Source organism: Fundulus heteroclitus, chromosome 17, assembly GCF_011125445.2.
Source record: "Fundulus heteroclitus isolate FHET01 chromosome 17, MU-UCD_Fhet_4.1, whole genome shotgun sequence".
NCBI classification, from domain to species: Eukaryota; Metazoa; Chordata; class Actinopteri; order Cyprinodontiformes; family Fundulidae; genus Fundulus; species Fundulus heteroclitus.
In genome coordinates, this window is record NC_046377.1 from 20273405 (window position 1) to 20327138 (window position 53734).

The following is a 53734-nucleotide window of genomic DNA, read 5'->3' on the forward strand; positions in this document are numbered from 1 at the left end:
TGCATCCTTATCTAGCCCCAAAGGAATCCATAACAAACTTGGTGGGCCGTGATCTAATGCCTCAACGGCGCCACCTAGCAATTTCAAAGGACCCTTTGTATTCACTTACTTCATCGTAGAGACACGAGATTTGGTACAGTTGTAGCGCTCACCAAGGACGTCAGAATTTACAATTAATGTCATAGTACAAGTATCACAGGAAGTCGGCCAATTTTAGACTGAATGTTCTGATTTTGACACCATTTTTGACGTTTACAGCATTGGTTATTTGATCTAACTCCTCCTAGGGATTTCGACGCGAGCGGCTTGAAACTCGGTCAGTCTGATCATAAGCATGGCCAATTAAACGTTATCAAAACGGTAGAGTTTTTTGAGCATTTTGAAGGGGCGTTAGCAGGGGTCAAAGTTCACCTATTCGCCACAAAAAATAAAACTGTTTATCTCCTACACAGAAACACACAGAGGCACCAAAAACTTTCTGTGATTGATCATCATCGGGTCTCTTCTACAATATCCAATGGTCAAATGATGACATCACTAGGCCACGCCCCCTGACAATAGGCAAAAAACTGTTTATCTCCTACACAGAAACACAGAGGGCACCAAAACTTTTGTGATTGATCATCATCGGGTCTTCTACAATATCCAATAGTCAAATGATGACATAACTTAGGCCACGCCCCCTGACAACAGGAAAAACTGCTATATCTCCTACACAGAAGAAACACACAGAGGCACCAAACTTTCTGTGATTGATCATCATCGGGTCTTCTACAGTATCCAATGGTCAAATGATGACATCACTTAGGCCCGCCCCCTGACAACAGGGAAAAACTGTTTATCTCCTACACAGAAAACACACAGAGGCACCAAACTTTCTGTGATTGATCATCATCGGGTCTTCTACAATATCCAATAGTCAAATGATGACATCACTTAGGCCACGCCCCCTGACAACAGGAAAACTGTTATATCTCCTACACAGAAACACACAGAGGCACCAAACTTTCTGTGATTGATCATCATCGGGTCTTCTACAATATCCAATGGACAAATGATGACATCACTTAGGCCACGCCCCCTGACAACAGGAAAAACTGCTATATATCCTACACAGAAACACACAGAGGCACCACAACTTCTGTGATTGATCATCATCGGGTCTTCTACAATATCAATGGTCAAATGATGACATCACTTAGGCCACGCCCCCTGACAACAGGAAGTGTCATGTTTTATTGTCCATGGCTTTTTACAGGCAATTCATGTCGTGAATACATTACATAAATAAGATAATAATTCTTAGTCAGAGGAAATCCAAGGCAAAAAACAGTTAGAAAAGTTTTGGGTTCATATTTAATCAGAGTGAGACATCACAACTTGTTAGATCTCTATGTGAATTACGTGAGATAGTGAGTGCTCTCACCTTAAAAAAGATCTTTGACGTATTTTGCTCCGGGTTAAAAGCTGCTTTTCAGCGATGAAGCTAGGGAAACTGCTAATGTTGAAGTTGAATTGTTCTACACGCTTCTGCCTTGGAAAAATATTCGTCTTTTTACAAAAAGATGTTTAAAAGCCAGATTGGGAACAAAGGTTATTCAGAGAATGCAAGAAAAGGAAGCTTTTGTGGGGAACTTTGTCCTAGCTGTCTAGCTGCTATGGCCCCAGGACAGCACAATAGTTTTCTTGAAGTTTAATTTTGGAGAAGTAGAAACAAGTATTAATTTCAAAAGGTAGGTAAAAAAGGAAAAAAAGTTTTTACAAAATCTTAAAATGTTGGATAGTTGTTATTTCCATCTTGCTGTGAAAATTGGTGAAATATTATCATTTTTAATGCTTAGATATAAATCGCAAGGCCATTACTAAAATTGCCTTTTGTTGAAAATGTTTTTTGGCATACCATACTTTATATTTATAGGTAGCCTAGATGTGCATAATAAAGAGTGGAACTAAAACCTGGTCTAAAATTATTATGGAGCTTTAACTTGCTAAGAGTAATACTGTTAGATGATTATATCTTTAAAATGAGATAACTGTCTCAAAAATGTGATAGTTTATTTGGTCTGAAGAGATGATTGCAATTCAATGTTATTTATATAGCGACAATTCATGAAATATGTCATCTCAAGGCACTTTACAACGTCAAAATCAATCAGATTATACAGATTGGGTCAGATTATACACAAAAATTCCTATATAAGGGAACCAGTTCATTGCATCAAAGTCTTGACAAGTAGCATTCTCTCTTGAAGAAGCGTAGAGCCACAGGTGAGAGTCGTCTGCATTGTCCATGGCTTTGCAGCAATCCTACCTACTGAGCAAGCATGAAGCGACAGCAGGAAAAAAAACTCCCCATTTACGGGAAGGAAAAACCTCCAGCAGAACCGGGCTCAGTATGAACGGTCATCTGCCTCGACAGACTGGGGGGTTACAGAAGACAGAGCAGAGACACAACAAGAGAGACAAAAAAGCACAGAAGTTCTACATTAGATGGTAGTAGCGGGTGATCTGTCTTCCCTGGATGAAGCCACAGCTAACAGAACGCCAGACCAGGTGTGCCTACTATGAAGAAAAAAGAAAAATCAAAAGTTAAAAGCTGAAATTACAACAGTCATTCAAAATTGAAGAACAATAGACCCTGATGTCCTGCAGTAGCCTAAACCTATAGCAGCATAACTATAGAGGTAGCTCAGGGTAACATGAGCCACTCTAACTATAAGCTTTTTAAAAAAGGAAAGTCCAGCTTCTAGTGGAGAAGTTCAAGTATCTTGGGGTCTTGTTCACGAATGAGGGGAAGATGGAGCGGGAGATCGACAGGCGGATTGGTGCGGCGTCTGCTGTGAAGCGGGCGCTATACCGGTCCGTTGTGGTGAATCTGCACCAGATTTTTTGTGAGTCGTGGGGGAGCGCTGCCGAACACGTTCGTGTAAATCGCCCAGTGGACGGGCGGGCAAAATGCGTGACAGCATCTGCGGTGGCGGGCGGCCGGCGGTGCGCAAATCCCAGCGGTGGCCAAGGCCGGAGCGGCGCTTTGCTGCGAGGGCCGCTCATCACCGCTTGCGGTTTTAATTATTATTATTATTAATCTGCCACCCAAAGAGGGGCCTTTTTGGGGGCTTTATCATACTCAAAAACTCACCAAACTTGGCGGATGCAAGAAGACTGTTTAAAATTTTGTATTTTAAGGTCGTCACAAAAATCAAAACAAAAATGCCTCAACGGCGCCACCTAGCAATTTTCAAAAGACCCTTTGCTATTCACTTACTTCATCGTAGAGACATGAAATTTGGTACAGTGGTAGAGCTCACCAAGACGCTCAGAATTTACAATTAATGTCATAGTGAAAATATCACAGGAAGTCGGCCATTTTAGATTGAAGGTCTGATTTTGACCTCAATTTTGAAGTTTACAGCATTGGTACTTGATCGAACTCCTCCTAGGGATTTCGAGCGAGCGGCTTGAAACTCGGTCAGTCTGATCATAAGGCATGGCCAATTAAAAGTTATCAAAACGGTGAGTTTTTGAGCATGTTGAAGGGGCGTTAGCAGGGGTCAAAGTTCACCTACTCGCCACAAAACATAAAACTGTTATATCTCCTACACAGAAACACACAGAGGCACCAAACTTTCTGTGATTGATCATCATCGGGTCTTCTACAATATCCAATGGTCAAATGATGACATTGCTTAGGCCACGCCCCCTGACAACAGGAAGTGTCATGTTTTGTTGTAATTGGTCGCTATGTTACCCCCTTTAAGCTAATCAACATGAAACTGTGTCCACAGACAGAACACATGTTGATGTGTTGTGGATTTCAGGCCCAACTGGATTCGATGGAGCAGGGGGGCGTGGCGGCGTGGCATATTCACCTCAAACGCTGCTGTCATACGTTTGGCTCTGAATTCCACAGTTTTGGGCCAAGCTGCTTAAAACTCATTTGGATGCATCCTTATCCACCCCCCAACAGGAATCCATAACAAACTTTAGTGAGCAGGACTTAGTTTCTCCATAGCGCCACCAAGCAATTTTCAAAGGACCCTTTGCTATTCACTTAGTTCATCGTAGAGTAATGAAATTTTGTACAGTTGTAGATCTCAGCAAGACGCTCAGAATTTACAATTAATGTCATAGTGCAAGTATCACAGGAAGTAAGCCATTTTAGATTGAAATCTGAATTTTGACACCATGTTGACATGGTATCAAATACCATCATCATCAAGTTTGATCATATTTGATCAAACTTGTCCAGCAGGGGGCAGCAAGAGACCACAAATAAACCCCAAAGGAATTTCTCTTGGTAAGTAACTGATCTTAACTCTTTGGTTTCCTTATATATTTAAGTTGAACAGATATACAAATCCTGCTTGAAAACTGACAAACTTACTCTTGTTCAATACATTTCATTTTTTATTTATATAGCGCCAAATCATGAAACATGTCATCAGGGTGTACTGGGACAAAAAAAAATCGGCCCTGGCATTTTGGATTAGACTGGCCCACCACATTTTGTTGTGTACTGAATGTGTATACCAACTGTACAATACCTTGAGGTCAGGTTAATGGAAATTAGTGAGAGTGGACACTTAAAATACTTCTAAAATCTTAATTTATTAACACGGTAAAATGTAAACTCCATCACAGCACAGCAACTATTCTTAGATCAGAGAGAGAGAGAAAGAGAGGTGTCAGGGTCAATCACACATATTATCACGTTACATCATTATAAGAAGTTATTGTAAGTTGCTCATCAGATCTATTTAGTCTTCCAGATACTGTAGGGTAACATTGGACTAATGTGCACTCACTGTGTAAAAAAGGATGCCAATGACAAAATGAACCAGAGAAAGGCCTCACTTATCATGGAAAGAAAGAAAATATATAGTAACATAATATAAATTTTGATTTACTCAGTCATTTGTAATAAGTATTTTATTTATCTAATTTCCTAATTTTTGATCATATTTTCTTTAAAATCGCAGACTTTTTGCTATTTTCCATGTAAATCCTTGGTGGCGCTTCATAGCGAAGCCGGTGAGGCCGCAGCAAGCTTGGCCTCCCCTGGGATTGTGCAATCCCATGTTAACTGCGCTGACTTCCATTCTGTGAATGCATCTTCCTGTCTCTAGATCATAAATTCAATTGTTCAAACAGTTATGAACAGATTTTCCACAATTTAATATATGTGGATTACGAATTGTGTTTTGGTCATCAAACTGTGTGCAGATAACATGTTTTCGTGGTGCTGGCTGATCATAAACAGCAAAGAACTGGTTGTAAGTGAGGTCGGCAGTTCCTTGGCCGCTAGGCAGGGGGCGCTCAAGGGGCACCGCTCGTGATCCCAAATAGTAGAGTCAAAACAAGTTATTGATGTTTTATTAGCGAGTTTTGCTAAACAAGTAAAGCACTAAAAAGACTCTAAACATCCAGCGGAACAGGACTGATGAAGGAAGGCTTTCCTCCCTGGCAGTGAGCTCCATTGAGACTGAGAGACTTTTAAAACTGAAGAAGATAAAGAGAACTTTTACCGGAAAATTATGATATTTTTGTTCAGAAAGAGCGCCGCAGGGACTTAAATTATAAGTAGAGGTAAGACAGCGATACTTATTCATGTTTTGTTTTTGTGATAAAATGTGCGTAATGTGGGTTATAGTTTTAGAATGTGTTACAAATGCAGAAATCCATCATAACTCATAAACTGTTACAGTCAAATGACAAATAATTTATTTTTATTTTTTCATCAAATAATCAATATTTTTCCATGTCTCTTGGTGAATTAATTTGGCTCAATCAGTCTCCTTCAGCACTTTGCAACAAGTCTACTCTGTAGAGTGTATATATTTGTAAATCTGACTCTGATGACGTCAGTGCCTCACCAGCTATGAACCCTACCGCACGTCACTGACTACAACCACCGCCATATTTTACATCAGACAACGGAGCAGATGAAGGGCCTGCTGTTGGGAACATGTCAGTCAGTCTGACACATTTCGCAGCGTCTGTTTGAAGAACTCGTTTCTTTTTTTCGTGCAGTTTCTCTGCGCCTCCCTTGCGTTTCTTATCCATTACTACTGTGAACACCGCTGCACAAAGTTCCACATGGAGCGTGAAGGTGTTTTTCTACTTTATGATTGGCCTAGCCCTTTAGACTGTCAGGGATGATAACCAATGGGCTGCAGTAGCCCGTGGTAAGGGCCGGATGATCGGAACAGACTCTTGCACTGCTGATTTTATTTTTCTTTATGCATTATGCAAATATAACAAGACTGATATATAAAATAATAATAATAATAATACATATTATTAATATACTTGTCGGGTCTGCCGGCCCAAACAGCACGTCGGCCCACCGGGAAAATGCCCGGTACGTCCGATTACCAGTCCATGCCTGCATGTCATCTAAAGGAAGTTTACAATGTCAAAATCAATCAGATTATACATATTAAGTCAGATTATCCAGATTGGTAAAATAAATCCTATATAAGGGAACCAGTTGATTGCATCAAAGTCGTAACAAGCAGCATTCACTCCTGAAGAAGCATAGAGCCACAGGGAGAGTCGTTTGCAATGTACATGGCTTTGCAGCAATCCCTCATACTGATCAAGCATGAAGTGACAGCAGAAGGAAAAACTCCCCATTAACAGGAAGGAAAAACCTCCAGCAGAACCGGGCTCAGTATGAACGGTAATCAGCCTTGACCGACTAGGGTTTACAAAAGAGAGAGAAGAGACACAACAAGACAGACAAAAAAGCACAGAAGCACACATTGATCCAGTAATGTGTTTTACATTAGATGGTAATAACAGGTGATCTGTCTTCCCTAGATGATGTCACAGCTAACAGAACGCCAGACCAGGTGTACCTACTATGGAGAAAAAATAGAAAAAACAAAAAGTTAAAAGCTGAAATGACAACAGTCATGCAAAATTGAATAACAATAGACCCTGATGTCCTCCAGCAGCCTAAGCCTATAGCAGCATAACTATAGAGGTAGCTCAGGGTAACATGAACCACTCTAACTATAAGCTTTGTCAAAAAGGAAAGTCCCAAGAGCCAGCTTCTAGAGGAGGAGTTCAAGTATCTTGGGGTCTTGTTCACGAATGAAGAGAAGATGGAGCGGGAGATCGACAGGCGGATGGGTGCAGCGTCGGCTGTGAAGCTGGCGCTGTACCGATCCGTTGTGGTGAAGAGAGAGCTGAGCCAAAAGGCCCAGCTCTCGATTTACCAGTCAATCTACGTTCCTACCCTCATCTATGGTCACGAGCTTTGGGTCGTGACCGAAAGAACGAGATCCCGGATACAAGCGGCCAAAATGAGTTTTCTCCATAGTGTGTCTGGGCTCTCCCTTAGAGATAGGGTGAGGAGCTCAGTCATCCGTGGAGGACTCAGAGTAGAGCCGCTGCTCCTTCACATTGAGAGGAGCCACTTGAGGTGGCTCGGGCATCTGGTCAGGATGCCTCTTGGACGTCTCCCTGGTGAGGTGTTCCGGGCATGTCCCACCGGGAGGAGGCCCAGGGGAAGACCCAGGACACGCTGGAGAGACTCTGCTGGCCTGGGAACGCTTTGGGATTCCCCCGGAGGAAGTGGCCCAAGTGGCTGGAGAGAGGAAGGTGTGGGCCTCCCTCTTGAAGCTGCTACCCCCGCGACCTGACCCCGGATAAGCGGAAGACGATGGATGGATGGAAAAAGGAAAGTTTTAGGATTAGTCTTAAAAGTAGACAGGGTGTCTGCGTCACGGACCAAAACTGGGAGTTGGTTCCACTGGAGAGGAGCATGATAGCTTAAGGATCTGCCTCCCATTCTGGTTTTACAGACTTTAGGAACCACCAGCAGACCTGCTTTCTGAGAGTGAAGTGGTCTGTTAGAAATTACTAAAGTTTGTACACAACATACACATGTGGAATATTGCTAACGTGTTACTTTAGCAATATTCCAATTGCTAAAGTGTTACTTTTACATTATTACTTTTGGGTGTGTATCCACCAATTTAACTGTCAAACTTTCATAAAAGCTGTCTTAATGCAAGAAACGAAACCCTTAAACACATGAAATAATTAACTTTAAATAACTAAAAAGGTTTTGTTAACTTTTCACATGAAGCTGGATTAACAGCTAGTAAGATACCTTTGATTAAATTTGTATACTAGTGTTTAAACCAGGGGTGTCAAACGTACGGCCTGCGGGCTGGATCTGGCCCGCCGAACGATTTAGTCCGGCCCGGTGGCCGAATGCATTTTCATTATTCAACGGCTGTGTCTCCTCGGTGCATCGACCGATCTGCACCAGATTTTTTGTGAGTCGTGGGGGAGCGCTGCCCAACGCGTACGTGTGTATTGCATGGTAGATGGGTGAGGAAAATGCATGACAGCTTCAGCGGTGGCTGGCGGTGGGAGGTGCGCGTACCTCTAGCGGTGGCCCATAGGCCAGAGCGGCGCTTGGCTGCGAGGGCCGATCATCACCGCTTGCGGTTTTAATTATTATTAATCTGCCACCCCAAAGAGGGGCCTTTTTGGGGGCTTTATCATACTCAAAAACTCACCAAACTTGGCGGATGCAAGAAGACTGTTTAAAAATTTTGTATTTTAAGGTCGTCACAAAAATCAAAACAAAAATGCCTCAACGGCGCCACCTAGCAATTTTCAAAAGACCCTTTGCTATTCACTTACTTCATCGTAGAGACATGAAATTTGGTACAGTGGTAGAGCTCACCAAGACGCTCAGAATTTACAATTAATGTCATAGTGAAAATATCACAGGAAGTCGGCCATTTTAGATTGAAGGTCTGATTTTGACCTCAATTTTGACGTTTACAGCATTGGTACTTGATCGAACTCCTCCTAGGGATTTCGAGTGAGCGGCTTGAAACTCGGTCAGTCTGATCATAAGGCATGGCCAATTAAAAGTTATCAAAACGGTGAGTTTTTGAGCATGTTGAAGGGGCGTTAGCAGGGGTCAAAGTTCACCTACTCGCCACAAAACATAAAACTGTTATATCTCCTACACAGAAACACACAGAGGCACCAAACTTTCTGTGATTGATCATCATCGGGTCTTCTACAATATCCAATGGTCAAATGATGACTATGCTTAGGCCACGCCCCCTGACAACAGGAAGTGTCATGTTTTGCTGTAAACGGTCGCTATGTTACCCCTCTGAACTAATCAATATGAAACTGTGTCCAGAGACAGAAGACATGTTGTTGTGTTGTGGATTCCAGCCCCAAGTGGATTCGATGGAGCAGGGGAGCGTGGCGGCGTGGTGAAGTCACCTCAAACGCCGCTGCCATACGTTTGGCTCTGAATTCCACATTTTTGGGCCGAGCTGCTTAAAACTCACTTGGATGCATCCTTATCTAGCACCCAACAGGAATCCATAACAAACTTTGGTGGGCGTGATCTAATGCCTCAACGGCGCCACCTAGCAATTTTCAAAGGACCCTTTGCTATTCACTTACTTCATCGTAGAGACACGAGATTTGGTACAGTTGTAGAGCTCACCAAGACGCTCAGAATTTACAATTAATGTCATAGTACAAGTATCACAGGAAGTCGGCCATTTTAGACTGAATGTCTGATTTTGACACCATTTTTGACGTTTACAGCATTGGTATTTGATCTAACTCCTCCTAGGGATTTCGAGCGAGCGGCTTGAAACTCGGTCAGTCTGATCATAAGGCATGGCCAATTAAACGTTATCAAAACGGTGAGTTTTTGAGCATTTTGAAGGGGCCTTAGCAGGGGTCAAAGTTCACCTATTCGCCACAAAAAATAAAACTGTTTTATCTCCTACACAGAAACACACAGAGGCACCAAACTTTCTGTGATTGATCATCATCGGGTCTTCTACAATATCCAATGGTCAAATGATGACATCACTTAGGCCACGCCCCCTGACAATAGGAAAAACTGTTATATCTCCTACACAGAAACACACAGAGGCACCAAACTTTCTGTGATTGATCATCATCGGGTCTTCTACAATATCCAATAGTCAAATGATGACATCACTTAGGCCACGCCCCCTGACAACAGGAAAAAACTGCTATATCTCCTACACAGAAACACACAGAGGCACCAAACTTTCTGTGATTGATCATCATCGGGTCTTCTACAGTATCCAATGGTCAAATGATGACATCACTTAGGCCACGCCCCCTGACAACAGGAAAAACTGTTTTATCTCCTACACAGAAACACACAGAGGCACCAAACTTTCTGTGATTGATCATCATCGGGTCTTCTACAGTATCCAATAGTCAAATGATGACATCACTTAGGCCACGCCCCCTGACAACAGGAAAAACTGTTATATCTCCTACACAGAAACACACAGAGGCACCAAACTTTCTGTGATTGATCATCATCGGGTCTTCTACAATATCCAATGGACAAATGATGACATCACTTAGGCCACGCCCCCTGACAACAGGAAAAACTGCTATATATCCTACACAGAAACACACAGAGGCACCAAACTTTCTGTGATTGATCATCATCGGGTCTTCTACAATATCCAATGGTCAAATGATGACATCACTTAGGCCACGCCCCCTGACAACAGGAAGTGTCATGTTTTATTGTCCATGGCTTTTACAGGCAATTCATGTCGTGAATACATTACATAAATAAGATAATAATTCTTAGTCAGAGGAAATCCAAGGCAAAAACAGTTAGAAAAGTTTTGGGTTCATATTTAATCAGAGTGAGACATCACAACTTTGTTAGATCTCTATGTGAATTACGTGAGATAGTGAGTGCTCTCACCTTAAAAAAAGATCTTTGACGTATTTTGCTCCGGTTAAAAGCTGCTTTTCAGCGATGAAGCTAGGGAAACTGCTAATGTTGAAGTTGAATTTGTTCTACACGCTTCTGCCTTGGAAAAATATTCGTCTTTTTACAAAAAGAATGTTTAAAGCCAGATTTGGGAACAAAGGTTATTCAGAGAATGCAAGAAAAGGAAGCTTTTGTGGGGAACTTTTGTCCTAGCTGTCTAGCTGCATATGGCCCCAGGACAGCACAATAGTTTTCTTGAAGTTTAATTTTGGAGAAGTAGAAACAAGTATTAATTTCAAAAGGTAGGTAAAAAAGGAAAAAAGTTTTTACAAAATCTTAAAATGTTGGATAGTTGTTATTTCCATCTTGCTGTGAAAATTGGTGAAATATTATCATTTTTAATGCTTAGATATAAAATCGCAAGGCCATTACTAAAATTGCCTTTTGTTGAAAATGTTTTTTGGCATACCATACTTTATATTTATAGGTAGCCTAGATGTGCATAATAAAAGAGTGGAACTAAAACCTGGTCTAAAATTATTATGGAGCTTTAACTTGCTAAGAGTAATACTGTTAGATGATTATATCTTTAAAATGAGATAACTGTCTCAAAAAATGTGATAGTTTATTTGGTCTGAAGAGATGATGCAATTCAATGTTATTTATATAGCGACAATTCATGAAATATGTCATCTCAAGGCACTTTACAACGTCAAAATCAATCAGATTATACAGATTGGGTCAGATTATACACAAAAATTCCTATATAAGGGAACCAGTTCATTGCATCAAAGTCTTGACAAGTAGCATTCTCTCTTGAAGAAGCGTAGAGCCACAGGGAGAGTCGTCTGCATTGTCCATGGCTTTGCAGCAATCCTACCTACTGAGCAAGCATGAAGCGACAGCAGGAAAAAAAACTCCCCATTTACGGGAAGGAAAAACCTCCAGCAGAACCGGGCTCAGTATGAACGGTCATCTGCCTCGACAGACTGGGGGTTACAGAAGACAGAGCAGAGACACAACAAGAGAGACAAAAAAAGCACAGAAGTTCTACATTAGATGGTAGTAGCGGGTGATCTGTCTTCCCTGGATGAAGCCACAGCTAACAGAACGCCAGACCAGGTGTGCCTACTATGAAGAAAAAAGAAAAATCAAAAAGTTAAAAGCTGAAATTACAACAGTCATTCAAAATTGAAGAACAATAGACCCTGATGTCCTGCAGTAGCCTAAACCTATAGCAGCATAACTATAGAGGTAGCTCAGGGTAACATGAGCCACTCTAACTATAAGCTTTTTAAAAAAGGAAAGTCCAGCTTCTAGTGGAGAAGTTCAAGTATCTTGGGGTCTTGTTCACGAATGAGGGGAAGATGGAGCGGGAGATCGACAGGCGGATTGGTGCGGCGTCTGCTGTGAAGCGGGCGCTATACCGGTCCGTTGTGGTGAATCTGCACCAGATTTTTTGTGAGTCGTGGGGGAGCGCTGCCGAACACGTTCGTGTAAATCGCCCAGTGGACGGGCGGGCAAAATGCGTGACAGCATCTGCGGTGGCGGGCGGCCGGCGGTGCGCAAATCCCAGCGGTGGCCAAGGCCGGAGCGGCGCTTTGCTGCGAGGGCCGCTCATCACCGCTTGCGGTTTTAATTTTTTTTCTGTTTGTAGTCACCGTCCAGGAATCGGTATAAATTTTCCGGCCCGCCGAACAATTTAGTCCGGTCCGGTGGCCAAATGCATTATCATTATCAAACGGCTGTATCTCCTCGCTGCATCGACCGATCCACACCAGATTTGTTGTAAGTCATGGGGGAACACTGCCGAACGCGTTTGTGGGAATCGCCCGGTGGACGAGCGAGGAAAATGCGTAACAGCATCTGCGGTGGCGGGCGGTCGGCGGTGCGCGAACCCCGCCGGGCGGCACCGCGGCGGTGGCCAATAGGCCGGAGTGTGCTTGGCTGCGAGGGCCGATCGACGCCGCTTGCGGCTTTAACATCCTTCATATGCGGCCTATCAGCGTACCTCGGGTCGCTGTTGCACGTTCCATAACAACAATGTTTAAAAACCATGGTTAGGAGACGTCTTAGACTTGGAAAAAGCGGTAGTTTTACCGAGTAAAACCAAGGGTAACTACAGCGAAAGAGTTATTAGTGCAATGGAATGTTACTGCTTCATGTCATACATCACACGTCAATATTGACTCGACTCGGACTTGACTCGGATGAGTAGTGGACTCGACTCGGACTCGACTCGGATTTTTTTTTAATGACTTGGACTTGACTCGGACTTGAACACTGGTGACTCGAACCTGGACTCGGACTCGAGGCATAGTGACTTGACTACAACACTGGTAGATTCACTACCTTCAATTCACGCAGGATCCACAGACATCAGGGGTCTCATTTATAAAGCTTGCGTACACACAAAATGGGGCCTGAAACCTGCGTATGTCACTTTCCACGCAAAAGTTGGGATCTAGATCTCTCGATAAACCATACGGATATTTTAGCTTTACACGGCCACATTCCTAGCTAAAATCATTCTAAAACTTCTTTTGTGAGAAAGAAAGTGTAATTTATAAAACTTTTTGTGCGTTCTCCTTTCGACCATTACTGCATGGAGCTGCGGTCCACTGTTGCCAACTGTTCAGCAAGGAGAGTAGCTAGATGCCATCATTTGATCATGTGCTTGTGATCCAGGCTGTTGGAAGGAGAAGCTTTCGGCAAAACAAAAAGTGATTAAAACACTCTAAATATGTTTGGAACTACAAATGAATGTCATGAAGTAATTTATGAACACTAAATACATCAAATCTTACCGAAAAGACAGTTATCAGAGGCAGACAGTGAACCAAGAGAATAAGAGCATGTGTGAATCAAATTCAGGGTTTATTTTAGTGCAACAGTATCAAGAAAAAATGACTAGATTAAAAACTATATTTACATTATATTTAAAAGTGGTTAGGGACCCACGCCAGCACCTGCTGCCTAAAGACAGTAACTGCAGGTCGCCTTTGTGAACTGATTGTGATTTAAACTGTGTCACTGAGACTGTAATATTGAGAGATATAGCAATGCTTATATATTTCTAAACGACACATCAAAACTTACATTGTTTTTTTTTTCATAATTGATGCTGTCGATTATGTCGACTAGTCGTTGCAGCCCTACGCGCTACGTATGTCAACTGTATGTTTGTCTACAAACCTTATCACCAAAGCAAATTCCTTGTACATGTAAATACTACTTGGCAATAAAGCTCATTCTGGTTCTGGAAATCCCAGGGTACATTTCTGGAAGTTACGGGCTTCTGGAAGTCCTCAAACTTGTAAGGCGTATTTGGGCCTAGGTTGTTTTATGCACTGCAAAAACGGAACTAAAAATAAGTAAAATGTTCTTAAAATGAGTGTATTTGTCCTTGATTTGAGCAGGTAAATAAGATGATTTGGCAATTGAATAAGATTTTTGCACTTAAAATGGGAGCAACTCATCTCCATCATCTTATTTCAAGTGTAGGATGTCTAATTATCTTATTTTAGGGGTTAAAATTCTCATTCCATTGGCAGATAATCTTATTTACCTGCTCAAATCAAGGACAAAAACACTAACTTTAAGAACATTTTACTTATTTTTAGATCCATTTTTGCAGTGTGGCGTAACTTCTGACCCGTTTTTTTTTTTAAGGTTACTTTTTGGAAGGAGTAAGATACCTACTTGGAACGTAAAGGTTACTTTTAAAGAACTTGAGTTTTAACTGTATTTTTAATGTATTGTGCCAGTTTTATGTTTTTGCTTTGCCTTTCGTGGTCCCAGGATTTATTAGTCGGAGCTGCTAATACACCTTTTGATCCCTTAAACTACCAAGAAAGTAACCTGGAAGCAAAGCACGGGCTGTAATATCTTGAAACTATTCAAATAAAACACCAAGCTGCTTTTAATTCACAAGATCAGTAACTGATTTTACTGCTTTAGGCTCTGCCCACTATTGGAAGGTTCTGTTGTGAATGACCTTTCTGCTTATTTTAGAAAATAAAATGTTAAGTGCTAAAACACTTAAGTACTTTAAACTAGTGTGTTTTATGTTTCCAGGCAGCAGCACGGACTATGAACCGGTCTGCGGCCGTCCTCACGGCGTTCGTCTGGACCGGCAGGGTCAGCTGATCGTTGCAGACTCTTACTTCGGGCTTTACAGCGTCGACCCTAAAACGGGAGAAAAGACCCGACTGGTAGCCAACGCAGATGGTACCAATGGCAGGATTTCAGCTGTTTTCTTAATAAATGGAGGTGAATGAGGAGAACCTCATTGAGCCATCTCGACTGCGGTTCTCCTGTTCTGTCACTAGGAGCTGCTGGCGTTCCCTTCGGCTTCCTGAACGGCCTCGAGATTTCCTCCCGAACTGGGATTATCTACTTCACCGACTCGTCCAGCCGCTGGGGCCGCCGACACGTCAAGCTGGAGGCGAGTTAATCTCGGCTCGGTCGCGGTTTTTAGCATCTGGAAAGTAAAAACGCAGAGAAGCCAAAGGTTGCATACAGCTGGTAACCTGACAACAGCCAGCTGCATGTATCGCTTCGCCTAGCTCCACTCACATACATCTGGGACACGGCCCATTGAAAGTGATTTCCCCAACCAAATTTTTGGTCTGGCCAATCAGGACGCAGGGCGGGTGTTTCATGGATGTGACGTAGTTGAGAAGCCACCGCCGTGAGATTCCAACAACAATGGCGCCTCGCATCGAGGAAGCAAGCGTTAGCATTGATGCTGCTATTTCTTCCGTGTTGTCCAATCTACCTAATATTGTTTCATTAAAAGAACATCAGAGAACGGCTCTGAAGGCTTTTGTTGGTGGAAACCATGTTTTCGCCCTTCTCCCGACCGGATTTGGCAAGTTTTGTTTTCCGGGGCGCGTACGCGGACGCGCAGCGCGGACGCGCCCCGGAGCGGTTAGCGGTTAGCGCGAACCATATTCCTTGACGCGGTGGGCGCGGGATCGACTCCGACCCGCGGCGCTTTGCCGCCTGTCTTCCCCCCTCTTCTTAGCTTCGGTGTGACCACTACAGTGTTTCCCGCAGGAATTTGCTTATGCGAGGCGGACCGACTCGCGGAGCGGGGGGGTGGATGACTTTTTCTCCGCGGACCGGCTCGCGGAGCGGGGGGGGGTGGACAACACGTTTTCCGCGGCCGCCTCGCCAAGATAGCGCTGCGGGAAACCCTGCACTACAGCCGCAAACGCATAAAAAAAAAAAAAAGTTTTTTTTTTTTTTTCCGGCGTCGGTCTCATCAGCGTCACGGGTTAGCTTCGGTGTGAGTGGTTGAAATAGCACGTCGATAAAGATGACAGACAAGTGGCTTATCCAATCATATGCAAGGAGTTTTGATAAGGCCCAGCCTTCAGTAAGGCAAATCCTATGGCGGTGTCCCAGATGTATGTGAGTGGAGCTAGGCGGAGCGATACATGCAGCTGGCTGTTGTCAGGTTATACAGCTGGAGCCTTGAAGGTGCTTCAGAATAATTAGCTAAAACCCAGATGCCTGAAGGTTTCATTCTGGGGTTTTAAGTGTTTCTTGGTGAATGAAGTCCTTGAATGTAGAAGAGGACTCTCAGGACCATTTTGCCCATCCTGCAGGAATAAAGGAAATTCTTGCGTTTATGGGGAATTGATGTAGTGGCGGCAGGATGCACTTCAGAGCAATTAACTCCTCACAGGCTTTAGCTGTAGACATTTATAAGAACCTGGGAAAACATCCATCCACGTCCTAATGAATGAATAAATTCTCCCTAAAACATTAGCAGGTAAATTGATACATTTAATGAAAAAACATCCCATCTCCAAGAATAACAGTGCAGACACTGCTTTGCTGTTTTTAGGTTTAGTTTTGGTCTACTATTAATTTTATTTTAATATCTTTCGATGTCTGAGTTTATGCTAAGAATTGGAGCTGGACAGGATTGGATCTGGTCTGAAATATGATTAAATTTGTGTGGAAAAAATGCTGTTTGATGCTTCAGGTGATCGAGTTGAACAGCCTCGGACGTCTTCTCTCCTATGATCCTCGGAGTAGAAAGGTGACAGTGCTGCTGGACTCGCTCTACATGCCCAACGGCATCGCGTTATCGCCTGACGAGAACTTCCTGCTGTTGGCTGAGACTAGCATCGGACGCATACTCAGGTATGGTGGTGTGTTAAATGTTAAGCAAGTGGAAAGCTGAAAGGAAAGCACCAAATAATCCTAAATATTGTTAAGAAACAAAATTATTCCCAATGTGGGCTCTGCCCCACCAAATCATTACATGGTGGAAACACCTTTACTACACCTTTTGGGCGATGAGACTGAAACTTCTGCACATTTCTCCCGTCAAAGTACCTCAGATTGGCTAGAGCATCTGTGAACATCGGTTTGCAAGTCTTGCCATAAATTCTCAGTTGTATTAAGCTTTAGGCAAGGCAAGGCAAATTTATTCATATAGCACAATTCAGTACAAAGACAATGCAAAGTGCTTTATATGATTAAAATATAGCAAAATAAAACAGAATAAAAGCAAGTAGGAATAAAATGTAGATAGAAAATGGAACATTAAAAAAAAACACTAGTGGTGTTTCAGTTAACTAGAACAGTTGAAGGCAATCCTAAACAAATGTGTTTTTAATCTTGATTTAAAGGAACTCAGGCTCTAGACTTTGACTAGGCCATTCTTCCACATCAGTATGCTTTGATACAAACTATTCCAGCTGTACAGGTACAGCTCCAAAAAGAAGACTACCATGAAAAAGTTCAGTATTTTTGCTGCTCTTTTCGTAAAGGGAAACTCACATCTAAATTACACATAGAGTGAAATGTTTTCTAATACCTTTAAAACTTTTGACGTCCTTTTACTCGTCAACCCTTGAACAGTCGGTCTGTGGAGGCATGAAATATTTGACTCAACTGCGTCGCCTCTTTCTCAGGTACTGGCTGGAGGGCCCCAAGGCCGGCACCAAGGAGCTCGTCCTGGACAACATGATCGGTTACCCTGACAACATCCGCCGTAGCGACCACGGAACTTTCCTGGTCGGCATAACGACGCCGCGATTTCAGAAGTTCCTGCCTCCGTTCTTGGACCTGATCGCTCCGTACCCGGCAGTGAAGCGCTTCCTGGCCAAGGTCTGTGGTTCGTCTGGTAAAACTTAATGACGTTGGTAATTTTATTTTTTTTGGTATTTTGCCCGATTTTTAAACTGGGAACGATCACAGAACAACAGCTGTGGTTTTTGTCCGTTGTGAAATATTATCGAAGCCGTCTGGGAAAGTCAGGATGTTGTCAGTATTTTCCAGGTCTGGGTGAGTTTGGGAAAATATTTCTTTCTTGCTTTTATTGGTCCTTTCTTGTGTCCCTACATCTTTCCTTACCTCCTTCTGTCCTTCGCTCTTCACTTCTTCCCCGCTTTCTTTCATTCCTTTCCTCTGTCCTACCTCCATTTGTTCCTAGTGTCTTTTTTGCCTTCCTGTTTCCATTTCCTTCTGTCCTCCCATCTTTTGGTTCGACCTCCATTTATGTGTCCTCCCTTGTTTCCTGCCTTGTTTCCTCTCCTCTGTCCATTCTTCCTCCTTTACCCCTTTGTTTCCATAAACCTCATTTCCTTTATAGTTTCATTCTTTTCTGGTTTTATATTAAAATCCTGTCCTCTGTAGAATGTCTGCATAAATGAATGTAATAACATAAACTTAAAGGACAGCCAAGAACTCCAGACTCTACTTTTCCAGCTCTCTAAGTGTGTAGGATCCCAGTATAAACTGGTGATATTCTGGCTTGTGTTGGTGCAGGTGGTTCCTCTGAGCTGGTACAACCTCCTGCTGCCGCGCTACGCTCTGGTCCTGGAACTGGGAGAGGACGGACAAATCGTGGGAACGCTCCACGACCCCGAGGGCCGCCTAACGTGGGCCATCAGCGATGTCTTTCAGCACCGAGGCAGAACCTACCTGGGCAGTACTGACCTACCGTTCCTGCCCGTCCTGGAGGTGTGGGACAGCTGATGACGGCCTGCTGCTGTGTGAGCACAATTAATGTCTTTTGGTACAGACAGGAGGAAAGGTCCAAAAAAAACTCCTTTAAAGCAGCTTCAATCAGGAGGACTAAATGACACTGATTTATCACCAGGATGCATTAAATCTATTTTATGTTTAGATTAAATCAATGAAAAACATCAATATTTAACATATATTTCCTGCTAAAGCATCTATTCTAAAAATACTATTAGACATAAAATTTAGCCTTTTAAAGTTGCTCTGATGGTCTGTGTCCCCCAAAGGGAGCCAGAAAAAAAAATTGTCATTTTGAGTTTTAATTATTTAAAGCATTCTTTTCCGACATGAAACCAGTTATTAATACTGAAATGAAACGTATATCTTTAAATCTAACATTGATTTTCTCTGATCCACACAGGGTCAAATTTATTCATACACCGCCGCTATTTGTTGAAATGTTTCGCCTCAACCCAAGGCTTTTTATAGCAATTAACAAGCTTCTGACTGGATATCTGACCACTCCTCTTGTCTGAATTGGTACTGGTCGGTTTTCTAGAATGGACGGTACATTTAAGTGTAATTCAGAATTTAAAAAAAAAAAAAGGGGTAGAAGGGGTTTGGGAAGTACCTTGGTGCTTCTTGGATGTATTCTGTCCAAATGGTTTTAGGCTTTCAGGGCACTGCTACTTTAGTTCAGTTCAACAGTAAGAAGTCCATCATGGGTAGGAAAGGAGCTTCGGACTGCTGTGCCGAATTTGGACAGCCGCAAAGGCTTGTAGTATCCCACCTTAAGGGTTCTTAGGCAAAACTAGCTGTGAGAAAGAACATACAGGGTAGTTTTCCTACCTCCTTCCTTACTGACTGCACTATTCAGACAGCAATGGTGCACTTCTGCTTTGGCTGAAGAGTGAATCCATTTCATTCATGTCCTTATTTTGTCTCCTTCCTAATTGATGGTTTGTGTCTAAATGCCAGGTGTCTGTCAGGAAGCTAACGAGGATTATGGCAGAAGCTTGTTGATGGATATAAAAAGCCACGTGGCCAAGGTGCAAATTGCAAAGAGACGTTTAACCCAATATTCGTGTAGATAAATCCAGAGATTTAGCCTGTCTTATTTAAATAAACCATTAAAAGCCAATTTTGTTGATTAAGACTAATTAATTGATTTAATCAGTAAAATACCTTCAGGACACAGGTTGGATGGAGTTTAATTGTTTTTTAATAATGTATTTACTTCGGTATATAAATCCACAGTAAAAAAAATAATTCTGTAGAGATTTAGAATAGAAGAAAGAAAGTCAACAGTGAAAATTTCTTTATTTGGACAAAAACACGAGAAAAATACATGAAATCTCTGACACGTTTAAAAGTGCATCTTGAAGAAAGAAAAACAAGTTTGCATTATACTCAAGAAAAACATTAGTAACAGCTGGAAAACCTTTTCTGGATGTGATTCTCAGGTTTTACGCCCCCTCTTAAAATAATGATGCAGTTGCAGTTTTAAAGGAGCATTTCACCATTTAAAAAGGACAGAAAACTGTTTATACTTCACAATATGATGGAGCCTAAAACTGTAACTTTAAAATGCTAATAAATTAAACCAGAAAATTCCCTTAAAGATTAAATAATGTCCCAGATCAAAACTTTAAATTAAAAACAGATAAAAAAGACTAAATTTGACATTTTGAAAGTTAAAATTGTTTTTCTAATTTACCAAAAATTTTAACTTGGCAGCACAATCACTGATTAGGCAAAGTTAACTTGATGATAAAATGTGAAAGTTTTGGATAAAATGCACCAAACTGAACAACACTGAGCTGCATTACACTGTTAATGGATTTAGAGCAGAGTGGTTGTGCTAAATTAAGCTTTTTAGCTGGGGTGCTGTGGAGAGGTTACAAGTAGGAAGCATCCTAATCAGCCAGTGCGATTAAAACTTTAATGTGCCTCCACACCTCTCTTCCTTAAATCATAGGAGCTTTAACGCCGGTCTGTTCCTTTCCAATCACTGCTGGATTGACGTCTCCGTTTGTTTTGATCTGATTCTGCTACAGCAGGTACCGTCATCTTTCAAATCTTACAAATTACTTGTTTAATAACGTCATGCTTCTACATGCATGGGTCCAGACTGCAGCGTCACTTTTCTACACACCTCATTTTGTAGTAATTTCTCCTACAGCTAAAACCAGGCTGCCTTCTTTTTAGTTTATCTAAACAGTTTGCAGGACAAGTATTTGAATCCTGGATCCCATTTATAAACTAACCATGACCAATCCTTCATCAGATGTCAACCAATGCAGACACTCAGTCTGCACTAATGAAGATATGATAAACCAAATACATAAAGTATTATCAAACTCCAGTCCTGCAACTTTTAGATGCCTCAACACCCCTGAGACATATTAGCACGTTGAAGCTCTGGCGAGCTTGACTGCATACTGATGAGGCAGTTTAGATTCAGGTGTGTATCACTGTCTCCTTTTCAACTTTGCTTCTTATTGCTTATTTTTTTCAGACCACATTTGTTTTAAGACAAAAGAAGTCCACTTTGGCCCCTCTCAGACTAGCTTGTCAGCTTCAGCCAACTGATCTGGATTTATACTAAAGACAAAGTATCTAATACAGGCGAGATGCTCCTTTCCTTCTCTGTAAATAAGATTGCCATTTTAAACTACCTTTGCTGTGATTAAATCTTAATCTGAAAGGCTCCAGGAAATTTAAGGCAACAGTTTTTTTCCCCCTAGGTTAAACATTGAAATGCAGTTGGAGAAAAAACTGTTATGATTAAACTTTCTACTGCCTGTGGATAATCCAAACAGTTCAGTAAAGACGTGCTGAACAGGAGACGCGATTTAAATTGATGCTTTAAGTCTTCAGCAATAATCTGTTTCACAAACATGAAGAGAAACCAGAGGTTTAGAGCTGAATATGGCTCCCAGAGACCCTAACCCACCTGATCCCTTCTCTGTCCATTCAGAGAAGACGGAGGGTCAAAAACAAGGCAGTGGCAGCAGGAAAAGGACTTCTTCTGTAATCCTGAAGTTTTGTCGTTTTTACTTGGGTCTGAGTCTGCCGAGCCTCCAGCTGTGGCTTGAAAACATCTGCCGGGGATTAAATTCAAACCTAACACTGGAGAAAAAAAAAAAAAAAACAACAACACAGGACTGATGTTTTTTAACATGCTGAAAATGCATATTTGTGACAGTAACTAGTGCAACTGTTGTAGACTTTGATTTGTGATGCATTTTCTACTTTTACTGTAAGACAGGAAGAAAGACTGCCTTTTTAATTTAGTGTTTGCTGTAAAAACGAAGATCATTAACACCAGTTTTCTGTTTTAGTTCCAACATAAATCACTATTCAAGATGTTTGTGATTCATAACTTTATATTTGCTGCTATTTTTCAACACTGAATGATTTAAACTGTTAAAAATAAACCAAGTAATTGTTTAACATTTGATTAAATGTGTTTACATGTCATACTATAGTTTGTGTATAAAATACACTGTCTCGGCATTGCATGTCATACCATGTATCACGGTAAAAATGTCATACTATACAATGTTTTATAATAAAATACTATGTCACACTACAGCATTTGAGTAAAATGTCCTACCATGTTTCACGGTAAGATACGTTATCCTATACCATGTGAATAAAAATGGTCATACCATACCATGCATGTCACTATAGTATGTGCAAGAATTATTAAATTCAATTTATATAGTGTCAAATTCAATCAAATGATACAGACGTACGATACTATGAAGGACATCCTGGTGGAGTATTTTTATACATACAAAGTATGTTTCAAGGTAAAATAGGTCATACTATACTATGTGCATAAAACATGTCATAATATACTGTGTGAATAAAGCACATCATGCTACACTATGTTTCATGGTAAAGCTTGTAATACTACATTATGTGCAGAAAATACCTTGGATCGTAAACGCCAGGTGTTCGACATGTCTGCCCAGAGCACGACTGCAGCATCATCAGCCGATGGTTCATCCTCTCCAGTACTTCTTGTTCAATGGTCTTTGCGATGTTGCTCAGCTGGTAGGGGTCTGCGGTCATGTTGTACACTTCCACAAACACCTAAAGGACACACAATCACACTTTCTCATCCAGCCACCAGATGTCGCCAAAGTCAGAAGATATAAACATGTTATATCTATTGGCCATGTATGCTTATTAGTGCAATCTACTGTGATTTTTCAAGCTGTATGCAAACGAAATTTCGTTCTGGACGCACTTTGAGCATACAAAATGACAAATAAAGCTATCTATCTATCCCCACATGTAAGCTATTCTGCACCACACTGCCCACACAATTACAGGTAAAATTCCTTGGTTTTTTGCATTTTTAAATAGATCTGCAAGCTCCCTCATGACAGACTAAAACATGCACAACATGAACACAGAAGATGGACACAAGGCTCCATACGTGTTCACAGAAAATAGGCCTTTAAATGAAATCTGTACCTCGTTGTCATCGAACTCGCAGTACTGCAGGTTAGCAGAGGGGGCAACGGTGCGCACGCAGGCATAAGTGTTGTTGTACGAGTCCTCGCACACACAGTCGGGAAAACATTCCTGCAGAAGAAACGTGCTCCGGTCATGTTAATTCGACAGACAGAATGTTAATGTAAACTCAGCTGTTGTTTTCATACCGACACTCCTGGTCCCAACAGCGGGCAGGCCGGGTCCGAAACGTTGCGTCCTTCTCCTTCATACTCCACCAGGATGTCTGTCCTCCAGCTGCTGCTGTTTATCTTCCCTTGCTGGTAAAACAGCAATTATTGAAAGCGTCATGTATCCTAGTTTGCAATTTCTTCAACTCAAAGTTTGTGCCTGCACAAATAGATTGAGATTTTTTTGTTTTTGTTTTAATTCGTCTGGCAGAATTGGGAGATTTCCTGGATTTTCCGCATCTTGTACAACTATTTAAAAGGGTTCAACTTGGGGATTCAGTCTGTTTCTATGTTGGTGTTTGCGATCTTTGTCCTGCTGGAACATCTAGCTGTTGACCTAAGGTAAAGCTGAAGAATATGTAAGTAGAGATGCACCTGAAGTGGTGGAAGCAAAACAGCCCCACAGGATCATACATAACATAAAATCTGCAATTTAAAAGCGTTCAACCGATTCCAGTTTACATTATTCATCAAATACAAAAATGTATATGCTTTGTGTTCATGAACTGTTTAAATTTTTTAAAGGGAATACCAAGTGTTTTAATAATGTAAACTGTGATTGATTTAGTTTTACAATATAAAATGGACAAACTTGTAAAAATGTAATGTAAATTAATAAATTCAAAGTAATGTCCCATAGACTCACTTTTGTTTTCCCTGTTAGTAGAAATGCTGAAAGAACACTGTTATACAAATACTTTGGAAATCAGAAATTTACAGGTACGGTGAAGAAAAATAACCTTTTTTTCCCCCTCAATGACATTTCAGACTAAACGTTCTCCATTTACGGCAGGATTTTGTGATTTTTTTTTTATTTAATTGTTCTTCAAAGTTCAGAAAAAGATTAAGATTACTATGTTCCTAAACGATTTGGCAAAGCCCAGATGGTGATGGGTTAGTTATTCAAAAAGGGACTTGGGAAAACTTCTGGAAAAATCGGCAACTCTACCTTTAAACTGAACACTAACAGCAAAAAAAAAAAAAAAACTTCACCTAGAACATAAATGCAAATAAGCTTGAGACGTTTTATGTATGTAAACTTTTAGTTTCAACTGTAACTTGTATTAAAGTCTATTTCTTGTTTGTACTTGTAAAAAAACACATGGACAACATGTTTTCTCACCATAATGGGGAGGAAGGACATGCCGTCCATTTGGGTCTTGTTGACGTTATAGCCAGCGATGTCCAGGATGGTCGGCCCGAGGTCGACGTTCGCCACCGGCAGCTGAAGAAAACCAGAGAGCAGATGGTTGAACATAGACAAATTAGAATTTCACTGTGCTGTGACATGTCTGCCAGTGTGGAAAGGATGTTGATCCTGAACGTCTCCAAGGACAAAGCAGATAATTATGGGCAATTCTTATAATCAGACTGAATTAATTTATCGTAAATTAACCAACAGCTGTTAGCCAAGGTCACATTATGGATAATCTCTGCTCAAAAGGGAACATTGGAGCTCCTTCCGAGTGACTGACACCCGTCTTCCCCGATTACTCAGTTTAATCAGGCAGTCAGATCTGGGGAGAGTCCTGGTGTTTCCAAACTTCTTTCATTTCCAAGTAATTGAGACCACAATCCTCCTTGGTGGAATCAATGCAGAGAAAATCTCCAAGATTTGTGGCTTTACACTATTTGGTCACCTGAAACTATTTATAGAGTAGAGTGTTCCTCTGGAAATCATGTAAAATCAAGTTTTATTGGGTGGACTCCAATCATGTTGTAGGATAATGAGTGCAAACGGCTGTTACTCGAGCGCTGTTTTATCAAAGCAAAGGCTGGGAATTATATTATTATATGGTATTGTGCGTAGGCGGTAACAAAAACATGCAACCTTCACAAGTTTAGATAAAACAATGGATTATTTTCATTGAAAAGAAAACACTGGATTTGGAGGCTTTACTCGATGTCTGCTTTCATTTAAAATTCAGTATCAGCAAAAACTGAAAGTTTGAAGAATCCTTTAATATTAAAGTTGCAAATTAGCAAAGAATTTACTGTATTTTGTTCTCCTGAGTAACTGGCTGCTGAATCTAGTCAGCAGCCAGTTACTCACAGGCTTCTCTGATGAGCGTTTACACTGCAAAAACAGATCTAAAAATAAGTAAAATGTTCTTAAAATTTGTGTTTTTGTCCTAGATTTGAGCAGGTAAATAATATTATCTGCCAATGGAATGAGTATTTTGACCCCTAAAATAAGATAATTAGACATCCTGCACTTGAAATAAGATGATGGAAATGAGTTATTCCTATTTTAAGTGCAAAAATCTTATTCCATTGGCAAATCATCTTATTTACCTGCTCAAATCAAGGACAGATACGCTCATTTTAGGAAAATATTACTTATTTTTAGTTCCGTTTTTGCAGTGTATTATTTAACCAACAGATAAAGAGAAAGAGTGACAGATAAAATAAACCCAAACATTATAAAAACAGTGAGATGATGTGAACATGTGCAGATACCTGGCTGGTCTGGTTGGGTTTGATGTTTGGTCCTCTGACCATGAGAGGAACTCTGATGTCGAACTCGTACAGCTGCCGTTTGTCCAGCGGCAGAGAGAACTGACCTGAAACAGAACCAAGCAGATTCGTTTCTCACGTCGCATGAAGAAAACTGGCCAGGATGGTCTCCAACACACTCACTCACCTGTGTGGTAGCCGTTATCAGAAGTAAAGAAGATGTAGGTGTTCTCTAGTTCACCTCTGGCCTCCAACTTCTTCACGATGCTCTCCACCAGATCGTCCACTGACAGCAAAGTTCGCCACCTGGAGCAAAGCAGGCAACACAAAGAGACGTTTGGTCAGTAACAGAGTGGGTAAAAACTGATATAAAAAGGTGAGAAATGTGAGAAGCAAGAAGTACAAGATGAGCGGAGGAAGACAACTCAAGACAGGAACAAATGAAACTACCAACCGTTTTCTGAAGGCATCATCGAGGAACTGAACCGAGGAGTTGGTCATGGGAGTTTTAGCTTGACGGATCAACCAGTGTTTGTCCTAGACAGACAACATCAAGTCAGATGAATAAGGTTGAAGCATTTTTTGTCAACAGTTTAGCAGTGGTGGACAAAGGGGAACTTTAAAACACTCTTCAACAGCCTACAAAGCTTTATTTGCTCCACAGCACAACAGGCACGATGCCTCTTCAGTTAATCATCCTCTAGCCAGTTTTTATTGTATAAATACAATAAATGGTTGAACATATGTCGTAGATGTAAGGAAGAATAGATGGAGAAAAAATAAATAAACGGATGCGTGATTGTATAATGTGTAAAGTTCACATAATAGCGAAATTTAAATACTCAAAAGCATATATTTTTATGTCCTGAGAGAAGTTTTGCTGCATATTTCTTTACGTCTTGCTATAAAAGTGGGCAGTTTTGCTCTACAGAAAAGAAATCTCAAGAAGGCATTCTAAGTGTATGATTGACGTTATTAAATGAAGGCTGCATGTAGCATCCCAATAGTATAGGAACCCGTTTAGGACCTCCAACCATTTGGATTATTTGTATTTATGCAGATTTATCATTAGGATGATGAGAAGGCCAAATAGCATGCAACGCTCAGCGTCCAAAAGCATGGAAAGGACAGATGGCCTTGCTTTCTGATGCTGCTGCTGCAGCGACAGGCAGAAAGAAACACAAATATAACTAATGTTGCTAATCCTAACTGACCTTAAACAGGAAATGTTTATTCGGGTTTAAGGTAGTGTTGCACCGATACCAGTATCGGACGGGGCCCCAATCCAGCATTAAATGGTGGTATCGGTAAGTACAAACAAATAGGCACCCATACCATTTTAATGTTTGTATGTCACTTGAACGCAGCCTTCTCTCTCCCGACTAGTATTATACATGTTATATAAGTTCATGAAAGTTGCACTATTTTGGCATTTGAGAGCCAAAACTCAGGGTTTAAAAGAGATTTTTCAATTATTAATGTAATTTTACTGTCTTATTGTTGCACTACAATTATACATGTTATAATTTCACGAATGTTGCACTATTTTGGCCTTTGAGAGCCAAAAGTTTATTCAACTATTGTCAGCCATTCCAGGTAGGCAATAAAAAGTTCTACCACCCTAAGTAGTATGCAGTTCTTCATATATACACATCAATTTCAAACAGATGATATCGGTATCGGCCAATACTTTACTACTTATTGCTTATAAGTAAGCACAGCCAGGTATCGGGGCCAAAAAATGGCATCGGCGCAACACTAGTTTAAGGTCACAGAGTCAAAATAAGAGGTTGTGATTTTTCACACAGTGTTCGTTTATGTAAAGCTGAAACCAGATATTGTCAGTGCGTCCCACCTTCCCATGGACATCAAAGTTGGGGTCTCTGGGAGCCTTGGTGTTGTTGAAGCTGCCCTGGTACTGAGGAGCTGCCGTCCAGGGGGAGTGGGGGGCCGGCGTGGACACCATCATGAAGAACGGCTGGTAGCTGGATTTATATTGGAGGAACTCTAAAGACCTGTTGGCCTGGGAGATAAACAAACAGAAAATTCATCACACCATTAGTCTTTTGAGTTAATTTCTACTCTTGAAACTTAAAGTGCCATTAATGATCAGACGTCTCACCAGCACATCCGTCAGGTAGTCTTTGCTGTAGTCCGCGCCATGTTTCTGAGCCTTGCCGTTCACCGACAGAGTGTAGTTGTAGTATTTGGAGTTCTTCTCCTGGAAAACAGAGATCACAAATCATGTTGGAGTTTGTTCAGAGAGAAATTAAAGCACTAATCTATCTGGAAATTCCTCTTTTAAGATTTCTTTAAAAAAAAAAAAAAAACTTGTTCAGTTTATAATAGTCTATAAAACTGAGTCGAAGATATTTTTTTTTTTACCAATATTTGTAATGACACAGCAAATTGGCTTTTTGGTTGCATGTTGCACGGTCCCCAAAAAAACATACGTTCAAGAATGTTCGTATATTATATAGCTTCCTTACACAAAGAGGGAAATATTTCAAGCCTTTAATTCTTGTAATTTGGGTGATTCTGATGATTGAGCATAACTTAGGCTTCAAAAGCTAAAATGTTGCCACCAAGGCTGAACTCTGTCTTACCAGTCCCAGCCAGTAGCTCCAGCCTAGCGGAACATGCTCCACTCCACCAGCACCAGGGTGTCCATACTGGAAGACATAAAGCACATGAATATCTCCTAATTATGTCCAGGCTGAGAAGCTTTTATACTGTTCTCATGAAATGTGGCAACGTAGAAAATCTGCTCCTTGTTTTGCTCACCTGGTTGAGGTATTTCCCTGCAAAGAAGGTCTGGTAGCCTCCGTAGGTCTTCAGCAAAGCGGGGAAAGTTTGAGGCTCCTCGCTCTTCTGCCAGGCTGTGCTGCTGCAGTTGCCCTCCAACGTGTTGTTGATGACGTGGTGGTTGTGCGGGTATTTCCCCGTCAGGATGCTGGCTCGACTCGGGCAGCAGAGAGGACTGGCGACAAACTGGGGAACAGGAGAAACGTCAGCATTTTGACCATCTGAACAGCCGGTAGGATTATGAAATTAAAACGGTATATTCCTTATAAGTATGAAACCCAAGTAGGGATGCAAGTTATCGATTATTGACTACATCTAAAGTTGATTGATCTTATCAATCGACTAAATTAATAGACAAGTGGCCATTTTCTTAAAAACCAGAGTTTTCTCTTGTATCCAGAGGGACGTTCCATAACATGAAGAGCTAATTTTTTTCTACAGTGTGCTGAATTTTAGAACAGGCACATCATTATATTTTAAGTTTATTGTGCCACCTGTATTAAATAATGACTGAGTAAACAAAAATGTTGGTTTTCTCATACAGTACACATTTTTTTATATAGTAAAAATCTATTAAGTAGCTGAACAGAAAAACAAGTTGAAGAGAATGAAAAATTAATAATCTGCTTGAAAGGCCTCACCATGAGCAGGGATTTTGGCACCAAGTGGTTTTCTATCTTGGTTGTATCGTTTTTCTGCGTAATGCCCTCCGCTTTTACGACATCACATTCTTGCCTTCTGAGCGCATCAGTGAGTTTTGGTTGAGAAACTGACGATGCTCTGCTCAATTTCAGCCGGGCTGCCTGGCAATTTAGCCGACATCTTATAGAACTTGTTGAGTGTTTATATTTAAAAACTGAACCACATAAAGAGCATTTTGCAGTACCTGTTTCATTAAGTATAAATTACGCTGATACCAGATGTTACCACATTTTTTTTTCCTTCTACAGTCACTTAGAAACCAGTCAGGCGCAGGGTTTAAAAAGCTGCTCCTAGACTGATCGAATCTGGGGCTGTAATGCATAAAAAGTGCTATATTTCCTATAGGATTCCCCATTTAAGACTATTAGTGGACTAAAAACGGAGCAGAAAGTAATAATTCAGTCCGGTCCGAACACGTTTTGTTTATGGTCGGAGAACAACATCAAACTTAGCATTTGACTTCCGTAATTATGCACTAGAGCGCCCTGCGCCATATAATGTCTGGTCAATGCAGAGACTGAGATGAGACACCTGTCGCTATGAAAGGTTGGTGAGAACCGTGCATCTGAGGTGCATTCTCGTGAGTTTTGTTTTCACACGGATTTACTCTATAGATAAAGCAATTTATGCCGTTTATAAACATAAAAAGGATAAAATGATCCAATGATGCATTTTGTTTTCACAGTAAATTATTACATCCATACAATATAAATTTTGTATTGTTAAAATGTGAAAGGTTTAAGTTATACCATGAAACAAACCTTTTGTGTCAGGGTATAAGACGACTTAGGCGGTGATACTTACTGCGTTTGTGAAGGATATCCCGGCGTCACCAATTAGCTTTTTGGTCTTGCTCAGTGGGTTCTAAAAGACAAAATAGCTTTTTTTAAAATTAGTGTTTTTTTTCATGGTTTGGAAAGTATTTGTTTTCGTCAAACTTGAAAAAAGAAACAAGATTCTTAGATATGTATTAAAAGACATAAAGCAGAGAAGTTTGTCTAAAACTTTAGAGTTTCCATAAAACTCTGTAACATGGAACAAAGATTTTCCCTTGTACCTTCAACCTTGAAATTAGAAAACTTAAAGTAATAGCCAGAGCAGATGCTTCCACCTTAATGAGGAGCTCAAGCTGCAAACTTAACTCCTCAAAGTTACTGAGCCCATCCTGAGGCAGCAGTAGGGCTGTGCATAAAAATCAATACAAAGATTATTATTGATGTTTTTAAAAACGATTTACTATTGATATTCTGGCTTTCAATATCAATGTACCTCCCGACCCCTAGGGTGCCTAATTACAGCGCGTTATTATTGTTCACAGCGAGGAAGTGCAAGCGAAACGAATTTTGACAGGATTTTGGAAGCGCATTCGTCCCTAAAATCTGACGTTTGGGCACATTTTTGGTTTCTGTGATACGTTAAATGCATTGAACCAAATGCACTTTATTTTCCTGTTAATATATCAGTGTTCTATAAACTTGCCCCTAATTACTTCATTCTATCAATTAATCTATAATATATATATTTTTATTCATTAACAGTTCAAAATTGACATATCACGTTTTGACAGTGCAAAGAACTTTCACTGTGGTGTAAAGCGATTTGGGGTCCCCGGACTAGTTAGTCATTCACACCCTGACGGTGGTGAGCTATGTTAGTAGCTACAGCTGCCCTGGGGCAGACTGACAGAGGCGATGCCTCCATACATCGGCGCCACCAAGACCCTCTGACCACTGCCAGCACACAGGACACCAGGACACAACGTCTGAGATAGTCAGAGCGGGGGATTGAACCAGCAACCCGCCAAGTGCAGGACGAACTCCTGCACCATGGTCACCCTACAGTAAACAACAACTTAAGCAGCTGCCCACGCATCACTAAATGCACCTGCCTTTTAGTTTGCTGTGCTGTTTAACGTACTTGTTTATATTTGTTGTGTAATGAACCATTGCTCTTTCCCTTTAAATGATTGGGGTTTGAAGGGAAAGAGGACTTTAAAATCCTTCTGTTAGTCTATAAATCCCTGAATGGCTTAGCACCTAAATACACAGAAATACAGACTTGTTATCGGTGTATAAACCCTCCAGAGCACTAAGGTCTTCTGGCTCCAGCCTTCACTGCATACCTAGAACCAGAACTAAACAAGAAGAAGCAGCATTTAGTTCCTACGCTCCACTTATCTGGAACAAACTTCCAGAAAACTGTAAAAGTGCGGAAAACCTGAGTTATTTTTAAATCAAGATTAAAAACACATCTGTTTAGGACTACTTTTGACTGTTCTACTGAAACAGCATTAGTTCAACTTTTTTAGTCCAACTGTTTATTGATGTTCTATTTTGTTTATACATTTTATTCCTACTTGCTTATATTCTGATTTATTTTCCTGTATTTTAATCATGTAAAGCACTTTGCATTGTCTCTGTACTGAATTGTGCTATACAAATAAATTTGCCTTGCCTTTGAGCTCTCGGCCCAGTAAGGTATGAAAAGGTGAGGAGGGTGAGCGCTGTAACTGTATAAGTTCACCAAGAGGTCCTAATGAGCTTGTGAGTTCAAGTAATTAATTTACCCTTTTCTATTTTATGAAAGTCTGATGGCATCTGTTCATCATGTTGCTGGGTTTAATATACGGTGGAATAGCGGCATGTCATGTTAGAGATCAGGGATGCCTATTACTGCGATCGCAATCAATTGCTAAGGCCTATTTGACTTGCTAAAGTTACACTAAAATAATCAGTTACATTTAAATATTAATTTACTGGAAATATCCGTTTCTAATTGCATTTAATTATGGTGTATAAAAACATATGCCATTCTTATTTATTATATTTTCGCATTTAATACTAACCTAATCCTTATGCTTTAAAAGTGTAAAAATATGTACTGTTCTTTTTTTACATAATTGGAAAAACAAAAGATCGCGTGTTGAATTAGACCAAGTTTTAAATACACTCTAAAGCTACTATATCTCTTCAAAATGAAAACCCGGATAACGCAATGAGTGGTTATTTGTCAGACACCCTACATGGGCCTGCATAGTTTCCCCGCTAATTTCACATTAAAAGATGGGGGTAAAGCTGTAGTGAAGACACTGCTGACTCTGTTAAGATTCTTAAATGATGGTTTCAACCAGGAATGCGAGCTGTCAGCTGTATAGACTGCACTAACAGTCAAATTCAGACACAGTTAGCTTTTTATTAATTTTTTTTAAACAAGGACATTCTACTCTGTGGCTGTTAAACTTTAAATATAAGTTGATATATGATTAAAGAATTGACCTACCAAGCCGCCCATCATGATGTCCAGGTCGTCGGTGAGGATTAAAACGATGTTTGGTCTCCGGTTGGATTGGCCAAACAACCCGCAGCTTTGCTCGCTCCACAGAGTGACGCAGATTAACAGACAACTCGAAAAGCTGCCCAAACTGAAGCTATTTGACCCCATTTTACGAATTCAGTTGGGAAACACCGAAGCTGGTCGCCTGCAGGGCCAGAGTCACGGCTGATAAAGGAGGAAAATGAGGCGTTCCGAGGCTAAAACAAAAACAGCTCTCAGCGGTATCCTACCGTGCTCCGCTGACAGGAAACGTTTTCCTGTGTGCGGGTCACGTGCTACAGCGCAGCTACGGAAGTCCCAATCAGCTGCCTGCCACTGACGTCGGTGTCGCTGCCATATTGTGAGTGGCATTTTGTGCGGAAACATTGAGTAAACAGACAAATCCTTCTTTTCAAGGTGGTTTAAATCAAGTAGTGTGACACACGTGCGGCACAACCCAGAACAGGATCTACCAGTAAACGGATTAAGCGGCTGTTTAGGACCCCGCTGTCGCTAGGGGCCTCCGAGATCGACCCACTAAAAAGGCAGTTGCGCCACTGCCTGCAACAAAAACCATAGAGCCTGCGTTAACCACGTATACTGTGAATCAATCAACAGCTACTTAAATGTGCAAACTTGCCAGTTCATAAGCTGTTTAAAAAAAAAAAAAATAATAATTATCTGAAAGATAGTATGTATTGCTCTCTGCCTTTTATTTTTTGTAAATACGTGTAGATAGAAATATGAAAAGGAGTAAAAACAGTAATAAAAGAAACAGAATATTCAGGTCCAGGGGAAGGCAATTTATGCCATGTTCCTACAGCTTCCTGAAGTAACATTAAATTTAGTATTACAACTTTTTAATAGCATTTGGAGAAAAAGCACAATTCCAAAAAAATATAAACAAATAAAAAGGGGCAACAACACTCCCATTCAATAAATAAATCAGTGGAAGATGCATCAAACCCAAACATCTCACATGAACAAATGGATATAGAAAATATTATTGAATAGCTTGGTGTTTATCATGGAACAAAGACAGTGGGATTCAGAACAGGTCGGTCAACAATGGAGGCACTAGTGAGAGTTTACTCAAGTAAGAGTAAAAAAGTATTCAGTAAGAAGGCTACTCAAGTATTGAACCAATCATAACAGCTGAAGATTTCACATATAAAAATAATGACAAAAATATAAGGTTATGTGCAAATTCTGGTATTTTTAAAGAGAAAAATGAAAACATATACAAAGAATAATTACAAAATAAATTCAGGCAGAAAAAACGATTTTCTAAATATATTTTTTTCAAAATTAAACTTGAACACAATACTTACAGCAGTTAATGTATTTTGCATTGTTCTAGCATACTTTTCTAACATACAGCTAGAACAGTGCAAAACCTTCAATAACGATATCTACTGTTAACTGTACGTTCAATTGACCTCCAAATGGCTCAATGAGCTCCGCAGATCGAAAAAAACATTAAAATAACAAAGCTCATGTACAAATAAGAAGTATCACTTTAACATAAACTGTAGGATTTTTCTTTCTGGTGCATTTTTGGTTAAAACAAGTATGTTCTTTATTAATGAAGTTACTCATAGTGTGTAGAGTAGACAGACATTTTACTTAAGCAAGTGTAGTGATATTTGACTCAAGTAAAAGTAAAAAGTATCGTGCGGTAAAACTGCTCCTAAAAGTACATTTTATTGAAATAGTTACTCAAGTATATGTAATTGAGTAAATGAAAATAGTTACTACCCACCTCTGTCCAGGAGTAGATAATCCCAGGTTGTGGAGCTTCAGGGCCAGCATGGCGTTGAAGGCTGAGCAGAGCAGGATGCTGCAGATGAGTCAGAGCCAAAGTGCTAACCAGACAGCAATCTCCTGCAGAACGATTCTCACTGTAGGTGTACTGCAGCCTGTCCAGGTCAGCAGGGCATGGCGTCCTTGATGTACTTCAAGAGAATCCTCTCGAAGCACTTCAAGAGAATCCTCTCGAAGCACTTCATGATGACTGAGCAACAAGACAGTAATAATTGAAGCAGGTCATGGTTGTTTTTTGGGGACAAGCATAATGATGGAGGGACCACGGAGAACTTATTTTGACAGTGTCAGAAAATATCCTTAATTGTGAAAAACAAAGCTTTTTATTTTGCCCTATCAGTTTTGTTTCTTGTAAGTGAAATTAATCTAGAAAGTTTGCAGGCAGAAATTTAGTCCTCTGCAGCCACATTCTGTCATGTTTACTCTTAAAGTTTAAGAATTTATAGTCACTTATATCATTTACTCTCAAGGTTTAAGAATTTATAGTACTTTATTGTATTTACTCTTAAGGCTCAAGTTTATAGTAATCTTACCCTAGTTGTATTTGTGTGGCCCAGGTGCTTTTGTTGGTTTGATCAAGAGGAAACTAATTAAATCCAATTTCTGTTCAGAAAAGCAAACACACCCTATCAATTCAATTCAATTTTATTGATATAGCGCTATATTCATGATACATGTAATCTAAAGTCGCTTTTCAAAGTTAAACTCAATTGGATTATACAAATTGGTCAAAAAGTTTCCTCTCTAATGAAACACAGCAGGTTGCATCAAGTCTCTCCAAGCAGCATTCACTCCTCATGAAGTAGCGTAGAGCCACAGTGGACAGTCGTCGGTACTGTTGATGGCTTTGCAGCAATCCTTCATTGTTTGTTGTTTAAATAAATTACAAAACCAGAATGTGATGAAATTGTCTGGCGTTTTTAATCAAATATTTGATGTGAAAAGATTTTTCCTTTCCATCGGATTCATGCGAGACAAAAGTCCCGACAGGCTGAATCATGGACAGCTTCCGTGTGTTTACTCCCGTGAACATTTTTCCCATTTACAATTAAAATCGTCACATAAACACAATTATTTTATGTGTGTTATATCCGCAATCTTGTTTTTTATCGACGGAATTGAGTTTATATTCTTTGCATTTTAGTTTTAGAGGTTTTAAGGGTCGAAAAGTGGAGAAAACTCGGCAGTCGGTGGACAGAATCAGAGAGTTTCTGACACCTTTGAGCGCTCCTGGAACAAAAGGAGAAAATCCTGGAAACCAAATGTGACCTCGGTGTGGAGAGAGAACACTTTTCTTTCAGTTAAAGTAAAATGTATAATAAAAATATTACATCTGAGGAAGATTTAAAGCCTTAAAGGCGGCGAAGAAAACACAGATGCGGACAGATTTGTGGCGGCAGCAGAGCGGCGGGCTGAGTTGTTTCTTCACGGTTCTCATGTGTGTTATAAGTCCCGCCTCCTGCTCTGAGCCGCACACGTTCACAGGAACATTAAGAGAGAAACATGGCAGAAGTAGCTCCAGCAGCGGCACCGGCCAAAGCCCCGGCCAAAGCCCCGAAGAAGAAGGCGGCGTCCAAGGCCAAGAAGGATGGACCCAGCCTCTCCAAGCTGATCGTGGCCGCCGTGGCCGAGTCCAAGGAGCGCAAGGGCATGTCTCTGGCGGCGCTGAAGAAGGTGCTGGCCGGCAAAGGCGTGGATGTGACCAAGGCCAACAAGCGCATCAACACCGCCGTCACCAAGCTGGCGACGGCAGGAACCCTGAGCCAGACCAAAGGCACCGGGGCGTCGGGCTCCTTCAAGCTGGCTAAGGACACCAAAGCGGCCAAACCAGCCAAGAAGGTGGTGAAGAAGAAGGCTCCCGCTAAGGCCAAGAAGCCCGCCGCCGCCGCCAAGAAGGCCAGCACCCCCAAGAAGGCTGCCGCCAAGAAAACAGCCGCCAAGAAGTCCCCCAAGAAGGCTGCGGCTAAGAAATCCCCCAAGAAGGTGGTGAAGAAGAGCCCTAAGAAGGCTGCTGCCACCAAGAAGCCAAAGGCTGCTGCTAAGAAGCCTGCAGCCAAGAAACCTGCAGCAAAGAAGCCCGCAGCTAAGAAGGCCAAGAAGTAAAGCTGCAAGACCAGCACTCAGTGCACCAAAGGCTCTTTTCAGAGCCACCACTTCTACAATTAAGACATGATTCCTCATCATTTCACCACATATATTAGAAATTAATAAGTTGGCTATAGCAGCCCAACATACGCTGCACAATACAGCTCCATTTGGTTCAACATATAACCCCTTTTAAAGTATTAAGTATTGTCATTAAACTGACAATACAATGATGTAAAGAATTACAACACTATCATGACTGAATCCACATATCAAAGTTGGATAACATTCTGTTTACTAAGTGGTGGGATGAGCAAGAAAATATACTAATATTTTACTACCGATCACTGCATTACAACAAAATAAATGATGGATTTTGTAAGAACCAACTTAGATAAATTCCCAATAGATTTTCACGAAGCCTGATAACGTCCCTCTTTATTGCTGCCAACAAACCTGCAGCCAAGAAAAAAGAGACAAAAGAGCCTGCAGGAAGCCAAGTGGAGGCTGCCAGCACACTTCTAGACATGAATTCATAATAGGCATTTTAACATTGTTTTCAAGGCATACATTTGTATGTTAAACTGGATTACCTGTTAAAACTGTGCAAACTCCAGTAAGTTACTAGTAGGTTTCAGTAAATCATTGGAAATTTAAGCTATACACTACATGGCTATGTCAATTCTAACTATTTATCTAGTTTTAAAGAGATAACCCACATAATAAAATTATCCTTGATTAGTGACCTCAAAGTGCATTAAATCAAGTCTTTAAATCAACATTTGTGTAGTTGTTGCTTTTAAATTACTTTGTTTTCTAGTCATTTTTACTTTGTGAAATAAAAAGAATGCACATCAATCATGCATCACACATGTTTTAATTTATAAACTGACTCAAAACTTTGGATTTAACTATATACAACAATTTAATTTTGTTATGAAAATTGCTAATAATTGTTATTCTAAGAATACAAAGATAAAGATATTTTGTGAATATAGGAAAAAGAATCGCCAAAATGAATTCCCGCCTGAATATCAGTCAACCCCTCTTTTATGTCCGTTAGATTTCTATCGCGCTTTATTTTGAAATTTTAAATCCAACCAATAGCTGAGTGAGAATGGTTTCACCGCGTGTTTAATCTGAACCAATCAGAAGCGATCTCGCCCCTGCCAGTCTCTTTATAAAGCCGCTGTTCGCTATCGAGTCTCATGTCTTCAGTTAGAAACGTGAAGAAAGCTATTTAGCTGCAATGGCCAGAACCAAGCAGACCGCTCGTAAATCCACCGGAGGAAAGGCTCCCAGGAAGCAGCTGGCTACCAAGGCTGCCCGTAAGAGCGCCCCGGCTACCGGCGGAGTGAAGAAGCCTCACCGCTACAGGCCCGGTACCGTGGCTCTGAGAGAGATCCGCCGCTACCAGAAGTCTACGGAGCTGCTGATCCGCAAGCTGCCCTTCCAGCGCCTGGTGAGGGAGATCGCTCAGGACTTCAAGACGGACCTGCGCTTCCAGAGCTCTGCCGTGATGGCTCTGCAGGAGGCCAGCGAGGCCTACCTGGTGGGTCTGTTCGAGGACACCAACCTGTGCGCCATCCACGCCAAGAGGGTAACCATCATGCCTAAAGATATCCAGCTGGCCCGCCGCATCCGCGGAGAGAGGGCTTAGATTGACCCCAGTACAAACACCCCAACGGCTCTTTTAAGAGCCACACACATTCCTCTAAAGAGCACACTTCCATATTTCCTTTTATTTTATATGATATAGGGTAAACACTTGTGTGAATTAGCAATCAAATTAAATATTACCACTAAGGAGAGGTGTGGACCACACATTGCTCTAAAGAGCAAATCAGATTCTGCTGTTCATCTCAACTACACTTTATATGTAAAGAAGATCATGATTGCTGGTATTTTGGGTTTGGGATTTCTCTTTGCAACGCTTGTTTTCATTAATCTTACCTAGCCTCCTAGAGTAATATTTTCCATTAACTCCTGCAGCATAAGTGCAATGATATTTTGTCTCGACATTAACTAGGAATATGTGGCAAACAATTTATGTAACTATAATGGTGTTCCCAATCAAATTTCCCCCATAGCTATTGTACATAAATTGTCCCTGTTAAACTAGTACTGCATTTCCTCCTGTTCTTTGCTTAATCTTGTTTCACTTGTGTTTTTGTACACTTGTACACTTGTTTTTGTACAAATCCTTCAGAGGCTTAGACTTTTTAATGTAACTACAAATTTGAAAAACTTCCTATTAACTTAGCTAACCGTGACAACAAAATTAGACAAAATCACAAATTAAACTACATCTGTTGTCTGCACATGTTTCTCCTTGAGAGGCCTAGACTGTTTTAAGATGTAACTACAAAATTGACAAACTTCCATAAACAACTACTTTTATTCTGGCCATTGGTTAATAAACAGCTTTCCCCCCACAACTGCCTTATTTGGAATAACGGTGGCTAATGGTATTCTATTTCTAAAACAATTGTGTAGAGGGACGGATGTTTAGATATGGGCATGTGTAGTTTGTAGTGCTGGGGTTATTTACCCTCCATATATTTATTAAGCCTCTCTTTCATAAAATCCACAATCTGGGAATACATTTTTTACATTTTTTTGCTCGGTGAAACTCATTAACAGTGATGATGAAATCACCCCCTAAAATGACCTTAATATCATGTCTGATGTTTTCCTTAACATTGTTATAGCCATAAATGTTACTAATAAGAAAAAAAAGAACCATTGTGTGTGATTACTGTGAGGATAGCACTGTATCAGATTTGGTGATTTAGATACACCAACATTTAACAGATACAATAGCAATATTATTATTCAAGTTGTGTTTGCTGCAGTACGGAAGTACTGCAGACTAGACAAAATGGTGTTTGTCTGCAGCAAACACCATTTTGGTTACTCCGTTATGATTATATATGTTTCTGTTTTTTCTTTTTTTTTCCTTTTTTCTTATTGTTTTTGTTTATTTGTTCCTATCTGATCTTGTCTTATCTGTGTTTTATTCATTTTATTTTCCTATCATTCTTGATTTGAGGATTACTTTGATAGGTTCATATTATTAATCTGTAATGTCCTATCTATTAAGTATAACAGTAATTGACAACTAAATTTGACAAAATGTCACAAAATAAAGTAGCATCTGTTGTGTAACTAAAATCAATAGATGTTTATATTATGCTGTCATGTATCTATTATTGTACTGTTACCATAAGGATCCCACATGGGAGTAAACAGTTTGTCTAAAGGTGATGAACTTTTTGCACTTTGGTATTTTATTTTGTAGAACCCATCTTCTGATGAACGGAAGTGATTACCGAAGTGAGGAAACTTGATTACACTGTTCTGATTGGACGATGTTCCGTCTGCTGAATTTTGACCAATCAGTGAACAGATGATCGCTATAAATGTCTGTATCCAACGAGATGCCGACATTCTTCTCTCTGAAAGAATTACCAAATAGTAAACATGTCTGGACGCGGAAAGACCGGAGGCAAGGCTAGAGCCAAGGCCAAGACTCGCTCTTCCAGAGCAGGTCTGCAGTTCCCCGTGGGCCGTGTCCACAGGCTGCTGAGGAAAGGCAACTACGCTGAACGCGTGGGTGCCGGAGCCCCAGTGTACCTGGCCGCCGTGCTGGAGTACCTGACGGCTGAGATCCTGGAGCTGGCTGGCAACGCTGCCCGCGACAACAAGAAGACCAGGATCATCCCCCGTCACCTGCAGCTGGCAGTGCGCAACGACGAGGAGCTCAACAAGCTGCTCGGAGGAGTCACCATCGCTCAGGGAGGCGTTCTGCCCAACATCCAGGCTGTGCTGCTGCCCAAGAAGACCGAGAAGCCCGCCAAGGCCAAGTAAACCTGCTTGGAAACCACAAACCCAACGGCTCTTTTAAGAGCCACCCACATCTGTCTAAAGAGCATTTTCCCATTACATAAATAAGTGACTTAGTCAGTAAGATTAACTGAAGCGCGTCTAAATAAAGGTTGCTGCCATAATCATGGTTTAGGAGGACAGGACCAACTAAAAACGTCCCCTTTGAGTTACTGATTACCAACTTGCTTTGCAATATTCAGAAAAAGGGATTTTAGAGAATATTATGAGATGCATCTTGAGATTTCCTTTAAAGGCCATTTTTCATACAAATGTAACCAGTAGCAAAACCAATATGACCATTTACACCAAATGCTGTTGGGGGACAGTATATTCCACCCATGTAATAAAATTACATGGGTGAAATATACCACCATTACGATGTATAAAGGTCACCCAAAAGCAAAACAAATGTGTCAACAATTGCTTATCAATTCAATCTTTGAAAGAATGTACTTATTTAATGACATTTAATGTTATTGTTAGTGAAATAGAATTACCTATTTCAATACTGAAGCGCAGTCAAGAAGGACCTGCCTATTTATGACTTGTTTCTCAGCTTCTGTCACGGCACTAGACCTGTGGTCTGTAACACGACTAACAAATCAAATATTAAAAAAGATGACCTACAGCAGATTGCATGTGCAAATTTGAATGTACATAGAAAAACTTCAAGTGATGAAGGGAACATATTTGGCTAAATAAAGTCAAATCTTTTTTTTAAAGTCTATCTTTTGGTTCCTGAACTTTTATAAACAAAAGAAACGCTTGTGCCGACCATTTTTATCTGATACATTGTTATTCCTACACTGTCTTCCAATTTGTTTTGTGGTCAAGAATCATGTATTTTATTTTAAAATATTGTTCAATAAGCGGAAATGTGTTGGACTCGTGGTTGGGAACTAGATGCGGAAGTCAAAAGATGGCGGGAGACCTGTCTTCCTTTACGTCCGCAGCCCGTTTTTAAAGCCCGATGTTCACAGCCGTCCTCCATTAGTGTTGGTACAGAATCAGTCAGAGAACAATGAGTGGACGCGGCAAAGGAGGAAAAGGACTCGGGAAAGGAGGCGCCAAGCGGCACCGTAAAGTCCTCCGTGATAACATCCAGGGAATCACAAAGCCCGCTATCCGCCGTCTGGCTCGCCGCGGTGGCGTCAAGCGTATCTCTGGTCTCATCTACGAGGAGACCCGCGGTGTGCTGAAGGTCTTCCTGGAGAACGTGATCCGGGACGCCGTCACCTACACCGAGCACGCCAAGAGGAAGACTGTCACCGCCATGGATGTGGTGTACGCTCTCAAGAGGCAGGGCCGCACTCTCTACGGCTTCGGAGGCTAAAGCAGCAGCAGCAGCTCAACCAACAACCCAACGGCTCTTTTAAGAGCCACACACATTTCTTTAAGACACCGTTCCTCTTTAAATTTCGTTCTTTCCGATTCAAGTTAATTATGAGGCCCATAAGCTGATTACGCTAACAACATGCATGCTATGTGTCAAATTGGGCTGGTTTCCACCCAATTAGGCTTATTTTGAACAAAAATAGCTTATGGGCAGGTTATAAAAAATTGGGAAGCTTTTCACAAATTTTGTTGGGCTTTTACTAACAAAATATATCAACATAGTTGGCAATGTCTGGAAGAAAACTATAAGCATTTTAATAATATGCCATGTCCTTCAACTCATTTTACTGATCAATTTATTTTTTAAATAAGTCGAATCTGTTAAATGACATTAATGAATAATATAAAACAAGAAAAGAATAATGGTTAATCAAGTGTTTGGTCAACGTAAATCCCTCACGAGGCGTTGAGTTCTACTGATCATAAAATTTCATGGCTGTGTTAAAGAAATGTTTTTACTATATTCTGTCAGAGAAATCAAGTTAAGGTAGATTTACTCGTGTTGGGAAGCTATTAATAAAAGTTTTATTTTTTTCTGGTTGATATATCATGATTGTTAAAGTGATCTTGTGTGTTATTTGGTTGGTTGTCTTAATAGTTCTGTGCTTTTAACATGAGAGAGTTTGAGAATTTGGCTTGTTTTTTCTTTTAAGTTGTGCAGGTTTTATGCTAGTTTGGGCTGGAAATGAAATCGACCATAAGAAGCAATACTAGCAATGAATAAAAGCCCAACAAGATAAATGTTATTTTCTCAATGTCAATATGATCTGTATGTAGGAAGACCGGTTTGTTTTTGCGCATCTGTCCTTAGTTGGACAACAAGAAAAGTTATACAGAATTGTTTTATTGTCCCACCATGGGGAAATTCAGTGAAAATGGCAAAGACCGTTCCAATTAAGTGACGAAAAAACAAGCTAATTTAATGTTAGTTCTCAAGCAAAAGGGGATGGGCATAATGAGAAACGTGAAAGGGGAACAAAGCAAAAATCCAATAGAGACCAGATCTCTATTTCACCGAAAATTTCACCGATTTTTCTTGGACACACGAGAGCAGGGCCGCACACGGTCAAAAGCTTTTTTTTTTTCTTCATAATTTTCTGTAACACGCTGCCCAAGAGCGCACACACAGTGACGGTAAACCTTCCGATGAGCTGAGCCAATCAGAGGTGGGAGACAGCGCAGTGTGATTTGCATGCAGCCTCTATAAGACCAGTCTCCCTCCCCCTGCTGGATCATTCGTCGCTGTTTGTAGGAACAAGTGATCAGGATGCCTGAACCCGCCAAGTCTGCGCCCAAGAAGGGCTCGAAGAAAGCCGTGACCAAGACGGCCGGCAAAGGAGGCAAGAAGAAGAGAAAGACCAGGAAGGAGAGCTACGCCATCTACGTGTACAAGGTGCTGAAACAGGTGCACCCCGACACGGGCATCTCGTCCAAGGCCATGAGCATCATGAACTCGTTCGTCAACGACATCTTCGAGCGCATCGCGTCCGAGGCTTCCCGCCTGGCTCACTACAACAAGCGCTCCACCATCACCTCCAGGGAGATCCAGACCGCCGTGCGCCTCCTGCTGCCCGGTGAGCTGGCCAAGCACGCCGTGTCTGAGGGTACCAAGGCCGTCACCAAGTACACCAGCTCCAAGTAAACAACCTGTTTACCGTCAACACGACAAAGGCCCTTTTAAGGGCCACACACATGTAACTTTGAGCAAGACTCCTAGTATTTTTATCTAACCGCATTCAATATTTTGGATGAAGATCGCCTGACAAAATAGAAATGCAATTTTTTTTTTTTTAAATGGAACCCGATACGTGAGACTTAAACACTAGATCAGTTCCTTAGTGTTAACTTTAAGAACTCATTTAGATTTTTATTTTGAAGAATTAATCCAGTGATTTGTGCTGTAGCGGTTTTATTAATAGGTGGTGCACCTGTTAATTCAAATGTTTATTTAAAAACCTTAAAAGCATTAAGCCTCACTGCTACAGGCCCGGTACGCAGCATTAAGTTAATGCTACTATATTAAACTACAATCTAAACAGCACATTCAGTAGTGCATTCTTGCTTGTGTAAACTTAAAGTGCAGGGATGTACTTTGAACAGATTCTCATTGTTTTGATAGTGTAAACAAGTTGCTGATGAACCAGCCCTTTGTTTTTTTTTATTTGGAGGTGGTGGTTTTGGGAGTAGTTTACCCTTAAGGTTGTCTTTGTTTTAATAACTCATGCAAATCATTTGTTTTCAGGATGGGATTTTTTTCAGTTAAGAGGATTTTTTTTCTTTCTGACATGCATAAAATTACCTTTTTGGGACATACAAATAGAGACGACTTCCATTACAGCCTCATAAAAACAATAATTGTTAGGCTTAGTCCATGGTTTACTCAACTACTTTAAATAGTACTATTGTGATGCACATGAACTGTAGAGAACTAAACTTTTTTTGTTTTAATCAGAATGGTTTTGAACAGTACACAAGGCTTTTTGGGCCCTGTGTGCGCAAGTTTTTAACAAACCAGGCCCACGCTGAGTTGTTAGATTTGTTTTCTCCAAACACTTTATTTCAGATATAGAACATTAAGAAAACAAAAGCTTTGCAGATAAAACAAAGAGTAATGTCAACAGATAACTAATAGTAGTTATTTTATTTTTATTTTCACAACCAAGGATAACTCATTTTTCACATCAGACAATTGTAAGGGCATGTATAAACAAATTATATTTAATTTCAAAACTTGTGCAAGTTGTGTAACAAGCAGGAACACAAAAATAAGATTGTGTGTTTAAACACTGGGTGTGAAGTCAAATGAGGGGAAGAAAAAAAAATAAAAAATGCACTGTGTTTCACACGGACTTAAAAGAGGGACGGACAACAAGGAAGAGAGAGCAGAGAAGAAAGCAAGCCAAAGAGGACGGAAGTTTGGGGGATCAGAGATCCTGGACACTTTGTGCAGAGGAGGACAAATCTGTGAGACGAGCAGAGAGGCAGCCGGTAAGACAAGCTGTAATGTCTATTAAATCAGACTGCAAGGTACCTCCAACAGGGCCTCCAGATTTGCCAGCTCATTAACACCCATTGACAGCAACACCTGAACTGAAGAGGTGGATTGTGGTGAAAGAAGTTTGGCATTGATTGATTGATTGATTGATTGATTTTATAATTGCACTGATTGTTGTGTTGTTGAATAGTGGATTTGGATGTTAAGTTTACCTATTAATTAACTTAGCATCATTTAAGAGAGATTTGCAACTGGAAGCTATTTATATTTATAAAATAAATATTTATGACTAATATTGAAAAGTAGATATTTGTATATTTAAATAAATGTAATTGTAAATATTTATACGAAATGTATTTTAAAGTTAAAGAACTTAAGTTTAGTTACTTGTTCATTTAACTTTGATTACTTTGTGGGTTTGATTCACAGTGGTTTGCTTTGTATTGTTTATATAGATTACCATTTCCTTTGTAGTTTAAGTGAAATTAATTTATGTAAATTAATTTATGGTTTAGTAATTGTTTGTTTATTTTTCTTCTTTTTGGGCTTGTTTAAAGGTTTTTACCTGCTTCTGGACCAATTTGCACATGTCCTGTCATTCACCAAATAAATGGAGGATAAAAGAAGGAAAACTGCGTGGTCCTTTGAGTAAAAACCCTGTTTATATAAGTCTGCATGAATTTGTCCATCCCTTTTTCAAGTGGGGAAGCTGAACTTGACACTGGGGGCAGATAGTCTACATAAAGAAGTTACCCTGATAAAAGTTTTATTTGCTTTCGGTTTCCTGAAGATGCAGTTTAGTACCTCATTATGACAATGTTTTATACACACAAGTGGGCATTCTAACAATCAGATCAATTTTATATACCTTGTTGGGGAATACAAAACTGTATTCTGAAAGGCCAAAAAGTGCATTCTTCTAGAGTAAAAGAAAACATTTTAGCAATTTGTTTAGAGATCAAATTACAAAGGATCTAACAAAATTGCTTTGCTTGTTTTAAAGCACTTTATAAATAAAGCCTGTATCCTTATGGATTGGGCAAAGTGCTGAACATATCTGCAAACTATGAACATATATTAAAATGATCAGAAAATAAAAATAAGGTGCAGGAACAATAAACATTAAACACAATAAAACCAATTACAACAAACACGGTCAAACTGAGGCTACATGAAACCAAAAACTGTATCCGCAAGTTTGAGCATAAAGATGGACCTGCATCAAGCCAGCGGAGCACTAATAGGCTGTAATACCTCTGCCAGGCCAGTAAGTGGTGTGCTAATGCTGCCACAGAAGTAAAGAAGGAAGAAGAGCAGAGCTAAAACAAATGCAGGAGAGGTAAAACAGGTTTTCCTGTGGACTGACGACAAGATGGGCCACACAGACACAGTATAGGAGCAAAATGTGTTAGTGTAAAATCCATAATACATTTAAGTGTCTAAAACACAACCCAAACTAATTTTGTATATGCTTTGTCATTTAAGGCTATGGCTAGAGGGTTTATCTCTTCGCGCACAGAGCAAACATCGAGAACTTCAGTCTACACCCACCTGCTGTGTGTACCCCACCATGGTTATTATAAATAACGATGAGATTGGACAATCGGCTCCCCTTTTTTCTTTAGCGACAGAAGAGCACTGATCGAAATCAAGATGTTCGTCAGCAGCATTCGTCTGTTCGTAATTGACCTCCATGCCGTCTGCGAGCTGCCTCGGTCAGCGGCATGTGGAAATTGTTGCACTTTATTTTATTTTGAGCGTCTCTCCCAGTCCAGCCGAGACAATCAATTTAGTAAAACTGATCACTGCAACGGTGTTTTCACAGGTCTGCCTAAAAAGTGGATCAGACAGCTGCAGCTGATCCAGAACGCTGCTGCCTGCGTCCTCACTAAGACTAAGAAAGAAACTACTTCCATGGCTCCCTGTATCTCAGAGAATATACTTTAAAATACTTCTGTTCGTCTATAAATCACTGAATGGCTTAGCACCTAAATACATCACAGACTTGTTATCAGTGCATGAACCCTTCGGACCACTCAGGTCTTCTGGCTCCAGCCTGCTCTGCAGAACTAGAACCAGACATAGAGAAGCAGCATTTAGTTCCTATGCTCCATTTATCTGGAAAAAAACTGTAAAAACTTAAAAGGAATTCAGGCTTTCAGCACTTTAAAATAAAAATTCAATCAAGATTAAAAACATTTGTTTAGGATTGCATTTGAGTGTGTGGCACACCCAAAACAGGTGACCACTATGGTCATATGTTTATTAGTAAATGAAAATATATATATACACACTTTAAGGAATGGCACAAGCAGTTGTGTTCCGGTTGCTATGGGAACGGACCTCCGCTCGCTCTCAGATCCAATTTGGGAGAAAACATGGAAAGCTGCTGTGTCTAAATCTCCGTTTATTTCATCTGTCTTTCAGGTCAGTAATGGGCAAACTGCCCATCTTTACATGTCTGTTTGATAACTGATTGTAGTGTTGTTTATAATCTAACAATAAAAGTATAAATAGAAAGTTTGCCGTTGATCAAGGCAGCTAGCTGAGGAAGGCTACTGTAAACCGTTAGCTAGTAGCTACCGTCTCGCAAACTGGAATAACGGTACTGCAGACGGCTGCCGTCTCTTGGTCCATGTTCACGTAACATAGCATTTTGAGCTCCGACACTCTGCTTGTTAGAAGCGGTTATGTTGACAAGTTTAATGAGTATGATTTAGCAAATACACACGGGTGAAGATGAATAAGTACACACTGTTTTTAGAAATGGTTATTTTGCCAACTTGAACAAGTAGGAATTAGTCCGCACAAACAGGGTTTACAAAGGGTTTTTGTAAATGGTCATTGCTGTTTAGTTTAAGTGATTTAAAGTGATTCTTATATCTTGTAGCCTTTGTCAGTAATCAAATGCAGTTTGAATGTTTTAGCCCAGTATTCGCTAGGCAGCTATATGCAGCTACAGCTTTAATCACAATGTAGCCATGTTAAAGCACTCTATGAAGCTGCAGTGGCCTTGAATAACTGATATGTTGGAAGATGAATATAGAGCAGGGGTCACCAACCTTTTTGAAACTGAGAGCTACTTCATTGGTACTGTATCACACAAAGGGCTTCCAGCACTGACCTTTGAACCAGCAGAGTCAGCATAATAAAGATAGTCATTTTAAAATCCATATAAATGCAAGTGTGATTACAAAAGTAGAGCAACAGACTAAAATAACATTTTAGATGCAGCTCACAGGAGGTTTATGCTAGTTTTAGAACAGGCATGAAGGCCCCGCATGTAGTCCTTGGGGGCTACCTGGTGCCTGCGGGCCCCATGTTGGTGACCCCTGATATAGAGTATAGGATATGTGATATTCTGTTATGTTGGGAGATGGCAATATGGCAATGTTTTGTATGAATTGTTTATGTGTGCATTGGGGATAAGATTGCTATCTACTATTGTATATTTGTGTATTGTGTGCTTTGTGTGTTGTGCACCACACTGGAGCTTGAGCGAGACAGTTGATGCACAGGTGTTTTGTGGTTTATTCTGAATAAATAACTGAGATCCAATTTGGGAGAAAACATGGAAAGCTGCTTTGTCTAAATCTCTTTTTATTTCACCTGTCTTTCAGGATATTTAAATTTGTTACTACAGTCCCATATTTGGGACCTGTAACAACTGTTTTACTGAAACATTAAAACCAGTTGGACTACAAAGTTTGCTTTTAGTTTATATTTTCTCATGTTTCATTTTGTTTCTAAATTTTATTTCTACTTGCTTTTATTATGTTTTTATCCTGTATATTAATCATGTAAAGCACTTTGCATCATCTATGTACTGAAATGTGCTATACAAATAAATTTGCCTTGCCTTCACTGAAGAAAAATCAGCGCAAACGTACAATAGCATGTGGGAACTTTTCAAGATAAATTAAAACTGTCAACATTTTATTTAAAAAGATGTTTCTCATAAAACAAGTTTATTACTATGCTCCTAAACTGATTTGAAAAACCCAATTCTGAGCATTTTAGCTCATTAGCCTCCATGTGACCTATTGGGTAAAAATGAGCATAAATCAAATTTTGACAGTCATGTTAGCGGACAGGTGTTCTTCATCCATGCTCTTCAGCATCCATGACATGAATCAACATTTGTCGCCGAGGTGAAAATTGATTTAATATTTTTGGTCTTGTGGATTTTTAATTAGTCCTTTTATGTGTATTGCTCCCCGACATGTAGAGACAAGTATATTGTTGGATGGTGACACACCAACGGTGACTGAGGCTACGTTCACACTGCAGGCCTTGATGCTCAATTCCGATTTTTTTGTGAAATCGTTTTTTTTTTGTGTGTCCGTTCACACTTACAAATATATGCGACTTGTATGTGATCTCCTGTGTGAACTGCATTCATACGCCTAAGTACATGCCGGAGTACAGGGGGAGGATCTGCAGGAGATCATTGAAGGCTTCAAACAGATGGGGTTTCCCGCAGTGTGGAGGAGCAATAGATGGGAGTAATATCCCAATAATCGCCCCAGAGAATCAAACAGACTATTTCAATCGCAAAGGGTGGCACTCAGTTATCTGCAGGGAGTCGTGGATCATCGATTTTGGTAAGAAATTGTCATATTTTCAAATTTTAAAGTACTGTAGGGCATTAAATAAACAAGGTATTCCAACAGCTTCACCAACATTTATGCTGGATGGCCAGGAAGCGTCCACGATGCCCGGGTTCTGAGGACTTCCAATGTTTATTGCCTGGCAGAGAGGGGGGAGCTTTTTCCACCAGTAAGCGTTTAACATTTAAGTACTAGTGAGTGATGGATAAAATTTTGTTCATGATGTATTATTTCATTTGACTAGTGTATTTTGCAAATTTTAGAACATTTTAGAACGTGAGGTGCACCTGTTCCTCCCATTGAAAGATGGGCAGAAGGAGGTGATGTAGCAGATGTGCAGCCCGCAAGAGTCAGAGAAGCACTTACTCAGTTTTTCAGTAACCAACGTTGAACTACCAACATTTTTATTTTTGGTGGTCCACTGTTAACACACATGTTCAAACATTTTTGTTCCATACCAGAAAAATAAAGTTTTCAACAGCGTTACCCGTTTTTACTGGTAAAATAGTATGGCTCTTGTAATGAAATTCTTTATCAACTTTAACAGCATTTAACAATGTTTTCGAATACAAAAACAGAACAATCCATATGAAAAAATATTGCACCTTAAATTCAAGTATTAACTAATAAAGTAAACTTAGCCTTTCATTGCAACTGCAGTATTTAAATCAAAATGCAGATCAGCATCCTTCAAAACAAAAATCAGGACTTTTCAAAAGTGCTTACATTTCATCCTCATCTTGAGACTGGAAGGCAGGAGGATAATCATGAGCATTAACTAGTGTTTCACAAAAGGATTGAGTGACACGTGAATGTGGATGAGCACTGTTGAACAGCAGTGGTTGATTTAAATCCTGAAGAAAGGACAGAGGCCAGATGTTGGATGGACCCGAAACTACAGGAAACGGTGAGGGATGAGTAGGAGGTTCTCTTGGGCTTTAAGGCTGCATTGGTGCCTGGTAAAACGGTGGCTGAGGAGGGTGGCTTAATCTCTCTAAGAACTGGGACAGCATGGAGAACATTTTACGTTCATGCTTATGCAGAGCTGCTTGCATTTTTAATAAAAGATCAGTGTCTTCATTTTTTTAGGGCACTGCCAATTTTGTCAACAAAGACCTCCAGTGTTTTCTCTAGCTTTGACTTTCTTTTTCTCTTATTAGCAGATCTTGCTGTATTAAGAAAAGAATAGAACCATTACACATTGTTATTTTTCTGTAAGACTAAGAGAACCCTAACCCAAGTGGACCATTCCTCAGTAAAATGAGCGGGGAAGATCTGTTCAAGCCCATTATAAAAACTTTTTATTTAGAGGTTCCAACCTTTTCCTTATTCAGTTTCAAAATTTGTTCTAAGTGTCTATGCGTGCTTTATAAAAAGTTGAGGTTACTTTTATTTACTTATGTATACTCTCTGTTCAGACACATGGCTGAAAGCCTACCTCCTGGCCCCTGGAGGAAACTTGGGGTGAATAATGTTCAGGTGAGACATTACTTCATTGTATTTGCAAACATTTACTATTTTCTTTCCATTCTTTTATTAAGATAGCTTGCTCACACCCCAGGGCCTAACATAGCAAGGGTGTTCCAACAACTGTGGCATGTTTGTTCTGATGTTAAGACCAATTCAGTATGTTATATTGTTATCTATAAAATGCTTGCTTACAACATTCAAAACTATTTAAAGTTTGTACCCTGGGGAAAATGCATGATATTATATTCACCAGTACCTTTTGACTTACAGTACGGTCTGTACATTATAACGGGGGGCTATGGAGAATTTTTCTGCCAAAACCCAAGAGCACAAATTTTTAATTTGAGAAAATAATTTCATCTTCTTGCACTCAAAACTTGTAATGCTCACATTCAAAACATATGCTTTCTCTCAAATATATTCTCTTCACCATCAAATCTTTGTTTCTGCTCTCAGATATGCTTCTTGCACAGATATGCAAAAAAAAAAAAAAAAAAACACTCTCTGCTCGAGTCTGAGATACACTGGCAAACCTGTAGTTCTATTTCATATAGGCTTCGCCCTTTAAGGCTCTCACCAGCGGATTTATCCCTTCGCGAGCGAGCACTGAAAACTTTAGTCCACGCCCACCTGCTGTGTGGGCCCCACTCCGGTCAGTATAAATAACGGTCAGACCGGACAATCAGCTCCCTTTTTTTCTTCAGCGAGCGATTAAAGCAAGAAAATCAAGATGTCCACCATCCGACTCTGCCATTCCTGCCAGAACGGCTACATCATTGGGTTCGACCTCCATGGCGTGTGTGAGCGCTGCCTCGGTCCGCGGCATGCAGGGCGAGCCCTCACGCCCCGTTCCTCCTGCCCCTTCTGTGAGCTCCTCCCGCTGGAGGACAAACAGAGGAGGGTAGCTAGCTTCACGGCGGCCGCTGATGGAGTTTTTCCCGTAGCTGACAGCTACCCGCTGGAACAGGCAATAGCATTTTTCAATGCTGGGCGGGAATCGGACGATTCCAGCTTCGAAAACGATGGCAACAACAGCCCCGCTGCCGCTTCTCAGCCGGGGAGCTTGGATGAGGAGGAGGAGCAGCTGATGGCGTACTTTGCCGACTCAGCTGCTGAGCCCGCCAAGCCAAAGCTAAAGGCGCCGGTGACGACTTACGCGCCTTTAACACGGGTGGAAGGATTCACAGAACGGTGCTTCCCTCCTGTCCCTCCTCTGGAGGCCAGCCTCGCCTCCGTGTTTGGGGCTAAGACAAACAGGCTCGCTGGACAGCGAGCTTTCTGATCGATCCCATCAGTGTGCCTCCCAGCTGGCCGCGGCCACTAATAACATCGCTCTCCTGGCCTTCAATTTGTCAAAGACAGCAGAAGAGCTGGATCTGCCGGACGAGGCGAAGAACCAGTTCTGCAGCTCCGCTGACGCCATCCTGAACCTCTGCGCGGCTTCGGCTGTCTGCTCTGCCCGCATTTCTGCCTGGCAGACGATGATCCAGAGGAACATCTGGCTGCATCTTTTCTCCTCCATCCCGGAGGATCTGAAAAAAAGAGATGCTGGGGAGCCCCATCAGCCAGGATGCCCTGTTCGGGCCTCACTTTAAGTCGGCGCTGGAGAAGCTCCAGAAAACCGCCGAAGAGTCGGAGACGCTTTGGGACCCAGCGCGGCAGCCTGCGGCCCAGAGAGGCCGTCACCAGCCAAGAGGAAAGAGGAGACAACCCAAGAAATGACTTCTTGGGGGGAATGTGTGTGATTCTGGATTTGTTAAATGTTTTGAAATAAAACACGAACTTCACTCTGAGGGCAAAATCCCAGCAGATTCCAGCCTTGCAGTGAGATTGGAAGATCCCACAGCGGCTTCACGCACATTCTCCACCCACGGTGAGCCGGTAGCCTCTAAACTTCTGTTTAGAGGCTACCGGCACAGCCAGCTGATAAAAGACTTATTACCCATGCAGACGTCTCTGTTGGCTTTACGTCAACTACTGTGGAAAAAGAAAGACGGTTTAGCACCGCATCAAATATTTTTGATGAAAAGAAGAATCGCCTGACAGCAGAAAAGAGTAGAAAAGCTCAAAAAGAAGCTGCCATGAAGTGAGATTTGTTGAACATTAGATCAATTTCTCAGTGTTAACTTTTTGAGGAGTCATTTAGATTTATTTTTGTATTTTCAAGAATGAGTTCAAAGACTGTTAAGCTTAATCCAGGTCACCTTCAATAGAAATCCTCTTACTGGAAGTGATTTGTTCTGATGCAGTTTTATTAATAGTTGCACTTTTCTGTTACTTCAAATGTTTATTTGAAAACCTTGAGTTAATACTTTTACATGAGCAAGAATGTACTACTGAATGTGCTGTTTAGATTACAGTTTTTAATAGTTCACTTCTACGTTTACGTTTGAAAACAAATTTGTTGCGGCTACCAGAGCAGGAATGTACTTAATTTATGCAGAACAGATTCACATTGTTTAATTGACAGTGTAAATAATTCACACTTCTTGCATTTGTTGCTGCTAGAATAAGTTTCTGCTGATGAACCAGCCCTTTGGATTACATTTGGAGAGGGTAGTTTTGGGAGTAGTTTACCCTTTAAGGTTGTCTTGGATCTAATAAAAACTATCATGCAAATAATTTGTTTTCAGGATGGGATGTTTCCAGTTAACATAATTTATTGATTTTCTGACATTATACATATAATAATACTTATACTAATAATACATACATATATACTTATACTAAT

The 53734-nt window shown here is 40.6% G+C and overlaps 7 protein-coding genes and 1 long non-coding RNA gene across 8 annotated transcripts in view; 7 read left to right on the top strand and 1 right to left on the bottom strand.

Moving 5' to 3' along the window:
• The window catches only part of zgc:194209 (strictosidine synthase family protein), a 37616-nt gene extending 18601 nt beyond the window's left edge, over window positions 1-19015 (top strand). Inside the window, exons 6-10 of the mRNA XM_012853419.3 lie at window positions 14849-15001; window positions 15103-15218; window positions 16770-16930; window positions 17707-17902; window positions 18563-19015. Coding sequence (XP_012708873.2) covers window positions 14849-15001; window positions 15103-15218; window positions 16770-16930; window positions 17707-17902; window positions 18563-18772 — 836 coding nt within the window. The 3' untranslated portion in view covers window positions 18773-19015. The remainder of the gene's footprint in view (window positions 1-14848; window positions 15002-15102; window positions 15219-16769; window positions 16931-17706; window positions 17903-18562) is intronic.
• Window positions 19016-20063: 1048 nt separating this feature from the next.
• On the bottom strand, window positions 20064-33023 carry gnsa (glucosamine (N-acetyl)-6-sulfatase a). Its single transcript, XM_012853418.3, has 14 exons — window positions 32704-33023; window positions 30229-30288; window positions 28702-28908; window positions 28524-28589; window positions 28040-28138; window positions 27773-27940; window positions 26372-26454; window positions 26105-26223; window positions 25921-26024; window positions 24584-24685; window positions 23440-23550; window positions 23252-23362; window positions 22704-22864; window positions 20064-21892 (listed from the first exon to the last, which is right to left on the bottom strand). The coding sequence occupies exons 1-14, from the start codon at window positions 32863-32865 to the stop codon at window positions 21817-21819; spliced, it is 1629 nt and encodes a 542-aa protein (XP_012708872.2). The 5' UTR covers window positions 32866-33023; the 3' UTR covers window positions 20064-21816.
• A 3016-nt stretch (window positions 33024-36039) lies between these two features.
• LOC105918351 (histone H1-like) lies at window positions 36040-36784 on the top strand. Its single transcript, XM_012853420.3, has one exon. It carries the CDS (start codon window positions 36064-36066, stop codon window positions 36661-36663), a length of 600 nt encoding a protein of 199 aa, XP_012708874.2. The 5' UTR covers window positions 36040-36063; the 3' UTR covers window positions 36664-36784.
• Window positions 36785-37749: 965 nt separating this feature from the next.
• LOC105918334 (histone H3) lies at window positions 37750-38350 on the top strand. The gene has a single exon (XM_036149035.1). It carries the CDS (start codon window positions 37895-37897, stop codon window positions 38303-38305), a length of 411 nt encoding a protein of 136 aa, XP_036004928.1. The 5' UTR covers window positions 37750-37894; the 3' UTR covers window positions 38306-38350.
• Window positions 38351-40123: 1773 nt separating this feature from the next.
• On the top strand, window positions 40124-40599 carry LOC118566577 (histone H2A-like). The gene has a single exon (XM_036149039.1). The coding sequence runs from the start codon at window positions 40129-40131 to the stop codon at window positions 40513-40515; it is 387 nt and encodes a 128-aa protein (XP_036004932.1). The 5' UTR covers window positions 40124-40128; the 3' UTR covers window positions 40516-40599.
• A 945-nt stretch (window positions 40600-41544) lies between these two features.
• Window positions 41545-41977, top strand: LOC118566583 (histone H4). The gene has a single exon (XM_036149045.1). The coding sequence runs from the start codon at window positions 41555-41557 to the stop codon at window positions 41864-41866; it is 312 nt and encodes a 103-aa protein (XP_036004938.1). The 5' UTR covers window positions 41545-41554; the 3' UTR covers window positions 41867-41977.
• A 1206-nt stretch (window positions 41978-43183) lies between these two features.
• Window positions 43184-43618, top strand: LOC118566581 (histone H2B 1/2). The gene has a single exon (XM_036149043.1). The coding sequence runs from the start codon at window positions 43196-43198 to the stop codon at window positions 43568-43570; it is 375 nt and encodes a 124-aa protein (XP_036004936.1). The 5' UTR covers window positions 43184-43195; the 3' UTR covers window positions 43571-43618.
• A 1126-nt stretch (window positions 43619-44744) lies between these two features.
• Window positions 44745-45549, top strand: LOC118566590. The gene is made up of 2 exons (XR_004933127.1): window positions 44745-44916; window positions 45481-45549. It is a non-coding gene; the product is annotated as an uncharacterized LOC118566590 (long non-coding RNA).
• Window positions 45550-53734: the final 8185 nt, after the last annotated feature.

Bases quoted from the DNA above. Each gene is read 5' to 3' on its own strand.
- LOC118566583 (XM_036149045.1), top strand. From the start codon at position 41,555: ATGAGTGGACGCGGCAAAGGAGGAAAAGGACTCGGGAAAGGAGGCGCC.
- LOC118566577 (XM_036149039.1), top strand. From the start codon at position 40,129: ATGTCTGGACGCGGAAAGACCGGAGGCAAGGCTAGAGCCAAGGCCAAG.
- gnsa (XM_012853418.3), bottom strand. From the start codon at position 32,865: ATGGGGTCAAATAGCTTCAGTTTGGGCAGCTTTTCGAGTTGTCTGTTA. The intron at 26,025-26,104 runs GTGAGTGAGTGT...GTTCTGTTTCAG, and splicing joins TGATAACGGCTACCACACAG to GTCAGTTCTCTCTGCCGCTG. The intron at 24,686-25,920 runs GTATCTGCACAT...GGTTTTCTTCAG, and splicing joins AACCCAACCAGACCAGCCAG to CTGCCGGTGGCGAACGTCGA.
- LOC118566581 (XM_036149043.1), top strand. From the start codon at position 43,196: ATGCCTGAACCCGCCAAGTCTGCGCCCAAGAAGGGCTCGAAGAAAGCC.
- LOC105918334 (XM_036149035.1), top strand. From the start codon at position 37,895: ATGGCCAGAACCAAGCAGACCGCTCGTAAATCCACCGGAGGAAAGGCT.
- LOC105918351 (XM_012853420.3), top strand. From the start codon at position 36,064: ATGGCAGAAGTAGCTCCAGCAGCGGCACCGGCCAAAGCCCCGGCCAAA.